The sequence below is a fragment of the Falco cherrug genome, chromosome Z (genome assembly GCF_023634085.1).
Source record: "Falco cherrug isolate bFalChe1 chromosome Z, bFalChe1.pri, whole genome shotgun sequence".
NCBI classification, from domain to species: domain Eukaryota; kingdom Metazoa; phylum Chordata; class Aves; order Falconiformes; family Falconidae; genus Falco; species Falco cherrug.
The window spans coordinates 11,568,514-11,635,225 of record NC_073720.1 but is presented as its reverse complement, the minus strand read 5'-3'; the positions used below and the strand labels follow the sequence as shown (position 1 = coordinate 11,635,225).

The 66,712-nt window shown below is 55.8% G+C and overlaps 4 protein-coding genes and 1 long non-coding RNA gene across 20 annotated transcripts in view; 3 read left to right on the top strand and 2 right to left on the bottom strand.

The window, feature by feature from the left end:
• The first annotated feature begins 7,601 nt into the window (after positions 1 to 7,601).
• LOC129734729 (uncharacterized) lies at positions 7,602 to 14,604 on the top strand. Its single transcript, XM_055699304.1, has 4 exons — positions 7,602 to 7,713; positions 10,618 to 10,800; positions 13,371 to 13,607; positions 14,243 to 14,604. The coding sequence occupies exons 1-4, from the start codon at positions 7,602 to 7,604 to the stop codon at positions 14,602 to 14,604; spliced, it is 894 nt and encodes a 297-aa protein (XP_055555279.1).
• A 1,349-nt stretch (positions 14,605 to 15,953) lies between these two features.
• On the top strand, positions 15,954 to 16,978 carry LOC129734701 (uncharacterized). The gene is made up of 3 exons (XR_008730208.1): positions 15,954 to 16,061; positions 16,452 to 16,498; positions 16,904 to 16,978. It is a non-coding gene; the product is annotated as an uncharacterized LOC129734701 (long non-coding RNA).
• A 5,405-nt stretch (positions 16,979 to 22,383) lies between these two features.
• On the top strand, positions 22,384 to 30,533 carry LOC102050740 (uncharacterized). 3 transcript variants are annotated; one of them, XM_055698829.1, is made up of 11 exons: positions 22,384 to 22,574; positions 24,051 to 24,293; positions 26,366 to 26,656; positions 27,046 to 27,143; positions 27,621 to 27,813; positions 28,041 to 28,147; positions 28,282 to 28,528; positions 28,814 to 28,853; positions 29,131 to 29,236; positions 29,316 to 29,362; positions 29,954 to 30,533. In XM_055698829.1, the coding sequence occupies exons 1-11, from the start codon at positions 22,463 to 22,465 to the stop codon at positions 29,955 to 29,957; spliced, it is 1,488 nt and encodes a 495-aa protein (XP_055554804.1). In that variant the 5' UTR covers positions 22,384 to 22,462; the 3' UTR covers positions 29,958 to 30,533. The 3 variants fall into 3 exon arrangements, with proteins under 3 accessions (XP_055554804.1, XP_055554805.1, XP_055554806.1); XM_055698830.1 differs by having other exon boundaries at positions 28,041 to 28,152; XM_055698831.1 differs by lacking the exon at positions 24,051 to 24,293.
• A 361-nt stretch (positions 30,534 to 30,894) lies between these two features.
• LOC102050566 (receptor-type tyrosine-protein phosphatase kappa-like) lies at positions 30,895 to 63,398 on the bottom strand. Of its 7 annotated transcripts, none has more exons than XM_055698822.1 (29): positions 58,808 to 63,398; positions 51,173 to 51,355; positions 49,580 to 49,822; positions 49,202 to 49,444; positions 46,997 to 47,239; positions 44,633 to 44,923; positions 44,146 to 44,243; positions 43,476 to 43,668; positions 43,137 to 43,248; positions 42,761 to 43,007; positions 42,436 to 42,475; positions 41,781 to 41,886; positions 41,533 to 41,600; positions 41,102 to 41,244; positions 40,874 to 40,961; positions 39,553 to 39,623; positions 39,100 to 39,136; positions 38,241 to 38,338; positions 37,941 to 38,057; positions 36,726 to 36,883; positions 36,512 to 36,647; positions 35,627 to 35,776; positions 35,352 to 35,451; positions 34,748 to 34,827; positions 34,142 to 34,276; positions 33,571 to 33,696; positions 32,822 to 32,979; positions 32,415 to 32,550; positions 30,895 to 31,800 (listed from the first exon to the last, which is right to left on the bottom strand). In XM_055698822.1, exons 1-29 carry the CDS (start codon positions 58,908 to 58,910, stop codon positions 31,726 to 31,728), a joined length of 3,978 nt encoding a protein of 1,325 aa, XP_055554797.1. In that variant the 5' UTR covers positions 58,911 to 63,398; the 3' UTR covers positions 30,895 to 31,725. The 7 variants fall into 7 exon arrangements, with proteins under 7 accessions (XP_055554797.1, XP_055554798.1, XP_055554801.1 ...); XM_055698823.1 differs by having other exon boundaries at positions 49,202 to 49,413; positions 49,792 to 49,822; positions 58,808 to 63,396; XM_055698826.1 differs by lacking the exons at positions 51,173 to 51,355; positions 58,808 to 63,398 and adding exons at positions 49,950 to 50,143; positions 50,243 to 50,367.
• A 2,295-nt stretch (positions 63,399 to 65,693) lies between these two features.
• RUSC2 (RUN and SH3 domain containing 2) overlaps positions 65,694 to 66,712 on the bottom strand; it is a 62,914-nt gene continuing 61,895 nt past the window's right edge. For all 8 annotated transcript variants that reach the window (XM_055698759.1, XM_055698764.1, XM_055698766.1 and 5 more), the window contains one exon: positions 65,694 to 66,712. This exon is cut by the window's right edge and continues 604 nt beyond it. The gene's annotated coding sequence lies outside the window, so the exon portion shown is untranslated.

Genomic DNA, 66,712 nt, shown 5'->3' with positions numbered 1-66,712 from the left:
TCCTCAACCTGAGCAGAGTCCTCTAATCATCCACACCACTCAGCTGGTTCCCTGACACAGTTTTGGCTTGTGCTAAATAGGACAGGTTCAAGGGAGGTCATGGACCAGGTCCATTCCCAGGAGGAGACATAGACATGGCCACCTCCAAGCAGAGGAGAGTCGAGCTGTGTGCCTGTCCTCCTGCAGTTGCTGCCTTCCCCTTTGGCCTTCCCTCTCTGTGCTGGGGCACAGAGGATCAGGGTGATGATGCTGGGATCTGGATGTCCATGAGGGCCTTTTGTCTTGTTATGGTTTAACTCCAGCTGGCAACTAACCCCACCACGCAGCTGCTTTCTCACTCCCTACCCCAGTGGGATGGGGGAGAGAATCAGAAGGGTAAAAGTGAGAAAACTGGTAGGTTGAGTTAAATACAGTTCAATAAATAAAGCAAAAGCCCTGTGTGCAAACAGAGCAAACCAAGGAATTAATTCACCACTTCCCATGGGCAGGCAGGTGTTCAGCCATCCCCAGGAAAGCATTGCTCCATCATGCGTAATGGTTACTTGGGAAGACAAATGCTATCACTCCAAATGTCCCTCCCCTTCCTTCTTCTTCCCCCAGCTTTATATGCTGAGTTCTACATTCTATGGTATGGAATATCCCTCTGGCTAGTTCGGGTCCTGGCTGTGCCCCCTCCCAACTTCTTGTGCACCCCCAGGCCCTTGCTGGTGGGGTGGGGTGAGAGGCAGAAAAGACCCTGGCACTGTGTAAGCCCTGCTCAGCAGTAACGAAAACATCCCTGTTATCTATACTGTTCTCAGCACAAATCCAAAACACAGCTCCCTCTGGACTACAAGGTGAAAATCAACTCTATCCCAGCCCAAAACAGCACATGCCTGAAGGTCAGGGAAGCCACAGCCTTATGTGGACAGTGATGCTCTGTCCAGATGTTGAATGGGCTGGAAAGTGGAGCATCAGTTCTCCATGCACCAGCAGGATGAGGAGCTCCCTATTACTGTGGGGCACTTCCCAGCTCTTTCCCTTGTCCCTACGCCCTGTCCAGACCCTGTCGAGGCAAGGCAGGCTGAGGCAGCACAGGCTGGAGCTTGGTCCAGTATGAGGAGGGAAGGCAGCTGTGCTATGTTCGGTGTGGAAGTCACTGTTGTGCTGCTGCTTGCATCTGATAAAGCAGCTCTTTACTGCTTCTGCCAGCTGTTTGAAATCTCATTAGATTTGGCAAGCTCTGTGAGCAGAGTTGCCAGCCTTTCTCATCTCCTGTCCTCTCTCATGAGACAAGGCACCCTGTGACCTCTGAGAAAGAGCATCAGCATGCTCCAAGGGGCTGGGGCTGAAAAAACCTTCCCACATCTTGGCGTACATGGCTGGGTCTGACACAGGCGAGGTGTGCCAGGATCTTCCATGAAGACCAAGGCAAGGAAAGGAGGCGTGTGTTGTTCTACATGGAGACATGTCTACAACACAACAGAGTGAAGGAGCAGGCCTGTCCACACACAGCAGCCTTGTACCCCACAGTGGGTAAAAGATGAGGAAGGGTAGTGAGTCCTACTCAGCTACGTTAGTGGCAAACATGTGAGGCTGATGGTCCGAGGCCAGCAGCAGCAGAAGCAAGTGATACTTGAGCCAGGACAAGTGGCAACAGTGCTGCGTTGACCTGGGATCTCTGCCAGCTCCAGCAAAAGGCAGAGCTGAGATGAATGGGGCAGAGCTTTGATCCTCCTGTGCCCTGCACATTGGGAGCCCTGTTCCCAGGCAGCACCTGCATACCACCACAACACATTAATACCTTTGATTACCATGGCCTAATTTCTGTCCACCTGTGTCATGGGTGGCTGGTCACCCCACCCTCCTGAGCCCTTATTCTACAGTAGCTGATTGCACCAGCACTGGACAAACTGGTCTCCTGGGGTAATTACAGCCAGGAGGCACCCAGTTCTGCAGGCTGTGGGTGAACCAAGGGTGTCACCACCAGTCAGACACCTGGGATGTAAGTCACACCATGATGCATGGCGAGTCCTTTCTTATGGGGTACTCAGGAGCATCCGTGTACATGCCCTGTAGCCTGGACTCTCACCAAGGACTATCATAAGCACTGTCTCACCAGGCTCCCCAAAGGGAGGCTGATATCCTCCTCCCAGTGCCAGCCAGAGACTTGACTTCCTCTGTGGCAGGGGTGAAGCAGCATCCACCCTCCCTCCCTCCTGCCTCCCATCTGGGAACCTGCCTCCCCAGCCTGCTTGCCTCATGGCCCTGGGCTCTGTGGGATTTCTGCTGGCCAAGGGGGAATAGGCCAGGCTAAGTGGGGGTTCCCCATGGGAGGTTGTTGCATGAGATGGAACCTGCCCTTTGCCCCAGCTCAGCTGTGGCACTGCTGTAGACCTGCTCTGGATCTTTCCCCTTGGCTGGAATGCACATGACTTCATGTGCGTATTTATACAACAAAGGGCAGCTGTTCCCTGGGCTCTGGGCACCGTGCTGTCCCCACCACTCACACTGACTTACCAGGATGCAATGCCCTCCTCCCTCCTTCTCGTCCACTTGCCCAACCTTTGTGGGGAGCAGCACTGCACCATGACAAGCCTGGGTCAGAGGCTGAAGGCTGGGGGGCAGCTAGCAGGTTCTCAGGGGGTTCTGCAGGGGCCACTTGAGGAAAGGGGTGAGCAGGGGTCCAGCTCAGACCTTGGCTTTCCAGTGACCCATGTGCAAGGCAGGCTGCTTCGGGAAGGCACAGCGCTCTGCCAATGACAACCACATGGCCAGGACACAGCCAGGCATCCTGGGATGGGTCAGGCAGGAGCTGTGCCAGCTCAGGGTCACCCTGGCAGCAGCGCATCCAGGCAACATGGGTGCAACACCAGGCAGGACGATGGGGCTGTACAGCCCCCAGAAGGCTGGTTAACACCACTACCTGTGCCACCTTCCCCTCCTCCACCAGTCCACTGGTTCCATTTCACGGGGAAACAGCTGCTTGGCTTCTTCTTCCCTATTCATCAGGTTCCTTCTGGGCTCAGGATATTTTGGGCACTTCTCTGTTCCCAGTTACCCTGGGTGGTATAGGCGGTTCCTCAGGATCTGCTTTCCTCTGGAAGCTGTACAGGCTGAGAGCTGAAAAGGGGAAATGCCAAGCTCTTTAGTTAAGACCCGTGTATGGAAGGAGACACTCTTGACTCCACCAAACACATGTACTCCATCATCTGCCTATGGAGACCTGTGACATGTGCGGCCAGCACATGGGGTTGGGTGGACCATTTGAACAGGAGCAATGCTGAGAGGCTTGTGCAATGAAGGAGGTGCAGGGTGAAGCGCTTGTCTAGGAGACAGAGAGCCTCCTCTCAGGCAGCATGACAGACCACAGGCACAATATGCTGCCACTCCTGCCAGAGGGCAGATCAGGGGATGTGGGAATGGAACTCGGAGGCAGAGAGAGCATGTCAGAAGTGCTGGAATTAGTGCAGAGAGCCTGCCCTGAAAGCGGCACTTTCAGGCAGCGGGTTTGGAGCAAAGCTAGCCTGGCCTGAGATGCTGCTACAAATTTACAGTTTCCACCTCCTGGGCTTAGCCAGGTTCCCTGTCCAAGAACTAGGGTGGGACATGCTGAAGACAGCCCTGGGGATGAGAGCAAGCACGGTTGGAGCAGATGTGGAACGACTCAGAGGTCAGAGCTGGAAACCCCATTTCTGAGCACATCTTCCTCAGACCAATATGCAGCATCCCACATCCCTCCAGCCTTACTCCACCCTTCTCCCAGCTGTGAACTGCTTATGTCCAATTTTGTGTGCTAAAAATATCTTTCTGGGCTGTCAGCAAGTGTGCAGCCAGATGGGAGAGGGTTGCACTCTGAGAGTGAAGGGAAGTGGGGGTGTCTGTGGTGTAGGTGTGGGCTGCAGCACAAAGTCAGATGGGCTGGGCAGGCTGGGCTGGGGGGCCGTGGGCTGGCTGTCGCTGCAGAGGGACCTGTGTCAAGGTGGCAGTGCTGGGGCAGAGAGACTTGCTTGGCTTCCGTCCATGCTTCTGGGGAGGGGGGCATGGCAAGGGGGCATGCACAGATGGACTCAGAAAGGTGGGGAGATGCTGACTGTGGAGAACAGGCAGCAGGTCCTGCGCCCTCCCCTGGAAAGAGGCTGGCGGAGGGGAAGGAGGGGATGGTTATCCAGCCCCAGGGCCTGCCACAGCTCTGCCCAGCACCCAGCAGTGCCCTTCTGGGAGCCCTGCACCCTGCTGAGCTGTCCCCTGTCACACCTCTGCTCTCAGCCCACCTCTCCTGGGGGAGGCCAGGCCACAGGCAGACCTGGTGGCTCTGTAAGCCACCTTGGGAACAGAGGTGTCAGCCTCGGGTGGCCAGTGCCAGCAGAGGGAGTCCCTGCCTTGGCTGCTGCGGCCAAATGGGTGACAGCAAAGATGCCCCAATGCCACCCCTCTTCCAGGCCAGCGCAGATCCTTGTATACTCCCCAGATGTTTCCATCACGACCAGGCTGTCACCCTGGAGGGATCCCTCTGCAGCCAGGCACTACTGGGGCTCCCCTTGCCCTCCTTCTGCCCATAGGTCGGGGGTTCTGCCCCAGCTCTGGTGGAGAAGTGCTGTAGGGGACTGGGATGTCTGGGTTTTATTGTCACTTCAGGGAAGGGGCTGGAGGGTTCCTAAGTTCAAGGTGGCATGGTGCACTGGCCTTTTTGTCCCTGATAGCACTGCAAGAATCCTGCATTGAAGCAAGTTCAGAGCTGATGGGGTTGGGAATGTTGCTGGAGTAATGTGGAAGACCCCACAGCAGGGCTCGAGGCTGGGCTCTATCCAGCATCCTGTGGGCATTTTCCAGCTCTCTCTGCCAGAAAAGCCTCTGCTCTCCAGTAGTGCAGGCTGCAGCCCTTACTGAGGCAGATACTGCATCCTGGAGATGAAGCAGCAGCATGTGGAGATGCAGCCCCCCAGATCACACAGGGTCATGTGCTGGTGCTGTGCAGGGAGCAGACCCCTCCCTGGCCATCCTGGGGCTGGCCCTGGCTGGGTTACCCTCTCCATGCCTGATCTTGACCCACCACCTGTGGGATGACATCCCAGCATGGCCTTAGCCCACCCCCATCATCATGGCCATGTCTGATGATCCATAGGTACACCTCACACTGGGCTCTCTCAAGGACACGTACGGGGTGGGGACAGGAATAAGCACCAAATATATTTCTGTTATTTGTGAGGTCTGCGATAGGAATAGGCTTTACTGTAAGGGAATGTGGTGGGTATGCTAGCAGTGCTTTCCACAAAGTCTGATCCTCAAAAGCCACAGCTGCTTCTCCTTTCCTTGTGGTTTTGTGGATGGTTTTGAGCTCTCAATGTTCTTCCCTATCAGAAGTAAAACTGATCATAAACTGAAGGTGGTTTGGGGTTTTCTCTCTTCAATCTGAAGGTCTGAGTCCTGTTAGTTCATTGAGGACTGACCCCTTCAGGCAAGGGCCCATCCATCATGTTTACAATGATCAAATCAACTGCCCTGGGGCCTCAGCCCCATTGAGAAGAAGGTATGTGGCTGGCTGGCTTTATCATGTGAAAAAATGTAGACATCCACTGCTATAGCAGGAAATCCATATTACAAAGCATCGAAGGTGTGTTGAGATCGTTTTGTGAGACCTTGTCTGACTGCAAGGACTAGAGTGGTGTCCACAGAGTATGTGCAGCCCACACGTGATGTACTCTTGGAAAGACAGTGAGTGGCCTCACAGAGCTGGACCTTGTCACCTCCTGTTGATCATGCCATGCTAAGTTTGGATTCATGAGTTGCTGTGTTACTTGACAGTCCCTTAGAAACCTTCACTCACTTGAACTCTGCTGTGTGGTTCCCAGTAAAGTAAGGCATCATCAATTGAACTAGCCGCTCTATTACTGTGTAAGAGATAGGGATTTCAGTATTTCTTCAGCATTTTGCTAGTGCATGCTATAAACCAGACAGCAAATCTAAAAAAATGATAAATTACTAAGGGGGAAGAAAAAAACCACAGATTGCTAGGTCCCTGTGCATTTCAGGCTAGGGGAAAAGAAATACCTTTATCAGCTGCAATGGGAAGGCTCTTGCATCACATGTATTTTTGAAGCTTAGCTGTTTTCTTTCACTGTTTTTGCTTCTTTCATACGGCAAAGAGAGGCAGTGAGAGCATCCACCTCTAATGCTGGGATTTTATGAGGACATTACCCAGTGAGTGCTGACTGTGGCCATTCTCCTGAGTGCTTGCACCTTTGCTGGCTTCACAGGGACAAAAATAGCCTGGCTCCCCAAAGCCCAGGGAACTGCCAAAGAAATAGGGAGGGCATGGCTTAGTGTGGCTGCTCCCTTGCTGCAAAATTGCTAGACGACTTTACCCCATTAATCTCACAACAGCTGTACGTGAGGCAGCTGGACTTGATGTACTGATGTTCCTGTATGGATCTTAGGAGAGAGCTAGCTTCCAGAAACCCCTCAGTGTTGCTGCTCTAGTGGAGTAATGCAGCTAGATACACCAAACACTGTCCTGCAGTGCTGAGGATGGTGGTTCCTGGGAAAAGACCTGCCATGGACCTCTGGGCCAACTGGTCCTAGCCAGGTGATGAGGAGCACCCTGGGTGACAGCACCTGTTCCCAGGACCATAAAGCAACCTTGCTCCTCTGTCCAGGGATACAGAGAGAGGATGTATAAACCACAGAGTTGACAGAGGGGCTGCCCAGGACAGCTGCAACAGCACAGGCAGCCAAAACTCATGGAAGCTTGAAGCCCTGCAACAGTGTGTGAGCTGAAAAAGGGCTCAGACAAGAGCTTGGTGGTGACATCTTCAGGGACAGGAGACTGGGCGAGTATGAACGAACCAGCCTTGGGATTATGGCCCAAAATCAGGAGCATCCAGGGAATTCCCTACCACACCCAAAGACCCTGCCTGACCTAGCCAGAGACAGGAATAAGTCTTCTCCATGCAGCTCCAGGAAGACCTTTTTACCCCCAGGACTGTTTGCACTGTCCAAGTCAAGGCACTTCACATCCTAGAAAGCATTGAGAAAGTGTAGCTCAGAGCAGGGTAGCAGGAAAGGTTTGGAGGAGAAGGGAAACAAGCCACATCTGGCTGGTTCAGAAACTTGGTCAGATCTGAAAGGTCTGTTGGTGGGGTTCAACAGCAAGATTGTTGCAGTTGGGTCAGTTTAAGGTAATGAGTAGAGAGATTTCAAGGCAAAAGTGATTCATGATGAAAGAGCATCGTGGGGTGGGCTTGGGCAGGTGAGCCAGGGGTGTTTTAGTCAACATCCACCACAGGATCTGGAGGGAGAGAGGAGTGAGACAGACCTGAGAAGTTTTTGGAAGGGTCTGTGGGAGCAGGGCTATGGGACCCTGAGGTAGCCAGTAAAAGGGCTGGACTGAGGCACCCAGGAGACCCCATTGAGCTTGGACCCACTGCCTGCAGGCAGATGGGTGAGGAGCAGCCCTGCGGCCGGTGGGATACTCTCTTTCCGAAGAGGAAGTTTCTTGCACCACATGTGATTTCCCTGTGTAGCTGTTTCATTTCTGTGTCTGCACCTCTCCTGCACTGGATTACACAGATACCTTCACTGAGTAGCTCAGACTGAGTCCTGCCCAGGAACTTTGTGCCAGCATGGCCCTGCAAGGGCTGGCTCTGGCCTTTCTCCTGGTCCTTGCTCCTGTGCTGCTTGCGTGGGAACCAAAGGACTCTGGTCCCAAGAATCATGGGGAACCCAAGGAAGCAGGTAACGGTGGGTTGTGCCTCTCTTAGAGAAAAGGTTTTGATGCTCCTCTACCTGCACATTTATTATGTGGCTTTACCTCATTGAGCCCACAATGGCTGCGTTGGGGAGGTCTGAAGCTGGTGTCTGCATCAATCCTGAGACACTGGGGCATCCGTCAGGTTGTGGTGGGGTGAAGTTTTTTTGGGGGATGGAGGGAAGCAGGTCTCAGCGTGGGAGCTGCAATGTCTCTCTGGGGAGCAGGTGGTATCCCTGAGAGCAGAGGGGTGGCCAGTTCTCTGCATGGCAGACAGATGAAGCTGGGCCAATCAGAGCAGTGGTGGCCTTCCTGGGGCAATCCGGACAGCATCTCTATTGCAGAAGGCAGCGACAGTGATGGTGTTCAGGAAAGATGTGGGGAGCTGTGAGATGAATCCCTGTGTCAGCTGGGATGCCTGCTGTGTTCTGTAGTCCCTGAGGAGGTTGGGGGAGCTGTAGTTCAGGGGGGTTGTTCTTTAACAGCATTTTTGTGCTCTTTCTTTGTGTCAGGAGCACTAGCGGCACCTCCTGGGTCTTCCTCTGGAGAATATGGGCTTTCCTATGGAGACTGTGTGCTGTGTCCTGGGGTTGCCAGTACTTGTTGAGATCCCCATGGGATACAGTAGAATGGCTGGCCTTTGCACCAGGGGCTAGGGGGGTTGAGGTGTGAGTCATCCTCTCTGCAGGAAACTGGAAGAAGAAGTGGCTTGCCAAGTCATTGGATGAGTCACATTACCATGTTGCTGGTGGCTGGAAGGATGCTGCCATTCCAGCAGTGGGCAGCCCTCAGCTCTCCAGAGCAGGATAGAGCCTGTTCCCCTTGAACCATCAGCAGCTCCTGCCCCATTCTCCCATTCCTCAAGCCTGTCACTGAGAAACTGTCTTGATAGTCACAGTTCTCCCCTTGTTGGCCTGAGGAACCCCAGCTGGAGGAGGCTGTGATGGGCGCAGTAGAGACATTGGTTTCAAGTGGCTGGGGAAGATTCCTTGGAGTTGTGTCTGCAGAAGAGGTGTGGGACACCAAATTGAGGTTCTGGCTATTACCCTCCACCATGGCACCGGCAGCACTGAAGGATGCTGTTGGAGTCTGGATTATGGTTAGCCCAGCAGAGCTTCCCGCAGGGGCAGAGCTTGCTACCACCTGTCTGCAGAGGAAAGCTGTGGTGTCAAGCCAAGCTCCCTTGAGGGCTTTTGCTGTGTTATTCAAGCATCATCAAGTAAACACATCTGCCATAGACGTGTGCTTTTTCACTTTCTCTTGGTGACCTGTGCCCTTGCTAGCTGGGCATAGCCATCAACATCTGAATGACCTGCATGCACTTTCTAGACCGGACCTCAACCACAAGGGCTTGTGTTACTTGCTACACTGCCTATGGCCCAGTTTTCTCACCGTCCTCTCCCCACTGGGGACTGCATGAGACAGCCTCATGCTCGATCATATTCACTTGCTACATCCCCTCCTGTACCTTTGCCTTGGCAGCCGTTTCTTCGCTGGCTCTTTTTGTTGATTCTACTCCCTTAGGAGTGCAACCTGCTTGGCTCTGTGTCCTCTTGCATCGTGGGCCACCATCAGATTCCTGATGGAGGCAGGCTGTGTTGTTCCTGCATCCTCCGTCCTCCTTCTGTGCAAGGGTGTTTCTGCCTAGCCTTTCAGATTGTAGAGCATCTCAGGGACAGGCAGCCTTTGGGACCTGTTCCCTACAAGTACCAACAGGAAAAAACCATTCCTTCCCACAGGTGGGTATCTGCTCTTTGAAGCATGGTTCATTCTCCTGCAGCACAGGGACCTCCTCTCCTCGTGTCCCTGGTCAAATGCTTGGTGCTGGGCAGGTAGCCCAAACTCTGATGGGGTAGGAAGGATCCTGGATGTCATTCTGGGGCAGGATTGTGAGGGAATGTGTGAGGCTTCAGAGCGGTTGATTGATGGGGCAGCAGAAGGTGTGTGCTGGGGATGCATAACTAGGCTCAGACTGGGTTGAAGGGTTCGTCTGTCAAGGCTTCTGGCTGTCAAGCGTGTGATCTGAGGGTGCTGAAAGGGATCCACCTGCAGGGGAAGAAGTTTCCTATCTGGAAAGCACATGTGGTCCCAAAGGACAGGGGTGGTGGCCATTGTCCTTTGCAGTGGAGGGACAGGGTGCATGATGGAGATGATGGTGTGAAAACCTGCTACAAGATAAGGGGAGTGTGGTGATGCTGGTGTTCTAGTGTAAGGGATTGCAGCCTCATGAGTGCTGCCTGCCAGCAAGCAGACAGTTGTAGAGAGATGTGCAGCTGAAGAGGGCTGTGTCATCCTATTTTAGGGGAGGCCACCTGCTACCCTGATACCTTCTCATGCACCTGGTTTGTGCTGGGTGAGCAAATCTAGGGGACATGCCTACCAAGGCACAACAAAGCAGTCCCGTGTTGGGTGAAGTGCAGAGAAAAGGCTGGGTGCATGGGGTGGGGTGTGAGCTTTGTGGCCAGTGCTGTGAATTTACATGTGGAGGTCTGAGGACAGGCTGCTGGCAGCTGCCTCGAGGGCCAGAGGTGGGAGGGTGAGCAATGCCAGCATAGACCCTCTGGCTCTGGCTCTCCCCCAGCTCCTGTCTCTGGGGGACAGAGCGAGGGGAGAGCAGCAGCCGCCGCGCTGCTGGATCCCTCTGGCCGGGACCCCTCCACAGCACCTGTGTGGGCAGGAGGGCCACCGGGTAACCCGCCCGCTCCGCACCTGAGGGTGCAAGGAGTATTAATGTCCCTGGGGTCCAGGGCCGCATCCTGGGAGGTGCCCATCTCTGCCGCCCCTCTGAAGGGAGGGGGACCAGCAGCCCTCTGTATGGGGCCTCCTCCCCCCCGAGGACACTGCTGAGCCCAGCGGTGCTCGGGGCTCTCCCTCACGGCCTTTGCACACAGGAAGGTGTGAAGTTCCCTCCGACTGGGACCCCAGGCTGCAGTTCACCCCGGAGCAGAGCAGCTACGCCTTGAACGATTCGGTGCAGCTGAGCTGTGCTGGGGAGTATGTGCCATCGGTCCCCCACATCAGATGCGTTTCCAGAGGGATGCAGGCCTTGTGGAACGGGACTGCTACCTGCAAGGGTAAGCATAGCCCCCATCACCCTGACCCGGGGTCCTGCCCTGGGGGCAGACCCCCCGTGACATGGTCGTGCTCCAGCCTCACCTGGTGACAGGCCAGCAGCGGGAGATGCAGACGCTTTGGCTTTCTCCACTGTCCTGGCAGTGTCCGGGCATCTTCTATCTCAGTCCCTTGCTGCGGGCAGCTGCCGGGTCTGTGCTCCTGGGGAGGGGTTCCAAGGGGGAAGCCTTGCTGGCCAGCGTCTTCTGGCTCCAGATGGAGAGCTGCAGCTGCGAGGCTGGGAGGAGGAGGAGGAGCAGTTAGAGGGCTGCAGCTTGAGGCTTCGGCTCTTTGAGCTGCGCGAGAGTCCCGTGTTCCCCTGGGAAGCCTCTCTGAGGGTTGGGTGAGCTCTGGTGGGGGAGGCTGTCAGTGCTGCACTGTTCAGCTGGACACGAGGGGGGCCAAGAGAACAGGGTGTCAAGCACCCCATGCGTAGCTGGAACCCAGGGAAGGCTTGGGAGTCCTGGAGATAGGGGTGATGACAAGCCCTGTGCCCCTGGACAGTGCCTGCACACGCGGTGCTCCCAGAGGCGCTCCCTCGGCTCTGTGTCAGGGTGAGTGGTCAGAGTCATGGGGAGGAGAGAGCTGTCCCAAGCCTCCTCTTGTCACCTCCCCAAAATACCCCTCACCCAATCTTACCTCTGATGGACACATGCCAACGGCCTGTTTGGTGGGACCCAAGACCCCAGAGGGCACCAGTGCTTGGGCATGACAAACAGAATGAGGAAGTGACTCTGAGCTGCAGCGGTGGTTTCCAGCCACCCTTCACCCACGTCCAACGTGCAGGGGAGCTCAGCCACTGAACTACTCTGCATCTGTAAATGGAGATGCGTGGCTCAGGAGGAAAAGCAGTGATGCCGGGGTCCCCATTCGGGGAAACATAGTGTACATGGGTAAGCAGGGTGTCAGGAGGTGCCTCCTAAGGAGCTTCTGTGGTCAAATCCCACCCCATTCATCCATCTCTGAGCACTGACCATCACCACTGTGGACAGGGATGCGCTTCTGATGCCTGATCAGGGCCACTCAGATCTCCCTGTTTCTGATACCTGGGACCTTTCCTCAACTGAATTCTGGCACATCCTCATCCACCACCTTCCTGGTCAGGCCCCAGCCCTGGCTGACCCTCACCCACAAGGAGAGCTCCATCCTAACAAGCCCCACTGAGGGGTCACATCCTGTCAGATGGGTGCGTCACCTTCCCTCTCCCTTCAGGGACCAGAGGAATTGCTGGGGATTGCTGATACCCCACCACCTACCCCTGACCCTCCTCAAAACATCCTGACCCAACTAACACCCACCTTCACCTCTACCAGAAATGTGCCAAAGGCCCCGCTGGGACTCAAGGCTCCGACTGACACCAGACCAGAAAAATTACAGGAAGAACGAAGAAGTGATGCTGAGTTGCACTGATGGTTTCCAGCCAACCTTCACCCATGTCAAATGTGCGAGGGAAGTGCAGTCCATCAGTCACGGGAAACCTGTATACAGAGAGGTTTGGAATGGAAGGGACAGCAGAGGCAGATGGATCAACATTCAGCCCATGTTAAATGTGGAGTGCATTGGTAAGGGAGGCATCAGGAGCTCTCCTGACTGCCCCACTCTGCCCTTCTTGAGCTGTCCTCCAGCTGTACCTGCACGGGAGGTTCCAGGCTGTCTGCCTGCCTGGGGAAATTGTATATGCCGCTGAAGGCGGTGTTAAGGCAGCCCCTGAGCCTGCCCTGTTCCTGCCCCAGGGCTCTCGGGAGCCTTGGTGGGAGGTGGCTGGTACCAGCCTCTGTTTCTCAGTGTCCCACAAGGAAGGGGCTTTGGAATTGAGGTAGGGGGTAGTGGACAGAGCTGCCCATGCCAGGCAAAGAGCCCAGTATGCAGGGCTCCAGGCTGTGGTTTGTGGGTGGCTGGGATGTTCCTGGTCAAGGTGTGTGGGTGGCGTGGGGTTCCCTGAGGGCTTCTGGCAAGAGCATGTGCAAAGAAGACATGGGCTACAGCGCTGTAGGTCTGACAGGCATTTGTGGCGCAGGTCGTTCAGGGTTTGGGGGATCACAGGACTCTGCTCCCTGTGTCCTCTCAACCTGTACAGGCAGGGCAAAGTCCTGGCCTCCTCTTCATGTGTTGGTCTCCCCTCCCAGTCTCTGCTGCATGCTATCATTGCAGCAGACAGCTTTTGGGTTCAGGCTTTGTTGCCTTCTCAGGTGGATTCAACATGTTGTCCTCCATGAGGGATGAACAGGGCACCAAGATCAAATGCTGGTCCATCAGTCTCCATGCAAATGCGAGTCCCTTGTGGGTGCTCCCAGTCCCTAGAGCTCCAGCTCCTCCTGGCCTTTTCCCAGAGGCGTACGGGAAGCAGCATAGAGCCCTTCTTGGCCTCGTCCCCTCGCTGAGGATGTGGTGTGGGAGGGCTGCTATGTATGGTGATCTGGAGCTCCATCCCTCACCCTGCTGTGCCAGCAGTGGGATCCCCTACTCCATCCCCTGGCATGCCCTGTGGGGCCACCATCTGCCCTGCTAAAGCCTTCCCATCTTGTTGGTGCAGAGAAATGCCAGAAGCCCCAGTGGGACCCCAAGTTTATCTTTGACCAAGATCAGGACACCTTTAACCCAAATGAAGTGGTGAAGATGAGATGCCCTGAGGGGCACTGGCCTCCTCCCATGGAGATCAAATGCATGAAGCTGGACCCAGAGGAAGGCTCCATGATTCCTCAGAGCAGCTGGTTTGTAAGGAACAGCACGGGTCTCTGGCACCGTGTGAAGGGGAGCTTGACCTGTGTGGGTAAGTGAGCAAACCAGCAACACTCTCAGTGCTCAGTCTGTTCTCCCCAGGCAGGGAGAGCAGTGCTGCATGTGTCCTACAGTATTAGTATCCTGTGTTTGGGGTGGTCAGGGCATGGCGCAGGCATTCACTCCAGAGAAAACTTCTGCTGATGCACCCCAGGTTTGTGTCCCCACTGCTGGCAGCTGGGGCACCCTGCACAGTGCTGAGGGGGACATGCCCTTGCTGCTGTGTGTAGTGTGCCGGGCAGTGTGTCCAGGCAGTCAGATAGGTCTGCTTGGAGAAGATAACGATAGCCGAGAAGCAGGAAGACAGGGACCTGCTCTGAATGCTGGGTTTGTTGAAAGGGACAAGTCACCAGATCAGGTGCTAGCCCCAGGGTGGAAGCTGCATACAAGTGCTTGCTCTTACCCTCCCACACAACCACTGCGGCACCCAGAGTACCCCTGGGAATGTTCCAGGGCCAGAGGAAGGCTCAGGCAGTGCCGGAGTGTGGTCTGCAAGAAGGCGGGATGACCTGATCCCCACTGTGCTGGGGACACGCTAGTGAGGGAGCGGTGGGGATGATGGAGGTTGGATGGAAGGCTGGGAGGGGAAGGGAAGGGAGTGACCCTCTCGCAATGTTTCCTTCACAGATGTCCTCCAGGTTGTCCCTGAGACCTTGGAGATTTCAAGCACCAGCATCAAACTGAACTGGACCTGCAGGCTCCCTGACACCTGCCAGCACATTCGGGCCACATGCCGTCTGGAAGAGCCTTCCTCCCCTCCCTGTGAAGCTGAGGAGGTGAAGGGAGAGGAGCTGCTACGTGGCTGGAAGGGAACATTTTCCTGTCCACCTCTGCAGCCCTTCACTGTCTACACCGTCACCATCTCACTGCCACCCAGCACGATCCTGTACACACGGCTTCTGAGGACGAAGGAAACGGGTATGCTTACACGAGATGTAAAGGTGCCCTTTGCCTGGCAGCTCAGCCTGATCATCTGCTCCCTGCAGTGATGGTCCTGGGATCAGGGCTGCTTAGATCCCGTGGGGCTGTGGGGAAGGGGCTGTGCAGGGCCCTGGAGCACAGCATGTCCCCCCCTCACTCTTCCCTTCCTCATTGCTGCTGCTGTGGCTCATGCAGCCTTTGTGGGGGAAAAATCCTTGCTGGCCGCATGTGTGATCCCATCCTCCTGCTCTTCCAGTGCCGGACAAACTGGAGAAGCTGAGGCTGGATCCCAACACAGGGTCCCTCAAGTGGAAGGCACTGCCCTCCTGCAAAGGGGAGATCATTGGATACCAGGTACCAGGGGACCACAGAGTCCCCGTGGTCACCCTTACCTTGCCAGGCACCTCCTTGCCTGGAGCTCTGTGGAGACAGCCTGGGGAGAGGTGTGAGCCTTCCTCAGCCAGGGTCCACCAGCTCTACAGCACTGTAGTTGTTCTGGTGGAGTCAGGTCCCCTCCTGTACCCAGCCAGCTGTAGCACCCCTCTCTCCAGAGCTGCCCAGAGCAGGAGTGGGAGATTGGTGCTGCTCCCAACCAGCTCCCTGTCCTTTCTCTAGCTGAACATCACGGCCAGGAGAGCACATGATGGCAGCTTCCTTGAATTCAAGCAAGTGTTGGTGAATCAGTCTGTCACCAAGTACACGCTGCCTCATCAGGCACCTGGAAGCAAATATTTGGTGACAGTGCAGGGCCTCACGGCAGCTGGTTCTGGGGCTGCATCGCTGCTGGAATTTCAAACCTACGTCTCAGGTAATGTTTTTTCTGCCCTGAGTCTGGCTGAGGTGGTCTCCTGGGAGCAAGTGCTGAGCATGGATCAGCTTCCAGAGCTGTGTGTGTACCCCTCCTGTCCCCACCAAGACAGAGGCAGGGAACATGGGCCCCCTGAGAGCCTGACTCAGCAGTGGGGGCTGTGGGGCTGGGTGAGTCCTGCTTTGAGGGGGTCCATCATCTTGTCCCCAGAGCTGCTGCATTGCTTCAACCCCTGTTTGTGCCTGCAAGAACAGAGGGGGGCCCTCCACTCTTCCACCAAAGAAGACGATACCCATCCCTGCTTTTGGGTACACTTGGGGCTCAGGGTCATGGGGTCTGTGAGTCCTCTTGCTGTGCACAGCTTGATTGAGTGGGCTTCCATATCCCCCGACTATGTACAGGAGATGGGCCTCCAAGGCCTCCCTCCTTCTGCCTTGCCCAGCATATGTGAAGGCAAGGGAAGGCTGTGCCTCGCTGCCCATCCCTGCAGCAGCCAGGACAGCAGAGCCTGGACACACGTGTCTACACATATGCACATGCCCAATGCCAAGGTCGGGGTCATTGCTGACGCATGGCCCAGGCTGTGGCACACACTCCCAGCTGTGTGTTAGTTGCAGGGCAGCCTCTGGACTTGTGGCCTGGGCTGGTGGTCATTGTGGTGGTGGTGGTGGTGCTGGTCCTCCTGTCTGCAGGGATCCTGTGGCTTGTGCTGTCCAGGTGAGTAGGCAGGAGACTTGGAGCTGCTGCTCTGCCTCAGGCCATGCTGTGCTGTGGGGTGGCTGGGGATTGAAAGGGCTGATCCCACCCTTCTGCAGGTGCAGAGGATGCAGCTGCGTGGTTCTACCATAGCAGGGCTCCTGGCTGGGGCTCATAAGCATTTTCCGTGGGGCTGGAGCAGGAACCATGTGTGCTCAGGGACCCCCCAGCTTCTTGGTGTTGCAGCCACCGCTGCTATCTCCTGGAATCTTGGTGGGCAATGCCTGCCAGGTCATGAGTGGCCCAGAGGGAGGGTGTGCAGAGCCCTCCATGCCTCTGCCGCTGGGTTCAGCAGGGATTTGGGTCAGGTCAGCTTCTCCCCTAACTCAGGACCACCCTTTGCCTTCCCAGGAAAAGAAAAGCCTTGCCCAGCAAAGCTGAGGATGACCATTATACAGGTAGGATCCCCACCACAGAGATGGCTGTAAGGCTGGGGTTGGAGTTGGATGGGGAGCAGGTCTATTGTAGAAGAGCCTGTTGTGACCCCGGGGTGGTTTCAGGCAGCCCACCTGCCTCTGGGTGACCTGCCAGAGCAGTGTGTCCCACACTATCCCTTGGCTATCCCCAGCCAAGAGCCTTCTCCTTCTGCCTCTTCCAGCAGCTCTGGCTGGTGTCCCCCTGCAGGGCCAGTAAGGGTTGGGACCTGCCCCTCATGCTTGCCCTGCTCAGGGGAGCAGCACCCTGCCAGTGTTTGTCCCAGGGTGTCCCACAGCCTCCAGCGCTGCTGCCTGTCTGGGTCTGCCCTGCTCCTTCTCCTGCGGCCCCTGGTCCCTCAGACTGTTTCTGTTGTGTTGTCCCCCCAGAGCTTCAGCCTTATGAGAATCTGGATACTTACTGCATGATAAGAGAGACTCTTCTGGCAGTGGAAGACGCGGGTAGGAAATGTATTGCCCTGCCTGTGTTCCCACACATGTCAGGGACAGGTTGGAAAATGGCAGTTGTGATGATGTGAACTCTCCATGCTGCTGAGGGTACACAGCAGCTTCTGCCCTGGGTGTCCTTGGTCTCTGCAGGTAAAGGTGGCTGGTCTGGAGAGCTGTTGCCCAAGACCCTGCCTACCCCGAGGTCCTCAAGAAAGTCAGAGCAATGAGGGAGAGAAGATGGAGCAGATGTCTGAGGCTCAGTGCTGATGGCAATTCCCATATCCCCTTCTTGAGGCTTGGTCCTCCACCACTGGAAGCAGGGCCCAGTCTGTGCTGGATTATTGCTCCCCCTTCAATTTGCTCCCTTATCAGGCTCAACTGTCCTCTGTCACAGAGCAGGAGCATCCCAAGGCCTGGGATGACCTGCTTGTGCCAGCAAGGACATGTTCTGGTAGTCCTCCAGCATCCTGGAAAAGCTGCCTGACCCTCATCCTGTTGCCCTGCAACTGTCCTCTAAGACTGAAGCAACTCTCTGGGTCCCAACCCCTCTTTCCCCACTCTGAATCCCCACATCCATCTAGACCTCCACCTCTGCTTGAGTTTGGCCCAGTCACACTGTCCTTGCAGCTGTGCTGCTGTGTCCAAAAAACCAATAAATTGTTCTGGTTTGCAGGGGATGCTTGCCCCACAGCAGCTCTCATCTTTGTCTTGGTTCCTCCCTGTTTTGTGTGTGAAAATCCTATGAATCTTCATGGAGGATGGACTAGGCTTTTCCAGACCCAGGTAGCCCTGAGGAAGCACACCTGAGAAATGGCGTGCTCCCAGTGCAATGCTTTGTGTTGCTCTTTCCCTCCTCCCCATCCTACAGGTAGTACAGTCCCAGCCACACCTAGCTGGACCTCTGTGTCCATCTGTGACACCTTCTGTGGGTCCTGGTGCTTATTTTCCATTTTGTGAGGTGCAGTTGACCCTGGCCCTCCTGGGAAATTCCCATCCTGCAGCCTTTGGATCTACTCATCTCAGTGACTGCTGCTGCCTCAACGTGGCCACCAGCAGCCACTGCCTATCCTGCATTACGGGATGCTGGTGCCCAGTGCAGCTTGGAGGTTGAGCAACAGCCTGCAGTTCCTCCTTGGTGACAAGCACACTGCTTGAAGATGGGGCAATTGACCACCATCTCTTCTCCAGCCTTTTTATTGGCCTGGGATGACCTACATGTGACAGTAAAGACATGTTTTGACAGTCCTTCATATGAGCTGTCCAATCAGCACCGTTATACATGCAGCTGGGCACTTGGACAAAACATCTCCTTCAGTGGAATTTCATTGGTGTGACCTGCATTCCTGATGGAGCTGCTCTCGATAGGTGCTGGGAAGAGAGGGAAAGAGGGGGCTTAACAACTATATTGGGTCTGGCTGAGCCCCCCAGCAGCCCTCATAGTGCTGTGCTTTGTGCTGATAGCAAGAAAGGCGGTGATAACACACTGGTGTTTGGGCTACTGCTGAGCAGCACTCACACAGCATCTAGGCTGTCCCTCCAACATTCCCCCCTCACCAGCAGGCTGGGGGTGGGCAGGATCTTGCATAATTTTTGGTTTTGCTTTCATTAAACTGCCTTTATCTTGACCCACAAGGTTTCTTCATATTATTTTCTTATTTTCTGCTGAGCAGGGTAGAGATAGAGCTGCTTGGTGGGCAGATGGCATCCAACCAAGGTCAGCCCACCACAGTCCTTTCTGGCACCCAATGTCAAGCTTGAGACAGCGGCAGTTGTATACAAAGTGAGCCATAGCTGTGGTAGTTATCAAGTGGATCAAGTGCAAGCTCCTGTGTGGGTCATGGAGTCTGCTAGGTGGACGGCTTATCTCTATTTTGCGAAGTTTGGGAACGAGTCAAGGGAAACAACGGCTGTGTGCTTTGCCCTGACATAGATGGCCTTTCTGCGCTGTGGGAGTGATTTTGTGGGGGGGGTGAAGGAACTTGGGGCTGAGCTAGCACAAACAATGACAATGTGCTTTGCCCTGGCATTGATGCCTTTGCTGTCCTAGGGTAGCTATCTTGTGGAGAAGATGAGGGAATACACCTGCCTCTCCGTGCCCAGGACTGATGTGGATGGTTTTGTTATGCGGGGTCCTGAGGTCCTGGCTCACCCTTATGTGAGCTGTTCAATACTGTTACTAAATACTGTTGGCATATTATGGGTTTTGTGGACTTTGGTCTCACCCCGGTGTAAGAGGAGACAACTTCTGTGTGAGGCAATACAGAAATGTGCCCTGAGACGGCGGTCCCGGGGTGGCAATGTGTGTGGAAAGATTTAGGCAGATTCCTAGGATGGGCATCACTTCCCATAGCCAGGGGCTTTGCACCTGATGGATGCACTCTGTGCTGGGTAACCAGCTGGCTGGGTGGCTGAGCCCAGAGAGTGGTGGGGAATGGAGCTACATCCAGCTGGTGGCCGGTCACAGGTGGTGTTCCCCAGGGCTCGGTGCTGGGGCCAGTCCTGTTCCGTATCTTTATCAGTGATCTGGACGAGGGGATCTAGCACACCCTCACCAAGTTCACAGGTGACCCCCAGCTGGGGGGAGCATTGATCTGCGGGAGGGCAGGAGGCTCTGCAGGGGGGTCTGGGCAGGCTGGAGCGATGGGCCCAGGCCAGTTGTGTGAGGGTCAACCAGGCTCAGTGCCGGGTCCTGTCCGTGGGTCACACCAGCCCCCACAGCGCTGCGGGCTGGGGGCAGGGGGCTGGGAACTGCCTGGGGGGAAAGGGCCTGGGGGGGCTGGTCGGCAGCCGGCTGGGCATGAGCCCCCCGTGTGCCCAGGTGGCCAAGGAGGCCAGCAGCACCCTGGCTGGTGCCGGGAACAGCGTGGCCAGCAGGGCCAGGGCAGTGCTGTCCCCCTGCACTGGGCACTGGCGAGGCCGCCCCTCGACTCCTGTGTTCAGGTTGGGCCCCTCACTGCCAGGGGGACGCAGAGGGGCTGCAGCGTGTCCAGAGACGGGCAGGGGGCTGGGCTAAGGCTCCGGTGCTAGGCTAATGGGGCCAATGATCAGCAACTGTGAGGCAAAGAAGCCCAACAGCTGGGATCCCTTGCTAGAACCTGAGGATCCGGGAGAAGCATTGGAAAAGAGGCAGCAATCTGCAGTCTCTGGAGACAGCTCCTTTCAGGTGTGAGGGCGAGAGATCCATTCAAGGAAGCTCTCACGAACTCCCCAGGAAAGTGGACTACTGCACATGAAGGCATCCAGTACCTGAGGGAACTAGCAGTACTAGCAGCCATCTACAACGATCTAGACAATGAGGAGGTCTCCAAAGATCCAGAGGATGTCCTGTGCACACGGGCCATGTGAGGAAGGTGATTCAAAGTGCCCCGATATCACATTCTAACAGCTTGGCAGCGATGTATTGCCTGGGTATGGGTACACCAGCTGTGGAGAAACTGTCTTCTTGGCTCCAAAACTTGGAAGAACATCTCTGCGCTCCCTCATCCCTACGGGCCAGCACCTTGGCTGTCAGGGGCGCCCCAAGAAACGCGTGCTCTGCTGCCCCAACCAGAGGGAAAGGGAGCCCCAGGCACGTGCCGCACGGTGCACTGTAGTTCTGCCTGCGTGAGCAGGAGAGGACATGAGGAGGTGGGATGGTGAACCCACCTTTAAGCGGGAAGCCTGTGTTAATGAACCGAGAGGGAAGACGGCTGTTAAGAAGGGGTCACCCACGAGAGCTGTCGGCACAGTGGCTGCAGAGACACAAGAAGGTAATCAACGGTCTGCCAGACACAGAAGAACTGAGGTCAGCTCTCCTGATCCTGGTGAGGGGACTTCTGGTCCGGCACTGCAAGGGTCAGACAGTGAGTACTCTGAGCAGGAACAGGAATGGAGGGTCCCTGCCTTCAGGCAGGTGGAGGAAAGGGGTGACCGGGTATACTGGGCCATGTGGATTCGATGGCCTGGCACATCAGAGCCACAGAAGTATAAGGCTTTGGTAGCCACTGGTGCGCTGCCTGCCTGCCGATAGGATGTAGAGAATAACATATTTTGTTTTCCTTTGCTTCCACATGCGTGACATTTGCTATTGCTTCATTAAACTGCCTTTATCTTGACCAACAAGTGTTTTTTTCATCTTATTTTCTGCTGAGGACAGCAGTGATAGAGCAGCTTGGTGGGCACCTAGCATCCAGCCAAGGTCAACCCACTGCAGCCCTGTGTGACTACTGCTGGGAGAGCAAGGGGAATACACTGAATTTGGATATGGGGAAACAGAGGGTTGGTCTGTGCTCCTGCCACCTCCTGGGATGCCCTGCTCCCCACTGTGTATCCTTGTACCTCATCAGACCCAGGGCTATCAGACTCTTCCTGCTCTGACCAGACAAATGATAAAGACACATGGCTGGAGGGGGCTGCCTGCCCCCCCAGCTCCTGCCCAGTCCCCTCATTGCCATCACGGGTTCATGTTCCCTCCGGGGTTCTGAGCTGTCTGCACCTTGTTGGAGCAAGGCCATGAGCTGGGCTTTTGTGGCCTGGAGCTGTGGCTGACAGCCTCCCCAGGCCTTCAGGGCTGTGCTGGGCAGCTCTGACATGAGTTTGGATGGGGTGTGTGTTGGGAACCAGTGAGTGGTGGTGCTTCCCCCTTAAGTCATGGGCAGGAGTGTGTCCCATGCATGTGGTGTGGGCAAAGCTGAGGGACAAGCATGGTCTTTGCTGCTCTGCAGCCCCCGTGTCTGATCACCCAGCCCTCTGGGATCTGAGACTTCCCAGGGAGCCTATGGGAGGTTCTGGAGGAAAAGAAAAGCAGGAGCTGCTGAGGGGCAAGGGGGGTGGTTTAGTCATGCTAAGGGTTTCCTTGGGCACTCTGCTGGCACAGGAGGTCATGGTGATCTGCGCACTTGGGGACAGAGGAGACTGCTGCCAGACTGAGGAGGGGGGGAGGCAGCTGGGGATGGAGGAGCAGGGAAGGATGAGAGAGAGTGTGTGCTGAGTGTTTTTTTCAGAAGGACCAAGGACCGCTTCAGGCGTTGAGGTACTACTAGCAGTTCGCATCCCCATTCCTATCCCAGCTTCTTGCCAGCTCTTCATGTGCTTTCTCAGAATCTTCCATCTCCTGCGATCATTGAGGGGAAGTGCAGTGACTTATCACAACTCTAAAATCCATGCAGTGGCATGGGGAAGCACACGGGTATTACCTCAGAAAGAGGAGCAGTGCTTCTTGAATGCATTTTGGTAACTAGGAGGGTTTGGGGAGGAAACCCTTGGATCTTGGTGTCAGGGTTTCTTCTACTGAGTACCAGAGGCTGGATACCCCTGGGGAAAAAAGGACAAAAGGCAGGAGCACTGATGCTGATGGGAGGTTCCCTCCCCAAAGAGGAAGCCTCTTGTAGCGCACAAGGTTTCACCACAAGTTTATTTCCTTCCTGTGGTTGCAAGTCTTGCAGTCAGTTACGGATGCCTGGGCTCAGAGGCAGCAAGTGGGGCTGAGATTTCAGTCCTGCCTAGAAACTTCATGCTAGCATGGCCCTGCAGTTGCTGTCTCTGAGGTTTCTCCTGGTCCTTCCATCTCTGCTGCCAGCACAGGGCTTGGAAGAACCTGATCCCAAGGTCCAAGGAGTGCCCGGGGAAACAGGTAAGAAAGGGTTCCTCCTCTTCCCTGGAGAGATTTTGCTGCTCCTCCTCCTGCAAGTTTGAGATGCATCTTTACTGCCTGCAGCCCTGGGCTGTGCCAGCTGGGGTGCCTGCTGTTTCTGGGAGACCTTAGTGGGCAGGAGCTATGGTGTGGTGTGGGTGCACTGGGGGTGCTGTGGGAAAGACAGGATTGGGCTGGATGGTTGGGGGTGGCTCATGCCCTGCACCAAGCCAGTTTGCCAGTCATTCCCTGGAGGTTGCAGGCATGAATCAGGTATGAATTCATGCATTGTGAATCAGGGGAATGGTCTTCAGGGAGCAGGATGACAGCTGTCTGTGCACGTCCTGTCCCCAGGTGTGCCCAAGGAACACTGTGCCTGCTGAGAGCAGAGCAAAAGGGAAATTGCTGGCTGGCTGGGCCTGGGCGTGGGCAGCAGCTGGGTGCCTGTGCGTGGGGTAGGTCGCAGCTGTGTGACAGTGAGACACAGCTTCTGGGTACTCAGCTGGACATCTCTTGCCTTCTGCAGTCCGGGTTTTTTGAGAGCAAAGCCTGATGCTAAGTGGCTTGTTCACCAGCATGTCTGTACTTCTTCATGGCTGTTCAGAAGATGGTCTGAATCTTGTGAGATCCTTTCTCTGCCCCTTTGGGAGAAATAAGATTGTGTTTTAAGCACTTTGATGCCTCTCAGAGTACCTTGTAGAGGCTGGAATTGGGAAGTGCTCCTTCCCAGGTACCAGCATCCTTGCCTGTAGGAACCACTGCCATAAAGCCTCCCCCCAGATCACTCAGCAAACTCCTGGGACAGGCTGTGGCTGCTCAGCCCAGAGGATGGTGAATGTGGTGAGGAAGGGGTGTGGAGGAGGAGCAGGGCTTGTGCCAGGGAAAAAGGGCCGGAGCTGTGGTAAAGCAGAGGGTGTGAATGGAGAAGGCATTGCTCATCTGCATGTCCCACTGCATGGTGGCGTGGGGCAGGAGGACAGTAGCTGAGGGACTGACTGAGCCAGCACAGGGACCCCAGAAGTGTAACAGGGACATCTCTGAACCCTGTGGTAGTGATGAACCATGGCTGGAGAGACATCCGCCCCAGCAGGACTGATGGTGCCATGGCCCATCAAGGGCAACCTGAGCTGGGGTGGGTGACATGTCTGAATGAGTGGTCAGAGGGTGTCTTCTAGTGCAGGGGTGATTTTCCTGGGAAGCTCCCTCGTGTGGGCTATGGAGGAGGTAATGTAGTGTCACTGGACACAAGGATGGATGGGGCAGATTCATGGATGAGTGATCATTGACGCTTCAGGTACACAATGAGAGCCCCATTACAGCAAGCCTTGCCTGTGGGTCGCATCCTGGCAGATGGATGGCACCTTCCCTCTCCCTTCAGGGGCTGGAGGGATTGCTGGGGAATTCTCTTCCACCAGTCACCCATGCATCACCTCATCATCTCCCAGCCCAGCTAACACCCACCTTCACCTCTACCAGAAATGTGCCAAAGGCCCCGCTGGGACTCAAGACTCCGACTGGTACCAGACCAAGAGAATTACAGGAAGAACGAAGAAGTGATGCTGAGTTGCACTGATGGTTTCCAGCCAACCTTCACCCATGTCAAATGTGCGAGGGAAGTGCAGTCCATCAGTCACGGGAAACCTGTATACAGAGAGGTTTGGAATGGAAGGGACAGCAGAGGCAGATGGATCCGCATTCGATCCAGCGTGGAGTGCATTGGTAAGGGAGGCATCAGGAGCTCTCCTGACTGCCCCACTCTGCCCTTCTTGAGCTGTCCTCCAGCTGTACCTGCACGGGAGGTTCCAGGCTGTCTGCCTGCCTGGGGAAATGGTATATGCTGCTCAAAGCGGTGTTGAGGCAGCCCCTGAGCCCACCCTGAGTCCAGCCTGTGGTTCACCAGTGGGTGGGATGTTCTTGCTGCAGGTGTGAGAGATAAGGGTTTTCTTGAGGGCTTCTGGCAAGATGGTACGCACAAGGGAGAGAGGCATGAGAGGGCTTTGTGTGGTCTGTGTGGTATCACAGTTGGGTGAGGGGGATCAGAGGGCTCTGCTGCCTGTTTCCTCTCAGACTGCGCAGCTGTGAGTACCACAGCTTGCTCCCTGTGGGTTGGTACCCTTCAGGCTCTGAGTCGTGGTGGCTACAGGCTTGGCACCATCTTCTCACAGCGTGGGGCACTGAGGTCCCCTCCAAGGGAGAACAGGACAACAATGGGCTGATTAGGAATACAGCTGAGGGGTCCCATAATTTTTGAAAACAATAGCCTTCTGCTGCTCTCCAGCTCAGCAAGTGCCCTGAGACCTGGGCCACAGCAAGAGGGCTTGGAACTGGTTCACTGCAGGAGACTGTGAACGTGGATGGTGTGGAGAGGTCTGTGGGAGGGGGAGGGGATGCTTCTTCTGTGACTCCCCCTGGGGCCAGGTTCATGCCATAGCCCAAGATTTTAGGGTGTCCCGTCTGGTTCCCATGGGTGTTTTGCTGACTTCATGTGGCAGGTTCATAGAATGACAGAATCATTTAGGTTGGAAATAACTTTTGAGATCATCAGGTCCAATCATTAACCCAGGACTGCCAGGTCCATCACTTAAACTATGTCCCTAAGCACTGCATCTACATATTTTTTAAACATCTCCAGGGTTGGTGATTCCACCACCTCCCAGGCAGCCTGTCCCAGTGCTCCACCACCCTGTCAGTGACAACGTTTTTCCCGACACCCAACCTAAACCTCCCCGGCACAGACTGAGGCCGTCTCCTCTTGCCCTGTCACTTGTCACCTGGGAGAAGAGACCGACCCCCCTGCCTACACCCTCCTGTCAGGCAGCTGCAGGGAGCCACAAGGTGCCCCCGAGCCTCCTCCTCTCCAGGCTGACCCCCCCCAGTTCCCCCAGCCGCTCCCCACCAGCCTTGTGCCCCAGCCCCGGCACCAGCCCCCTGCCCGTCTCTGGACACGCTGCAGCCCCTCTGCGTCCCCCTGGCAGTGAGGGGCCCAACCTGAACACAGGAGTCGAGGGGCGGCCTCGCCAGTGCCCAGTGCAGGGGGACAGCACTGCCCTGGCCCTGCTGGCCACGCTGTTCCCGGCACCAGCCAGGATGCTGCTGGCCTCCTTGGCCACCTGGGCACACGGGGGGCTCATGCCCAGCCGGCTGCCAACCAGCCCCCCCCAGCCCTTTTCTGATGGGTACCTTTCCAGCGTTCCTAGGGCTTGAAATAGCCCTGCCTTCTTAGATGCCACAAGGCACCAGGGTCAAATGTTGCTCCATCAGTCACTGTGTGAGCTTTGTGCATAGTATGAGCCCCTCATGGGTGCTCCAGTCCCTTGAGCTCCTGTACTCCTGGCCTTTCATGGGGGAAGCAGCTTGGGGCCCTTTTTCCCCTCATGCTCTTCCTGGGTATGCGGTGCATGAGGGCTGTTCTGTACGGTGTCCTAGAGCACCATCTCTCACTACACTTGTCAGGGAAAATGAACCTTTCTCCTGGGGTCTATGCAGAGCAGGAAAGGGCTAGGTCTTTCTAAGAGCTGCATCTATTGGACTGTAGAGATGCTGGGACCCACAGACCCCTCCGTTTTGATCCAGTGGGGAAAACTACCTTGAGCAATAGTAGTCCACACATTTACCCACATTCCTTTCTGTCCAGACTTCTGCTCCCCTTCCGGAGAGCTGGAGTGACCAGTTTAACTCTCTCTTTCTCTCCCACCCCACTGGTGAGGAGCAGGGCTGTCTGACCGCAGCACCCTTGCAAGGCTGGGAGGGGAAGGGAAGGGAGTGACCCTCTCACAATGTTTCCTTCACAGAGGTCTTCCAGGTTGTCCCTGGGACCTTGGAGATTTCAAGCACCAGCATCAAACTGAACTGGACCTGCCGGCTCCCTGACACCTGCCAGCACATGCGGGCGACCTGCCGTCTTGCAGGGCCTTCCCCCCGTCCCTGTGAAGCTGAGGAAGTGGAGGGAGAGGAGATGCTACATGGCCAGGAGGGAACATTCATCTGCCCCCCTCTGCAGCCCTTCACTGACTACACTGTCACCATCTCACTGCCGCCCAGCACAATTCTTTTCAAGTGGTTGGTCAGAACAGAGGAAACCGGTATGTGCGCAAGGGTTAGAAGAGAAGGGATGATCATGGGCTGTGCCACACGATAACAGATAACAGAGGTAGATAATGTCCCCTTTGCCCAGCAGTTCAGCATGATCATCCACTCCCTGCAGTGATGGTCCTGGAATCAGGGCTGCTTGAATCCTGTGGACTGTAGGGGAGCCCCCCGAGCACAGCATACCCCCTCCTCACTCTCCCCCTCCTCACCACACTATTGCTTTTCTTGCTGTGGTGGCACATGCAGCCTTTGTGAGGGACAAACCCTGTGTGAGGTGTCCCTTTGCAGCCTGTCCCCTGAGCCAGGAGCTGCCTGCACCCTGCTCTGGGCTCAGCCCTTCCCCACCAGCCCCGTGTGTGACCCCATCCTCCTGTGCTTCCAGTGCCGGACAAACCAAAGAAGCTGAGGCTGAGTCCGAACACGGGGTCTCTCAGGTGGAAGGCGCTGCCCCCCTGCAAAGGGGAGATCATCGGATACCAGGTACCAGGTGTGGTCTCCTTCACCTTGCCAGGCACCTCCTTGCCTGGAGCTCCATGAAGGCAGCCTGAGGAGAGTAAAGAAGGGAAAGCCATAATGACCTGTGAGATGAAAGACAAGTTGAGGGCTCCTCTTGTGGGGGATATCACAACAGTGCCTGAGGTGTTGCAATACCATAGCTGGCCTTGGGCTCATGACACGTATACACACCTCTTCCAAAGAGCAGCCTCCCTCTTGCCCTCAGCTCTTCACAGAGGCTTGGTCCTTTGCTCACGGAGGCAGCCACTGTGACATCTTGAGTGTTGGCTCCAGGTTCCTCCTCTCCTCCTCCTTGTCTGCTTTGTGGAGCCTTCCACGGCTGGGGCAGGCGCAGGGAAGGGGAGGCTGGCGCAGGGCTTTGCTCCGTCTCGGTGCGCTGTGGGCAGGTTCCCAGCGGGCGGGTCGGGGCTGCTGCCCTCCAGCTCTGTCCCCTGTCCCCAGCTGAACATCACGGCCAGGAGCGCGCGGGACGGCGGCTTGCTGCAGATGGAGCGGCTGCGGCTGAGCCGCTCGGTCACCGAGCACCCGCTGCCTGGGCACGGCCTCGGCCACAGCTACACGGCGACGCTACAGGGAGTCACGGCCATCGGAGCCGGGGCTGCGTCGCTGTGGGAGTTTCAGCCCGACGGCTTGGGTAAGGCCCGCTGTGTTCCAGACCCTCGGGGTGGCCCTGGCGTGTGCCCCGGCTGAGGCGGCTCTCTGTCCCCAGCCCGGTGGGCTCCTGGCCGCTGCGGACGAGCGGGGGCACAGGGGAGCTGTGCTCCACGGCCAGCGCTGCCCGGGGCTGCCCTGCTCCTGGCACAGCCAGCCCCGCCGCGCTGTGCTGCCTGCTGCTGCTCATCCGCTGGGTCTTGCCTCCAGACACGCCGCACCCTGCCGGCATCAGCTGCCGCAGCGTCCGTGACGTCTCCCCATCGCAAGGGACGGCCGTGCTTCCCCTCCAGCCCATCGCCCGTCCCCCCGCGGAGGTGAGGTGAGTGCAGCCTCCGGCGGCTCTGCTCTCCGCGGCCCCCGCTTGGGCTTCCCCCCGCAGCCGCCTCTGCCCCGCTCTCCCCGTCAGACAGGGCATCTCCCCCGGCCCTCTCAGCGCGCTGCCTTGCAGGGAGCACCAGCTGATCGTGGCCGCCACGCACAATGGCACGGTGGTGGAAGGCGCCTGCTCGGGGGAGCCGCAGCCCCTCAACGCCAGCCGGCAGCCCGACACCTACGTGGCCGCCGTGCTCAACCTCACCGCCCCCACGGACTTCGTGCTGGGTGCCGGGACCCACGGGCAGGGTTACCGCAACGCTGCCCTCCGCCCGGGCTGGGACTACACGGCCCTTCTCCGCCTCATCCAGCGCTCACAGGAGGTACTCGTCACGGGGGGAGGGGGGCTGCCGCTCTCCAGGGATGCTGCCAGCCGGGGACGGGACCCTCGGCGCGGTCTGGGCTGGGTGCCGATGGCAAGCAGCGGTGCTGCCCAGGCTCCGGTCCCGGCCCCTGTGCTGAGAGCCCAGGCACCTTGACAGGACAGTGTCCCCGGGGTCCTCGGCCACTGCTGGGGCATTTGGTGGTCATGCGTGGGAGGCCTTTGTCCCCAGGGAGGGTGGTGGGGAAGCAGTGGCCTGAGCTCTCCCTTCCGTCTCCTCCCACAGGCAGAGAAGTTCACCTGCATCTGCTACAGCTTCTCTCTCGGTAAGTAAGTGGGCTCCTCGCTCCCTGTGCCCGAGAGTCTCTCCTGCACGTCCCCTTTTCCCAGCCTGGCCGCTTCCCACGGAGTGGTGCTGGCCGAGCCCAGGGTCTCCTGTGGGGTGGAAGCAGCCTTTTTTTTCCCCTACGTGAGATCATCCTCTATCCCAGAAGAAACCTAAGCCCAGACACACATCTGCTCTCGCACATACCCTTTGCCATGGTTGGGGCCATTGCCAGAATCTGGCCCAGGCTGTGGCACCCACTCCTGCCTCTGTGTTAGTTGCAGGGCAGCCTCCGGGCCCTTGGCGTGGGATTGTGATTGGGGTGGTTGTGCTGTTGGCAGTCCTCCTTGTATCTGCCGGGATCCTGTGGTTTGTGCTTTCCAGGTGAGTAGGAAGGGGACAGATTCAGCAGGGCCACAGGCAACACCAGTGTCTTACTCAGGACTCCCTTTTACCTTCGCAGGAAAAGGAAGTTTTTGCCCAGCAAAGCCAAGGAAGACAATTAAAAAGGTAGGAAAATGCAACTCCCTGGACCAGCATCACAGAAAAGGCTGCAGGGCTGGGTGACAGCTGGGAGGAGAGCAGACATCTCCCAGGAGATCCTGATCCTCAGGAGAAACACCTGCACATCCTCTTCACTGACATGTCTCTCGATTTGCTCCAGCCCTGTGGTGCCGTGGATGGTCGGGATGGCTCTGCCCCCTAAGCCCCACGCAGCAGCAGAACATGGCTTCAGGTAGCACTCCCAGCCTGAAGCAGTGGCAGGGGCAAGCAAAGGCGGGATCCCAAAGGGTGGCTTGTGGCTTAGCCCTTTGAGGGACCCATGGCTGTCATCACCTCCAAGGGAGCTATCTGCTAGGTGGGGTCTCAGGAGGGTCAGGCTGAGGGACTGCTGCTCCTACCTGGGCACTGCCGAGCACCTCTGGAGACCTGTAGTTGGTCACAGCTGTGACGGAGGGGTTGGGCTGTGGCAGGTGCTGCCCTGTGCTCCAACTTGTCTCAGACACTTCTGTGCGCAGGCAGCTGTGGTGGTGGTGTGAGCTCCCCATGCAGCCAAGGGCACACAGCAGTCTCTGCCCTGGGTGTCTCTGGTCTCCACAGGTAAAGGTGGCCATGCTGGATATCAGTCAATCCAGCCCCTGCCCAGGACCACAGGAAACATTCCGAGCAGTGAGGGAGTGACGAAGAGGAGAAGGATGACCCCAGCTCAGTACCAATGGCTGCCAGGTCCCCTGGCTCTCCTGTGACTGTGACCAGCACTGGGGATCCCACCCAGTTCAGCAGAGCAAGAGGAAAAGAGGAAGCCAAGGAGTGCTGTGAGCTTTTTCTTTCCTCACCTCCTTCACCTCCCATCTTTCACTTGCTACTGTTCTAAGGCCTTTGAATGTTACTTTCTGTAGTTCCTCTTTTTTGGGTGTTGCTTTCATTTTTGCTTTCCTGGAAGCAGGAGCAGTATGCCAGATTTCCCAGTCCCTGACTCACAGAGGCTCAGGCTCAGTGATGCTCCATGCTCCTGAGATGTCCTAGGTTCCCAGCCCCTCTCATCAATCTCTGCTGACATTCAGCCAAGGCCAGGGCTCTGGTGGAGGCTGGCCTGACCACACTGCCTTTGTGACTCCGACTGCTCTGTCTGGACAACCAGTAAAGGCTCGTGGTTTGAAGGGGGCTAGCTGGCCCACTACAGCTCCTGCCTGGTCCCCCCATTGCCCTTGTGGGGTCACATCTCTCTGCAGGGAGCTAACTGCGCCTTGCTGAGGGGAGGCCATGAGCATGGCTGCTGTGACCTCGTGTCCCCAGATGGTGCCTGACAGTCCTTCTGACCCCTGGGGCTGTGCTGGGGAGCTCTCACATGAATTTGAATGGGGTGCATAGTGGGAGTCAGTGAAGGGTGATGTCCCTCAACACACATCTTGGGCAGGAGTTTGCTCTGTGCCCAGCTCTGTGACCAGAGCTGAGGAACCTGTTGCTCTCAGCTGCTTTGCAGGCCCTGTGCCAGGTCAAATGTGGAAGAAAAGTGAAGATCAGACGTCACTACCACCATGGCCAGCACAGAGTCTTTATTGGTGAGACACAACACAAAGGCGTGGAGTCAGTCCTGGCTCTGAGGCCCTTTGCCCTTGAGCAGCAAAGGCAGAACCAGTCTCTGTGGTGCAGCAGCCTCCGCCAGGACCACATCCAGGATATCTAAATTGACCCCCTACCACCTGGGATTGCCATGGTCAACCCAGACAGGCTGGTGAGGGAGCCTCTCTGGACCTGGCAGGGCTGTGGCACCTGGATCAGCATCAGGAAGAAGGAGCTCCAGGAAGGGATTGTGTGGGGCGGGAAGGACCAGGCTAGCCTTACAGGACTGGATTGTCCTTCCTTTGGCTTTTGTTGGCTTTGGGCTTCACGGTTCTTCGAAAGTAGGACAGATAGCTTGTACTTCTGAGCCTTGTGGATCTTACAGGGCTTTGATGCTGTTTGATGGCAAAACACAGTTTGGGTGCTGGGGGAGCCACCCCATTTTCCCTGGGGCTGCCTGGAGGGACAAGGCATGTGGATGAGACAGCTCGTTCTTTTCATCCCTGGCACAGACAGGTCAGGTCCTGGTGCCTCTGCTCTCGTCTGCATACTCAGGCTGTGATTCCAGGTAAATTCCTGTGAAAACTCTGGGCTAAGGGCCAGGTTCCCACTTCAAAGCCTGACCACAATTTGGAAACAGTCCAGCCTGTGCCCTCCAGACACAGAAGACCCTTGGGGTGGCTTTTCAGAGGAGTAAAGCATCCTAGGGCTGTACACATCCCTCTTGTCTCCTCTGGTTTCTATTGTTATTGATGGAGGGCTGTCAATAGAGTCAGAGGCCAGGCCAGAAATGGGCTGTGGACATGCCTCTACTTGAAATTCCCATAGGTTTCAAATGAATTCAAGTAACTGAGGGCTAGTTCGTAGCAGAGTCCATACTGCTCCTGTGGACAGAAAAATGTATGTGAGAACCTGGTACACCAACACCTACCGCAGAAGGCCAGCCTTGGTTACCAACCTCTCCCTGAGCAAGCCAGGCACAGGTACAGCCCACTCTCCTCCTCTCAGTTGGAGCCCACCTTCTCTGGCTGAGGAATCACAGACATGTGCTCCAGTAGCTGACAGCTGGGCTACCCCATTGCTTGAGCCAGCAGGTCTCAGAAAGAGCTAGTCTCCATGGCATGAAGCATCTGCTGCTCACTCCCATCCAGGGTGCTCATCTTATCATGGCCTCTAGCACCCAGACCAGGTGGTGAGGTGGGTGCAGGACAGGCATCTGAGCAGCCACCAGCGCAGCCCTCTGTTGAGCGGGCCAGGTGGACCAGAAAGGGGCAATTCAGCCCACAGGATGCTTCAGTGCCCATTTGATTCTGCAGAACCTGCCCCTGAGTGAGTGGGTATGCCCCAGCAGCAAACAGTGTTTTCAGAGGTGTCATCTGCCCCTGCTGGCCCCAGCATGATCTGAGCAGAGAGGTGCTACAGCAGCTTCTGGGACAGTCCAGGCTATGGCTCTTGCTCTGGTGTTGCCATCCCATCTGGGTTTGAAGTCAGAACCTACCACATCTTTAATCAGCTGTCTCCGCCGCTTCTTCAGCATCCTCACAGCCTGGGATACATCTACCAGGCCCTCACTTTGGATCTGCTCACACAGGAAACTAGCAGCACAGAAGATCCCGCTCCGGCTGGCACCATCCCTGCGGAGGACAGCAAAGGGAGACTTTTACTCTGAGGTCACCTGTCAAAGCTGAGCCTCAGAGGTGTCCCACCAGACCTGCAGGCTCTGAGGATGATCTTGTCCATAGATCCTGTGCCCAGCTAGCCTGTACAGGGAAGACTTCCTCCCTGAACACAGCTGAATTCACGTCCATATGTCCACCCAAGATGGAGCTGTGACCCAGTTCACTGACACAGTCTGGGCTGAGCCAGCTCTATGCCATGAGGGCTCCACCGAGAGATATCACTCACCAGCAGGTGACAAGGATATGACCGTCTTGGCTCTGCCGATGGTGTGTCTCCACCTTCCCTAGCAGACTGATGATGGTGGCAGGGTGTGGGGGAAGACGATGCTGCATGGGCCAGTCCTTCAGTTGCCAGAACCGGACTTCCAGTGCAGACTTCTTGGGCTAGTGGGAAAAAAGACACTTGGGTTGGGCAGAGAAGAATCCCGTTGGCTTCATGGAGGTAAGGGAAGATCAGTGCATGTTAACCATGCACGCTGGATCAAGGGAGCAGCTCCACATAGGGTGGCCTGGTCCCAGACTTTGCCCTTCTCCATTGAGTGCTCTGAGACTCGCAGATGGACAGAGCACAAGGTAAGAGCTGAGCACCAAGTGCAGCTCAGATGGATGTCAGTCCAGCACCCGGCTACCCATAATAGCTGTCCCCATACACCAACCACCAGCGAGATACAAAACCATTATCTATGGCTGCTGTCCTTTGAGTTGGAAGAGTACACAAATGTACCTCTGCCTTGTACCTCTGCCCACAACCTCATCCTCTTGGGACTAACCTCTCTCCCAAGGCAAAAGGCCTTGCTCTGGCTAGTGCCCTTCCAGGATCCCATCAGATCCCTCTAACTGTTGTAGTCTCTGCCATCCCTAGCTGTGACTTTGACCCTCAACCAAAGCCTGCTGACACTGGAGCCCAGCTGGTCATCCCAGCTCTTGCAAAGGCTGTTCTCAAAGGACTTCACCATCTCTGTGCAAAGAGCTCACCTGCTGCCTGTTGGTGAGGGCAAGTGTCCAGGCTGTGAAGCCAGCTTCAGGCTCCTCTGAGATCAGGTGGACATTGAAATGACCGTAGGCAGCTTGACCCTGGGTGGGCCAGAACTCCACGTATGTCTGAGGGAGAGACACACATGTGATCACACACAGCCCCAGCCTACATGCGTGGCAGAGCTCAGCACCTCATGAGGGTGTGCAGATAGCAGCCCCTCGCCCATGAGCCACTGTGTGTACGTGGATGCTCTGCCTGCCATTTGCTGGGGACCAACTCATGGTGCTGCAGCCAGAAACATAATACTCCCTCAGAGAGGTCTCCTGGGCAGGGGCAGGCAAAACTGAGGGATGCTCCCTTGCTGTGACACTGGGGACACCCCACTGCTGTAGCGTCACAGTGCTACAACTGTCCTCAGGGTCCTCCCAGGTGGACCCCACAAGCTTGCAATGGGCTCCTGCAGCAAGCAGTGCTCTCATTAGAAGAGCTGTGCAGGGGCAAAGGCTGAAAACGTGCTGCCTGGCCCCACGCAGAGCCAGGAGATGGGAGGGTCAAGCATGGGCTGCTGACCTTGTCCAGCTCCTGGACCTGGTTCAGCACAACCACCGATGTGCAGGTGTAATCCCAGACCAGAGCCCAGAAGTCCACCAGTGTGGTGGGAAAAGGCAGCTGGGTGATGATGAGTCTGTCCTCCTCAATGTATGTCTGCAAAACACACCAGGGCGTGGGGGAGGAGAAGGTCATACAATCCACCCCCCCTGAGAGCCCCTTCAACAGTGGGAACGGCCCCCTGCCTCCATCCATCCAGGGTTCTGCAGGCTCAGAGGAGAGCCAGAGGAGACCCAGGCCACACCAGCCCTGCTCAGAGCAGCCTTGCAGCCCACTGCCCCCTCAGGTCATCACATCCACCCCCTGCTCTCAGCAGGCAGAAGCCAGCCGCTGTGAGGCTGTGCAGGCAGGGCTTGGGCTGATCACGGGGGCCATCTCCTGGCATCTCCTGGCAGCATGGCCCCAGCTGCTGGGAACTAGTCGCTGTGAAGAAGCCCCTGGGCTGGGACCCCTCAAACCAGGGTGGCATGGTCTACCCCTGCCTTGAGCAGTCATGGGGTGTGTGCGTTTGCGTGTGTCTCTGCTGCTCTCAGCAGCTCCCATTCCCTGCTGGGGCCAGAGCCTTACGTTGGCAAAAACAGCGTTGATGTAACCTGGTGAGCCATCTGCGTTCAGTAAGGACATCAGGATAGGTCGGCAGGAGTCCGCTGTGGAGGCAACGGGCAGAGAGAGAAATGATGAGCCATCTTTTCCCCCTGCAGAGGGCTGGGGATTTCCCTGCATGTGTTGGGGTCAGCGTGGATCCCTGTGGCATGGGCTGGAGGGGCTTGGATGAGCAGGCACCACCAGCCCCATGGCCATGACAGCTCAGGGCTGCCTGACACGGCATGTCTGGAACACCATGAGTGGAGGCACAGCAGGTCCGTCCACCTCATTGCTCCCTGATGGCTCATCTGAGCTTTTCCATTGGGGAAGATTCAACCCAAGAACATGTTTATCTCAGGCATACCCCATGGATGCATGCCTCCAGCAAGCTCAGAAGGAAGCAGGGATGGGGTCTTGCTCTCATGGAAAAACCACCCTAATCTCTATTTATGATGACTGGACCTTGGGCAGAACTTGCCAGTATCATGGTGCTGGGGCGGGAAGCAGCCAGGCAGCATCATCCCCCCATGCTGCTCTCAGGTGCTGGGTCACAGAGCAAGGGGCTGCCCAGCCCTGCCAGCAGTACCTGGCAGGATCCCTGGCTTGCGGTTCTTGGGCTGGTTGGTGGGTTTCTCTGCTTCTCTGCATGGCAGGAGCTGGAACAACTCGGAAAATTTCTGCAAGGCCTGTAGGGATGATTCAGTCAAGCAAGTCTTGCCTGTCAGCTCCTCCCCTTCTTCAGTCACCTCAGGCAAATGCTTCCCCATCTCCATCCCACAGCTGGAGGGAAGCATTAGGGGGGGAGGCACCACAGACCAGCCCCCGCAGCACCAGACCCAGTGTACCATATATTGGTGGTACCTTGAACTCCTTCTCAAGAACATTGTTGTGCTTTGAGGTCTCAGCTTCTCGCAGGCAGCGGACATGGCTGGTGATGCTCTCCACTGGCACCCCGGTGCTGCCGCAGAGCAAGCCTTCGAGCAGCACCTCGTACAGGAATGCGTACTGCTCCTGCATCAGGATACGGGTCAGTTGTACAGTCACGAGCAGCTCCATGAGGAGCCCTGGAACTCCAGATCACCAGCTTACTGGCATTGACCCGTGCCAGGTGTGAGTCAGGTCCATCCTTCACCTTCTTGCTGTGGGGCCCTGCAGCTAGACACCTCTCAGTGCAAGCAGCCCTGCCCTGAGAAACAGCCAGCAAATGCAACAACGCAGACAAGACCATCTTCCTGTGGTTTAATGTTCCCTCTCAGACCAGACCCCTGCTCTGGGGAAGGGAACCCAGAAAACCAGTGAACTAGTTCTACAAACAGCCAGACGGTACTGTCCAGCCTAATTTCCTCCAAAGGGTGCCAGCACTGAGCAGACCGTGAGGGTGTAGTCCCTAGTCCAGGACACAGCGGCCCAGAAGATACCACAAGGGCAGACATCCTGAAAGCCTGAAGGACATGTGGACTCTTGTTCACACTCCTTGCCTACGAGGCAGCCCTTCTATACTAGGATGAGTGGTACATATTAATGCTGCTGGCACCTCAAGGTGTCTTAGGGGAACATGGAACATCACTAAGTTTAGACACAGCATTGAAAACAAGATACTGTAGTCCTCATCACCTGGCAGCTCCAGTCCCTGTGGCTAGACCATGAATGGCATGGACAGTGTGGCTTTGCATGCCACATCACTGAGAAGGGTGGAAAGCAGATCTGCAGCCTGAGAGTGTGCAGGAAGCAGGTAACTCTCCTCACCTTGGTCTGCACCATGCTGACCCGCTGCTCTCGCAGCCTCTGCACACAGTGAAACACATCTACCTTCCTCTCAGCCTTCCCCATCTTCAGGAGGAAGTCCAGGGCTATGAAGGTACCTGTGCGCCCAATCCCTGCACTGAGGACACAGAAAATTGGGGGTCAGTGCTGCCCCAGCCACCTCTGTCCCAGCACCCAAGTGCTGCCAGCCCATTACCTGCAGTGCACCAGCACGGGTCCAGCAGGTTTTTCCAACCCCGTCTTGTTCACCATCTCCACTAAGCACAGGAGTTGGGCAGAATTTCTTGGGACCCCATGGTCTGGCCACAGCAGGTAGTGAAACTGCTCCACCACTCTTAGGGGAGCACAGCCTGCCTGCAGAAAAGGAGACATGGCTGGCAGCAGGGAGCAGGAACCAGCTCAGAAGCGTGCATGGAGGGACACCAGCACAGAGTGTTCCCCTCTGGCACTCCCACTACAATCACTGCTCTGCTACAGCTCATCAGACAGTGAAGGGCAGATTCACTGAGCACGCAGCTACACAATTCACTTTGTCCTCTGCTTCCCCGTGCTGTGAAGAGTGAACTCAGAGCAGTAAATGTAGCTTGTGCCCCAGAGGAAAAGACCAAAAAAATCACAGTTCAGAGTGTTTCCATAGTCATTGAAATGCCCTGGCTTTCCCAAATAAGGTACTTCCTAAGGCTGGTGCTGCACTGAAGTGAATGTAGTCACTTTTGTTACCAGCCCATTTGTATTTTTCCCTAAATATCACATTCACTTGGCCTGAACTAACGAACTGGTATGTCCCACCATCAAGTGTTCTTGGAGCTTTACCTTTCAGCTACACTTTGCTCTGGGCAAGACAAGAAAAGACAGGAATATGTGTAACTGGAATTTCTCTGTATTGTACCTGTTTTCCCCTCCTTCCAGCTCCTTCAGTTTCTGCTTTTTTTCTGAGTCATCACTTCAGAAGTACCCATCTTGAGAAATGTCATTATGTAAGTTTTCTTAAACCATAAACTATCTGCTCAGGTTTAGGAGCTTGTAAATGACCACGGAGCTTCAATGTGTACCCTCTGCAGATTGGCCCAGGTGGCAGGCAGGCACCTTTCCCATCATCGTGGATGTACAGAGATGCTGTTTTATACTCTTTAACTGCTTTTATACCCTTTGTGATCACCTCATACAAGCCCTCAAGGATGCATGATCTGCCCATGTGCATCATCGGTCCAGACTCAGCTGGACCGGTGGAGCTGATGCATTGCCTTTGCCTGGCACAGAAATCTGGGGCCAATGCCTTGGCGTGGCACCCAGTGGTAGCAATGCTGACCTGCTAGTGCTGGACACCAGCCTCTCTTGGCCAGCAGCTCCCACCGGTTGCTGAAACTCAAAAGCATCCTGCATCCCCATCTCAGCTATACACCAGCCTTACCTTCTGCAGGCAGAAGATGCGCGTGATGAGGCCTGTGGTGGTCCTGGTGTTGCTGAGTGTCACAGTGAAGTCCCCATAGACCTGCTCCTGCTCTGGCCAATACTGCTCACACTTAGTCTGTCAACAGCAGTGAGACCACTAAGCATTAGCCAGCTCATGAGGGTAGCATTGCAAGCCAGCAGTGGTGTGGAGCTGCTCTTTGCCTTCACTGACAGCTGCACTCGAGCAAAGCAAAGCAGGCAAGGAAGCCTGGGCTCCGCAGAGACCCAAGCTGAGCACAGGCTGAGATGGTTTCTCTACCTTGTTCTGCTCCACTAAGCCTGTCAACATCACAATGACTGAGATCTTCTCCTGCCAGACCATCTGCCAGAAATCCACCACTGTCCCAGGTAAGGGGCCTGGAGGAGGAAGAAGAGAGCCCTGTGCCAGTGCCTGGGCTGTGGGTGTGTGGTGGCCTCCGGGCACAAACTGGGTGTTCCCAGGCTATGAGCAGCCCTGGGCTTCCCTCTAACTGGGACACCACACAGCCTGGGCACAGCAGAACCTGGCAGGGACTGCTGTGCACTTTGGCTTCATCACCCATGTTAGAAATTAGGACAAGGAAGAGGGAGGGCAGGTGAGCCGAGGATACGTCAAGGACTCACTGCTGCTTCAGGGGCTCCCCCATCCACATCCTCAAGAGGACCCATGAGCTGCTCCCACACTTAGTGTCCTATTTCCTGAAGAGCATTTCTGCAGGTCTGCAAAGACTCTGAGACCTCCTTACTGCATGCTGTGCAGAGCAGACTAACCCATCCCAGCTTTGCACCATTGGAACAAGCCTGTCTCTGAGTTTACTGAATGCAGACACGTCAGGAATTTGCAGGTTTGTTCCCATTGCGCCAGCCACCAAGGGGAACAAATCAGGCTTGTGCATGAAAGGTCCACGTACTCAGCCTGGGCAGTGCAGGGATCAGCTCCAACTGGCCACTGCCAAATTGCCACTTAGGCCTTCCATGCCCTGCAGTAGCTGTAGCCACCATCCAAGACAGGCCCAGGGGATACAGGGCCTTGGACCGAGCCATTAACAGCTCCTAGGCTGCTGTCCCACTTCCCCACTCCCCAAAGTACTCAGGGAAGCGACTGGCATCTCCTGAGTATGAGGGCTGGGAGCACCCACCTTGAGCTGCAATGAAGAAGCGTGGACTCCGGTAGCTCTGTGGGGGAGAGGTTCAAACAGCTCTGATCGAACAGGTGAAATATTTAACGAGGAGTGAAATAAAGGACCCCATCCCCACAGGCATCAGAGCCCAGAGCCCTCAACACAGTATGTCCCACAATTACTCCTGGCCAGCATGGAGAGAGGGTACCCAGGGGCTGCATCTTGTCTCCTGTCCCCTCACACAGGTCCCTTTTTGTTAGAGATGAGAACTGCACACAAACCCAGGGCAGCTCAGAGAGGATGAAAAGAAAGTGACATCCCAAGATCTGCGCACACTTGAGGGCAGAAAGTGCCAGACCATTGGGCCAGCCATGTGAGCAGGACTGTCCTCACCCAGCATAGCCAGACACCTCTCCTACCCTGCCCAGGCACCCCTACCCTGCTCGGGGACAGCGATTCCTTGCTACCTACATCAACATAGCTGGCATTGATGTAGCCATTCCCTGTGTCAGAGGGCTGCAGCACCACACGGCAGTGATCATCTGAAAGAGAAGGAAGGCAGGAATCAGTCAACTGTCTCTTTGAGGCAGCAATGAAGTGACTGTTTGAGGATAGGAATGTAATTTAAGAAAGTCCAGCACAGTCCACTCCCTCCTCAGCAGCACTCCAGGACCCAGGACATGTTCAGAGGTAAAGAACATCTTACGAGATGAAAGATGACATGGCACAGCAGGAAATGCAACGTGATTTTGGGGAAGACTGTTAATCACAGTCATAGAAACATTGAACGGTTTGGGTTGGAAGGGACCTTAAAGATTATCTAGGTCCCACCCCCCCTGCCATGGGCAGGGACACCTTCCACCAGACCAGGCTGCTCAAAGCCCCATCCAGCCTGGCCTTGAACACTGCCAGGGATGGGGCATCCACAGCTGCTCTGGGCAGCCTGTTCCACCGTCTCACCACCCTCACAGTAAAGGATTTCTTCCTAAAATCTAATTTAAATCCACCCTCTTTCAGTTTAAAATCATTCCCCCTTGTCTTATCACTACACACCCCTGTAAAAAGTCCCTCTCCAGCTTTCTTGCAGGCCCCTTCCCAGGTACTGGAAAGCCACTATAGGGTCTCCCCAGAGCTTTCTCTTCTCCAGGCTGAACAACTCCAACTCTGTCAGCCTGTCTTCATAGGAGGGGTGTTCCATCCCTCTGATCATCTTTGTGGCCCTTTTCTGGACTCGCTCCAACAGGTCCATGTCCTTTTAACACTGGGTGCCCCAGAGCTGAACGCAGCACTCCAGGTGGGGTCTCACAAGAGCAGAGTAGAGGGGGAATATCACCTCCCTGGACCTTCTGGCCACACTACTTTTGCTGCAGCCCAGGATACAGCTGGCTTTCTGGGCTGTCAGCACACATGCAGTTTGCCAATGGCCAGATATTCACCATGTGGGGCCCAGAGAAGCTTTAAGTGTTGAAAGCAATTGGGTCACTCCTTCTGCTTTCCCACAAATATCTGCCTCTGGAAGGGACACAGCAGTGCTCAGCAGTGACTAACAGCAGGAACAGGAATACAATGATGAATGATTAAGTTTGCAGGGAGACTTGAAGAGCAGAACAAGTATTCTCCAACTGGATATAAAACAGGGGGGCAACATGATGATTTTGGAAAATGCCTTTGGGTTTCAGTGGCCACAGAGGATGAGATGAGGAAATGAGGAGGTGCACCTGTGACAGGCCAGCACCTTGTACTGCCCAACCACCTCCAAATGCCTGTGCCAACCCCAGGAGAGCTCTCTTACAAGGGATGATGCTCTTGTAGCGGTTCTTGCTCTGGTTACACAGCTCCTTCCCAGCATCACAGGGGTGCAACAAAGTGGAGGACAGTTGCTGCAGAGGAAGAAGGCAAGCCCGCTTTGCATTGGCACATGCTCTGGGGCCGGCTAAGGCCAGCTCCATCACACACCCAAGGAAGGAGTGAGGGCTGGGTGGACAGTGTGGCTAGGTGGGAAAGAAAAGCTAAACCAGACCTGATACTCTCTCAGACGCCCAGCACCGTGCCTGTCGAGTGATTCATCCTCTGTCAGCTCTGCCTCTATTTCTGCCCTCTTAAACCTCTTCAGAGTCTCCAGCAGTTCCTCCACTGGGATCTGTGTGTTCAGCTTGCACACACCTACAGAGAACATGAAAGAGAACAGGAGTTTAGCATGCACCTGATGGCTGGGCCTGGAGAACCACAGCTGGGACTGAGCTCACATTGTGGTGATCAGGACCCCACCGAACCCGAGACTGTCCCTCCCCATGCAGGTCTGTTTCTTCTGGGAGTGTCCCTTTCCCCACGCCAGCTAGCTCTGATCCCCTTGCTCTTGTAAGTACCTTACAGAGCCTGCAAGCACCCTGCCTGGGCTTTGAACAGGCAGCCTGTCCAGACAAGGCATCAGGGCCTCTGCTTATACTGCACCTCCTTGACATCTTCGCAGGGGGATAGTGCTGTTGCTCTCCGAGGTTTTTGAACCGTTGTACTTTTGCCTGCAAAACAGTGAGTCAGGCCCATAGACCATAAGAAGATAGTGACAGAGGAGAGGCTGTTGCCCATGTAACAACCCTGCTTCCCACCTTGCTTTATCTCAGGGTTCACTTGGACACTCTCTGGAAGTGCAAGGCACTGGATGGCTCACAGAAGGCAGGAGAGGTGAGGCACATACTGACCTGAAGAGCACGAAGAGCAGCAAAATCCCCAGTGCCAGGAGTACAATGACCAGCACTACTGCCAGCACCACAGGCATCCTCTCTAGCAGCGGTGTCGGCTCCTGTCCTGCAACCAGTGCAGCCCAGACTCAGGCTCCCACACAGCCTGAATCAGGCACCAGGAGATCCCACAGGGGCATGGGATGAAAAGCAGCTTACCTCATCTCCCACCACAGGCTCTATACTGGAGAATAGCTAAGCTGGTGGAGAAAGACTGCGTGCTTGCCTGGGTGTGATACCCTCCAGTGTGGGCCCTGTCTTCCTAACTGCCCTAGGCACAGCCAGAGCCTGGTGAGGTGTTTGCATTTCTGGGATTGTACTTGTAACAGGGGAGTACTGGGATTAAGACACAATATATGACAATGGCAGGGATGATACACAGTGTCCAGCTGCCACTGGTGCCACACCTGTGCAAGAGGCCTGATGTTGCCCAAAGCCCATCTATCATAGATATCCTCAAGACCCAGAGAACTTCCAGGAAGATGCTAGTAAGACCACAAGACCCTACTGCTCCTGGGCTCGGCCAGCACCACTCCGTGGGAAGCGGCCAGGCTGGGAAAAGGGGACGTGCAGGAGAGACTCTCAGGCACAGGGAGCGAGGAGCCCACTTACTTACCGAGAGAGAAGCTGTAGCAGATGCAGGTGAACTTCTCTGCCTGTGGGAGGAGACGGAAGGGAGAGCTCAGGCCACTGCTTCCCCACCACCCTCCCTGGGGACAAAGGCCTCCCACGCATGACCACCAAATGCCCCAGCAGTGGCCGAGGACCCCGGGGACACTGTCCTGTCAAGGTGCCTGGGCTCTCAGCACAGGGGCCGGGACCGGAGCCTGGGCAGCCCCGCTGCTTGCCATCGGCACCCAGCCCAGACCGCGCCGAGGGTCCCGTCCCCGGCTGGCAGCATCCCTGGAGAGCGGCAGCCCCCCTCCCCCCGTGACGAGTACCTCCTGTGAGCGCTGGATGAGGCGGAGAAGGGCCGTGTAGTCCCAGCCCGGGCGGAGGGCAGCGTTGCGGTAACCCTGCCCGTGGGTCCCGGCACCCAGCACGAAGTCCGTGGGGGCGGTGAGGTTGAGCACGGCGGCCACGTAGGTGTCGGGCTGCCGGCTGGCGTTGAGGGGCTGCGGCTCCCCCGAGCAGGCGCCTTCCACCACCGTGCCATTGTGCGTGGCGGCCACGATCAGCTGGTGCTCCCTGCAAGGCAGCGCGCTGAGAGGGCCGGGGGAGATGCCCTGTCTGACGGGGAGAGCGGGGCAGAGGCGGCTGCGGGGGGAAGCCCAAGCGGGGGCCGCGGAGAGCAGAGCCGCCGGAGGCTGCACTCACCTCACCTCCGCGGGGGGACGGGCGATGGGCTGGAGGGGAAGCACGGCCGTCCCTTGCGATGGGGAGACGTCACGGACGCTGCGGCAGCTGATGCCGGCAGGGTGCGGCGTGTCTGGAGGCAAGACCCAGCGGATGAGCAGCAGCAGGCAGCACAGCGCGGCGGGGCTGGCTGTGCCAGGAGCAGGGCAGCCCCGGGCAGCGCTGGCCGTGGAGCACAGCTCCCCTGTGCCCCCGCTCGTCCGCAGCGGCCAGGAGCCCACCGGGCTGGGGACAGAGAGCCGCCTCAGCCGGGGCACACGCCAGGGCCACCCCGAGGGTCTGGAACACAGCGGGCCTTACCCAAGCCGTCGGGCTGAAACTCCCACAGCGACGCAGCCCCGGCTCCGATGGCCGTGACTCCCTGTAGCGTCGCCGTGTAGCTGTGGCCGAGGCCGTGCCCAGGCAGCGGGTGCTCGGTGACCGAGCGGCTCAGCCGCAGCCGCTCCATCTGCAGCAAGCCGCCGTCCCGCGCGCTCCTGGCCGTGATGTTCAGCTGGGGACAGGGGACAGAGCTGGAGGGCAGCAGCCCCGACCCGCCCGCTGGGAACCTGCCCACAGCGCACCGAGACGGAGCAAAGCCCTGCGCCAGCCTCCCCTTCCCTGCGCCTGCCCCAGCCGTGGAAGGCTCCACAAAGCAGACAAGGAGGAGGAGAGGAGGAACCTGGAGCCAACACTCAAGATGTCACAGTGGCTGCCTCCGTGAGCAAAGGACCAAGCCTCTGTGAAGAGCTGAGGGCAAGAGGGAGGCTGCTCTTTGGAAGAGGTGTGTATACGTGTCATGAGCCCAAGGCCAGCTATGGTATTGCAACACCTCAGGCACTGTTGTGATATCCCCCACAAGAGGAGCCCTCAACTTGTCTTTCATCTCACAGGTCATTATGGCTTTCCCTTCTTTACTCTCCTCAGGCTGCCTTCATGGAGCTCCAGGCAAGGAGGTGCCTGGCAAGGTGAAGGAGACCACACCTGGTACCTGGTATCCGATGATCTCCCCTTTGCAGGGGGGCAGCGCCTTCCACCTGAGAGACCCCGTGTTCGGACTCAGCCTCAGCTTCTTTGGTTTGTCCGGCACTGGAAGCACAGGAGGATGGGGTCACACACGGGGCTGGTGGGGAAGGGCTGAGCCCAGAGCAGGGTGCAGGCAGCTCCTGGCTCAGGGGACAGGCTGCAAAGGGACACCTCACACAGGGTTTGTCCCTCACAAAGGCTGCATGTGCCACCACAGCAAGAAAAGCAATAGTGTGGTGAGGAGGGGGAGAGTGAGGAGGGGGTATGCTGTGCTCGGGGGGCTCCCCTACAGTCCACAGGATTCAAGCAGCCCTGATTCCAGGACCATCACTGCAGGGAGTGGATGATCATGCTGAACTGCTGGGCAAAGGGGACATTATCTACCTCTGTTATCTGTTATCGTGTGGCACAGCCCATGATCATCCCTTCTCTTCTAACCCTTGCGCACATACCGGTTTCCTCTGTCCTGACCAACCACTTGAAAAGAATTGTGCTGGGCGGCAGTGAGATGGTGACAGTGTAGTCAGTGAAGGGCTGCAGAGGGGGGCAGATGAATGTTCCCTCCTGGCCATGTAGCATCTCCTCTCCCTCCACTTCCTCAGCTTCACAGGGACGGGGGGAAGGCCCTGCAAGACGGCAGGTCGCCCGCATGTGCTGGCAGGTGTCAGGGAGCCTGCAGGTCCAGTTCAGTTTGATGCTGGTGCTTGAAATCTCCAAGGTCCCAGGGACAACCTGGAAGACCTCTGTGAAGGAAACATTGTGAGAGGGTCACTCCCTTCCCTTCCCCTCCCAGCCTTGCAAGGGTGCTGCGGTCAGACAGCCCTGCTCCTCACCAGTGGGGTGGGAGAGAAAGAGAGAGTTAAACTGGTCACTCCAGCTCTCTGGAAGGGGAGCAGAAGTCTGGACAGAAAGGAATGTGGGTAAATGTGTGGACTACTATTGCTCAAGGTAGTTTTCCCCACTGGATCAAAACGGAGGGGTCTGTGGGTCCCAGCATCTCTACAGTCCAATAGATGCAGCTCTTAGAAAGACCTAGCCCTTTCCTGCTCTGCATAGACCCCAGGAGAAAGGTTCATTTTCCCTGACAAGTGTAGTGAGAGATGGTGCTCTAGGACACCGTACAGAACAGCCCTCATGCACCGCATACCCAGGAAGAGCATGAGGGGAAAAAGGGCCCCAAGCTGCTTCCCCCATGAAAGGCCAGGAGTACAGGAGCTCAAGGGACTGGAGCACCCATGAGGGGCTCATACTATGCACAAAGCTCACACAGTGACTGATGGAGCAACATTTGACCCTGGTGCCTTGTGGCATCTAAGAAGGCAGGGCTATTTCAAGCCCTAGGAACGCTGGAAAGGTACCCATCAGAAAAGGGCTGGGGGGGGCTGGTTGGCAGCCGGCTGGGCATGAGCCCCCCGTGTGCCCAGGTGGCCAAGGAGGCCAGCAGCATCCTGGCTGGTGCCGGGAACAGCGTGGCCAGCAGGGCCAGGGCAGTGCTGTCCCCCTGCACTGGGCACTGGCGAGGCCGCCCCTCGACTCCTGTGTTCAGGTTGGGCCCCTCACTGCCAGGGGGACGCAGAGGGGCTGCAGCGTGTCCAGAGACGGGCAGGGGGCTGGTGCCGGGGCTGGGGCACAGGGCTGGTGGGGAGCGGCTGGGGGAACTGGGGGGGGTCAGCCTGGAGAGGAGGAGGCTCGGGGGCACCTTGTGGCTCCCTGCAGCTGCCTGACAGGAGGGTGTAGGCAGGGGGGTCGGTCTCTTCTCCCAGGTGACAAGTGACAGGGCAAGAGGAGACGGCCTCAGTCTGTGCCGGGGAGGTTTAGGTTGGGTGTCGGGAAAAACGTTGTCACTGACAGGGTGGTGGAGCACTGGGACAGGCTGCCTGGGAGGTGGTGGAATCACCAACCCTGGAGATGTTTAAAAAATATGTAGATGCAGTGCTTAGGGACATAGTTTTAAGTGATGGACCTGGCAGTCCTGGGTTAATGATTGGACCTGATGATCTCAAAAGTTATTTCCAACCTAAATGATTCTGTCATTCTATGAACCTGCCACATGAAGTCAGCAAAACACCCATGGGAACCAGACGGGACACCCTAAAATCTTGGGCTATGGCATGAACCTGGCCCCAGGGGGAGTCACAGAAGAAGCATCCCCTCCCCCTCCCACAGACCTCTCCACACCATCCACGTTCACAGTCTCCTGCAGTGAACCAGTTCCAAGCCCTCTTGCTGTGGCCCAGGTCTCAGGGCACTTGCTGAGCTGGAGAGCAGCAGAAGGCTATTGTTTTCAAAAATTATGGGACCCCTCAGCTGTTTTCCTAATCAGCCCATTGTTGTCCTGTTCTCCCTTGGAGGGGACCTCAGTGCCCCACGCTGTGAGAAGATGGTGCCAAGCCTGTAGCCACCACAACTCAGAGCCTGAAGGGTACCAACCCACAGGGAGCAAGCTGTGGTACTCACAGCTGCGCAGTCTGAGAGGAAACAGGCAGCAGAGCCCTCTGATCCCCCTCACCCAACTGTGATACCACACAGACCACACAAAGCCCTCTCATGCCTCTCTCCCTTGTGCGTACCATCTTGCCAGAAGCCCTCAAGAAAACCCTTATCTCTCACACCTGCAGCAAGAACATCCCACCCACTGGTGAACCACAGGCTGGACTCAGGGTGGGCTCAGGGGCTGCCTCAACACCGCTTTGAGCAGCATATACCATTTCCCCAGGCAGGCAGACAGCCTGGAACCTCCCGTGCAGGTACAGCTGGAGGACAGCTCAAGAAGGGCAGAGTGGGGCAGTCAGGAGAGCTCCTGATGCCTCCCTTACCAATGCACTCCACGCTGGATCGAATGCGGATCCATCTGCCTCTGCTGTCCCTTCCATTCCAAACCTCTCTGTATACAGGTTTCCCGTGACTGATGGACTGCACTTCCCTCGCACATTTGACATGGGTGAAGGTTGGCTGGAAACCATCAGTGCAACTCAGCATCACTTCTTCGTTCTTCCTGTAATTCTCTTGGTCTGGTATCAGTCGGAGTCTTGAGTCCCAGCGGGGCCTTTGGCACATTTCTGGTAGAGGTGAAGGTGGGTGTTAGCTGGGCTGGGAGATGATGAGGTGATGCATGGGTGCCTGGTGGAAGAGAATTCCCCAGCAATCCCTCCAGCCCCTGAAGGGAGAGGGAAGGTGCCATCCATCTGCCAGGATGTGACCCACAGGCAAGGCTTGCTGTAATGGGGCTCTCATTGTGTACCTGAAGCGTCAATGATCACTCATCCATGAATCTGCCCCATCCATCCTTGTGTCCAGTGACACTACATTACCTCCTCCATAGCCCACACGAGGGAGCTTCCCAGGAAAATCACCCCTGCACTAGAAGACACCCTCTGACCACTCATTCAGACATGTCACCCACTCCAGCTCAGGTTGCCCTTGATGGGCCATGGCACCATCAGTCCTGCTGGGGCGGATGTCTCTCCAGCCATGGTTCATCACTACCACAGGGTTCAGAGATGTCCCTGTTACACTTCTGGGGTCCCTGTGCTGGCTCAGTCAGTCCCTCAGCTACTGTCCTCCTGCCCCACGCCACCATGCAGTGGGACATGCAGATGAGCAATGCCTTCTCCATTCACACCCTCTGCTTTACCACAGCTCCGGCCCTTTTTCCCTGGCACAAGCCCTGCTCCTCCTCCACACCCCTTCCTCACCACATTCACCATCCTCTGGGCTGAGCAGCCACAGCCTGTCCCAGGAGTTTGCTGAGTGATCTGGGGGGAGGCTTTATGGCAGTGGTTCCTACAGGCAAGGATGCTGGTACCTGGGAAGGAGCACTTCCCAATTCCAGCCTCTACAAGGTACTCTGAGAGGCATCAAAGTGCTTAAAACACAATCTTATTTCTCCCAAAGGGGCAGAGAAAGGATCTCACAAGATTCAGACCATCTTCTGAACAGCCATGAAGAAGTACAGACATGCTGGTGAACAAGCCACTTAGCATCAGGCTTTGCTCTCAAAAAACCCTGACTGCAGAAGGCAAGAGATGTCCAGCTGAGTACCCAGAAGCTGTGTCTCACTGTCACACAGCTGCGACCTACCCCACGCACAGGCACCCAGCTGCTGCCCACGCCCAGGCCCAGCCAGCCAGCAATTTCCCTTTTGCTCTGCTCTCAGCAGGCACAGTGTTCCTTGGGCACACCTGGGGACAGGACGTGCACAGACAGCTGTCATCCTGCTCCCTGAAGACCATTCCCCTGATTCACAATGCATGAATTCATACCTGATTCATGCCTGCAACCTCCAGGGAATGACTGGCAAACTGGCTTGGTGCAGGGCATGAGCCACCCCCAACCATCCAGCCCAATCCTGTCTTTCCCACAGCACCCCCAGTGCACCCACACCCGCATGTGCTGGCAGGTGTCAGGGAGCCGGCAGGTCCAGTTCAGTTTGATGCTGGTGCTTGAAATCTCCAAGGTCCCAGGGACAACCTGGAAGACCTCTGTGAAGGAAACATTGTGAGAGGGTCACTCCCTTCCCTTCCCCCCCCAGCCTTGCAAGGGTGCTGCGGTCAGACAGCCCTGCTCCTCACCAGTGGGGTGGGAGAGAAAGAGAGAGTTAAACTGGTCACTCCAGCTCTCTGGAAGGGGAGCAGGAGGAGTCTGGGGTCATGGTGCTCCCAGAAGCTGGATGTGATCTTTTGGGACAATTCTCCCAGTAAGACAACTTGCCTCCATTCATTCAATCATCAGGACATGGTGGGGGTAACAGAAGCGGAGGACAGTGTGTCCCCAGCTGGGCTGCATCACCACTCTCATTGCACCCTTTGAGGTGTGTGACTGTGGTCATCGTTTGGTGCCATGGGAGAGCACAATGGGACACATTTCATCCTGCCCTTGCAGGACCTGCTTTCACAGTCATCAAACCAAACAGCACTGGTCTCAAGGGAAAATCATGACATTCCCATGCTGACTCTCACCCAGACACATTCGCAGTATCCTGCCCTAGTAGATGACCAATCTGCTCCTGATGCCACCCTTACCGATGCACTCCACACCGGACTGAATGGGGATCCAGTCACCTCTGACGTCCCTTCCAAACCATGGGTGTCTGTATACAGGTCTCCTATAACTCGTGACCTGGACTTTGCTCAAACATTTGATTTTGGTGAAGGACGGCTGGAAACCCTCAGGACAGCTCAGCATCACTTCTTCCTCCTTTTGGTAATTCTCCTGGTCTGGTGCCAGTTGGAGTCTTTGGTCAAACCGGGGCCTTTGGCACATTTCTGGAAGAGATGCAAGTGGGTGTTAGTTGGAGTGGGATGTTTTGAGGAGAGTCAGGGGTAGGTGGTGAGGTATCAAAAGTCATTCAGACTATGTTAAAGTGGGGCAGTCAGGAGAGCTCCTCATGCCTCCCTTACCAATGCACTCCACGCTGGATCGAATGCGGATCCATCTGCCTCTGCTGTCCCTTCTATTCCAAACCTCTCTGTATACAGGTTTCCCGTGACTGATGGACTGCACTTCCCTCGCACATTTGACATGGGTGAAGGTTGGCTGGAAACCATCAGTGCAACTCAGCATCACTTCTTCGTTCTTCCTGTAATTCTCTTGGTCTGGTGTCAGTCGGAGCCTTGAGTCCCAGCGGGGCCTTTGGCACATTTCTGGTAGAGGTGAAAGTGGGTGTTAGTTGGGTCAGGATGTTTTGAGGAGGGTCAGGGGTAGGTGGTGGGGTATCAGCAATCCCCAGCAATTCCTCTGGTCCCTGAAGGGAGAGGGAAGGTGACGCACCCATCTGACAGGATGTGACCCCTCAGTGGGGCTTGTTAGGATGGAGCTCTCCTTGTGGGTGAGGGTCAGCCAGGGCTGGGGCCTGACCAGGAAGGTGGTGGATGAGGATGTGCCAGAATTCAGTTGAGGAAAGGTCCCAGGTATCAGAAACAGGGAGATCTGAGTGGCCCTGATCAGGCATCAGAAGCGCATCCCTGTCCACAGTGGTGATGGTCAGTGCTCAGAGATGGATGAATGGGGTGGGATTTGACCACAGAAGCTCCTTAGGAGGCACCTCCTGACACCCTGCTTACCCATGTACACTATGTTTCCCCGAATGGGGACCCCGGCATCACTGCTTTTCCTCCTGAGCCACGCATCTCCATTTACAGATGCAGAGTAGTTCAGTGGCTGAGCTCCCCTGCACGTTGGACGTGGGTGAAGGGTGGCTGGAAACCACCGCTGCAGCTCAGAGTCACTTCCTCATTCTGTTTGTCATGCCCAAGCACTGGTGCCCTCTGGGGTCTTGGGTCCCACCAAACAGGCCGTTGGCATGTGTCCATCAGAGGTAAGATTGGGTGAGGGGTATTTTGGGGAGGTGACAAGAGGAGGCTTGGGACAGCTCTCTCCTCCCCATGACTCTGACCACTCACCCTGACACAGAGCCGAGGGAGCGCCTCTGGGAGCACCGCGTGTGCAGGCACTGTCCAGGGGCACAGGGCTTGTCATCACCCCTATCTCCAGGACTCCCAAGCCTTCCCTGGGTTCCAGCTACGCATGGGGTGCTTGACACCCTGTTCCCTTGGCCCCCCTCGTGTCCAGCTGAACAGTGCAGCAGTGACAGCCTCCCCCACCAGAGCTCACCCAACCCTCAGAGAGGCTTCCCAGGGGAACACGGGACTCTCGCGCAGCTCAAAGAGCCGAAGCCTCAAGCTGCAGCCCTCTAACTGCTCCTCCTCCTCCTCCCAGCCTCGCAGCTGCAGCTCTCCATCTGGAGCCAGAAGACGCTGGCCAGCAAGGCTTCCCCCTTGGAACCCCTCCCCAGGAGCACAGACCCGGCAGCTGCCCGCAGCAAGGGACTGAGATAGAAGATGCCCGGACACTGCCAGGACAGTGGAGAAAGCCAAAGCGTCTGCATCTCCCGCTGCTGGCCTGTCACCAGGTGAGGCTGGAGCACGACCATGTCACGGGGGGTCTGCCCCCAGGGCAGGACCCCGGGTCAGGGTGATGGGGGCTATGCTTACCCTTGCAGGTAGCAGTCCCGTTCCACAAGGCCTGCATCCCTCTGGAAACGCATCTGATGTGGGGGACCGATGGCACATACTCCCCAGCACAGCTCAGCTGCACCGAATCGTTCAAGGCGTAGCTGCTCTGCTCCGGGGTGAACTGCAGCCTGGGGTCCCAGTCGGAGGGAACTTCACACCTTCCTGTGTGCAAAGGCCGTGAGGGAGAGCCCCGAGCACCGCTGGGCTCAGCAGTGTCCTCGGGGGGGGAGGAGGCCCCATACAGAGGGCTGCTGGTCCCCCTCCCTTCAGAGGGGCGGCAGAGATGGGCACCTCCCAGGATGCGGCCCTGGACCCCAGGGACATTAATACTCCTTGCACCCTCAGGTGCGGAGCGGGCGGGTTACCCGGTGGCCCTCCTGCCCACACAGGTGCTGTGGAGGGGTCCCGGCCAGAGGGATCCAGCAGCGCGGCGGCTGCTGCTCTCCCCTCGCTCTGTCCCCCAGAGACAGGAGCTGGGGGAGAGCCAGAGCCAGAGGGTCTATGCTGGCATTGCTCACCCTCCCACCTCTGGCCCTCGAGGCAGCTGCCAGCAGCCTGTCCTCAGACCTCCACATGTAAATTCACAGCACTGGCCACAAAGCTCACACCCCACCCCATGCACCCAGCCTTTTCTCTGCACTTCACCCAACACGGGACTGCTTTGTTGTGCCTTGGTAGGCATGTCCCCTAGATTTGCTCACCCAGCACAAACCAGGTGCATGAGAAGGTATCAGGTTAGGAGGTGGCCTCCCCTAAAATAGGATGACACAGCCCTCTTCAGCTGCACATCTCTCTACAACTGTCTGCTTGCTGGCAGGCAGCACTCATGAGGCTGCAATCCCTTACACTAGAACACCAGCATCACCACACTCCCCTTATCTTATTGCTCACCTGCATTCCTGCCATCCTGCTGGGCACTACCTGCTCACACCCACGTTCGTGCTTATTTGCAGCGAAAAGCCTGCTCAAGTTGCCAATTTGCTTTAGCTCTGTCAGTTACACTTCTTTTTTCCTCTCTATCTCTTGCCCAAAATAGCCCCTCGCTCCAAGGGCTGGGTACCTCCTGTCTCATATTCTTCCATTCTCACTCAGGAGGGGCAACACCCCCACATCTGGGTAGGCAGAAAAGACTTGACAGGAACTGCAGGTACATATTTAACCAGCTGTATGTTTAGTTGCATTTTTCACCACGTAGATTGGGCAGCTGATGGAAGTAAATTTTCACTTTCCGTTAGCTGCTAGACAGGAGTGCTGCTTTCTCTCTGCATGGCACTAACCTGGTCTCTACCTTCTGACCAGATACCAGTTTTCATGTAACAAGGAATGTACCTCTCTGCGAGCCCTTTTCAACCAACAAATTCTGCTGTAAGTACCCAAATTTTCTCCCGAGTTTCTGGGGTGCAGCCAGGCCAGGCACAGTGAATTTGCTCTGCTTCCCAGCACGCCCAAATGACATTAGGACTCACCATGAAACCCTGATTGCCCTGCGCTCCTCATGCAGCAGGCCAACAGACCACAACAGCTGCATCACCCCAGCCACAATAAAGTCCCTGCCAAATAAATGGAATAAAATACCACCAGATTGGCAAATGGAGAAGCAATTATTTCAGGCAAGTGAGAGCTACTTGTGAAGGCATTTTTAGTGCTTTGTTTTGCATTTCAGGGCTTTAAAATCGTGCCTGTACAAAGTTTATTTGTTGATGGGGATCCTTCCAGCTTCAGTCACAGCAGAAACGTGAACAATCATTGCTTGAAAACAGGTTTGTGGGGCCTGACCGAGCAAGAAGCAGTTTGGGTGAATGAAACCCCTCCAGTGGAGACAGCCCTAGGAGCTGAGGGGGCTGTGAGTGCTCATGAGCAGCTGGCCCTCCCAGACTGCCCCAGTCTTGACCTTCAGTGCAAAGGGGGCTTGTTGCTCCTTTTCCATGTGCTTCCATGCAACCTGGTAGCTGTTACAGTCGCCGCAGTGGCACAAACCCCACTGGCAGCACAGGGCTTGGCAACGTGCTGAGCAGGAAGCCAGGAGGAAAACAGAAGTTCTCCTTTGTGTGCAACCTGGTGACACGGGTGCAGATTTCCAGAGATATCTGGGGCAGTGATCTACAAACACTGATGCTCTGCTGGCAGGGGTGGTTGTAGCTGTATGCCAGAGCTCTGCCTTGGTCCCAGCCCTCCCTAAGCTTCACACCAAAACTGTTAGTGCCCTTCATGTAGCAAAGCATTTGCTCCTGATAAAACCATGAACAAATCTCTCTAAAGGTTCAAGAGGCCTTGTATGGTGCTTCCTTACCAAGTCCGGGAGTAATGCTACATCTCACGGTTGCTGATTTAGAGGTGTAATAGAGTGCAGACTTACTGTAGTACAAAGGAGAATTCGTCCTTAATGTTTAAAGTTAATGATTTTTTTTTACTAAAAGGTGAAGCTTTTGCATGCTGAAATTAGGTGTAATTCAGCATTATATTGATTACTGCTGACAGGCACTTCGGATTGATTCAGCCTTTCCCTTAGTTATGGTTGGTTCACTGAAGTACAAGTAAACAGGTGCTGTGTAAGAGTCCTATGCTGTAAGCAGGTGTGAAAAGATCCCCTGGACTCAGCTGGAACAACAGCCACACATTTCTGACTAGGCTGGCCTGCTTTGTCAGAGTTCCAGTGAATCGATTCTCTTAAACCTGGGCATTTATCAGCCCTAAACCTTTTCCAGAGACATCAGCACCTTTTCCCTTTTCTTTTCTTCAGGAGAAAAGGGCCTGGCAGAGGTGCAGTTTTTCTCCCAGGCTTCCTCAGTCCTGTCTGTGTCTGCTCTGATCCAGTGTGGTTTCCAGTGTGGCATCAGGCAAGGGCAGATGGCTGAAATGTGCTTCTGCAGAGACTGCCTGTGTGCCAGCGGTGTGTCAACGGCCACATGTGCCTTTTCAGGCACAAGGACTACACCAGCTAGCAGTCCCACAGGCAAACCTTCTTGCTGCCTCCTTGTACCTGGCAGTGCCCGCAGGGTTCTTTGCAAGCACCGGTGGGATGCCTGTCCTCTGCAACTCATCCTTCCCTTTCTGGGTCCTCTGAGCTCTGGGGGTGGTCATTCGTCCCCCTTTTTTCTTCTCCACAGGCTCCCCTGTGCACTTTGGCCTGCTAGATGTGGCCCTGTCATGCTCACACATGGGGCAAGCAGGGGCTGATACACCACCCAGACCCATGCTGGGCATGGACCATGCCAGGCAGAGCGTGAGGGCTGGGTGGGAGAGATAAGACAGGCAGAACCCACAGCTCATCCCCATCCTCAGAGGAGCCAGAGCCTAGAGAGCACTGCTGTAGGGGAGTGCACCAGCCTCAGAAATCAGCCTGGGAATTAATGCTGTCTGACAGAGGGATGGATAAGGCAAAATCAGCTCAGTTGCCTTGCAAAGGGTTTGTGTACACCAGCAAGGCAAGCTGAGAGGCTGCCAAAGCCTACTGACCTCCTGCACACAGAACATTTTGCTAGCAGCACCTGTGCCCCCACAACACCTCCAGGGCTTATTTGCACCTCTGCTGCTGCAGAGGAGCTGAAGACATGCAGCTTGTCACAGCATTGATACCATGTGCATTCAAGCATCTGCAGCTGCTCAGAGCCCTTCCCAGTGACTTTTCTGTTGACTGTTTGAGGCAAAAGCCTAGAAGTCTCTGCTTCCCCACAGAAGGGGGAAGAGAAGATGCCCTCTGTTCACATCTGTTTTTGTCTCAAGAACATTGCTGAACACAATCCAACTCAACCTCACTTCTCCAATAAGCCCAAATCTAGCAGGCGCGTGATTACCACTTGGGACTCACTGGGAGAAAAATCCATGACTGCTGGGTGCAGTCTGGACACACAGGGTGGGGGACACACCTCTGTTCTCATCCTTTCTTACACTCCTTCCCCGATCACTCTGTAACATTTGCCATGGAAAAAGAGCTCCTCAGAGCAAAGGGGCCTTTTCTGTAGCCCAGGGTGGCTGTTTGTGCGCTTTGGTGGTGGCCACGGGGAGCTGTGGCACATGTGAGTCAGAGGGTATTGGATGTCCACCATGCTGTGCAAAGGAGACGGATGCACACACCTCTGTGGGGGGGCACAGGGCACTGCTGAAGAAGGGAGGGTGCGCAGAGAGAAAGGGGAAAGAAACACTCAGCTTCTAGTCTTGTAGGGACTAACAGCATCCGGGAGACTAAAGAAACAGTCATCAAACACTGGTTTTTACCCTGCACTATGGTACACAGAAAGCCGCCCACAGGCCCTCCACCCCCAACTGCAGGAAAGAGGCTGACACAAGTGAAATTTCCGTGTGGAAAATATGGTGTAGAAGTGACCAAACAGGCACCTCTCATTGGAAAATACCGTGTAGATGTGACCAGACAGGCACCTCTTATAATATGCAATGTGTGCTCGCTGCAAAATGGAGAATGCTGAACGCCTAGGCAGTGGTAACAGAAGGTTAGTTTGTTTGCCTCATACAGTCAGAGATTAACTGTTACTTTTTTTTTTTTCCAAATTGATACTATTAAATGAATACTCTCCTTCTTAGTATTGCTTAATATCCATGAATACAGGCAGCACTGTACAGAAATACCTGGACTGCCTGTCCCTGCTGCAAGGGGAGTTATGAGTGGCAGGCAAAGCAAAGTGCTGGCATGCCCTAGAAGCACATGCCGGGAAGCATCAGGAGAAAGGAGAAATAGCTATGCTGGTAATTCAGGTCAGGCTTCTGGGTTCAGCCCTTTGCTTACCAGCAAAAGATGTACTTTCTTGCCTTATATTGTGCCCTACACAAAGCATAAAAGAGAAGGTGAAATGTAAGGAGCAGCAGGCAAAGTTCAACCCTTTTCCCATGGCAGCTCCAGCAGCTAACAGAGATGACAGCAAAGTGCACTGGAGTCTCGCTGTGTTGGATGCCACGTGCTCACTGAGAGGAGCTAAGAAAAGCAACCACCATTTCCACCAGTGGAGAGTGGTATTGCAAGCCACCGAGGAGGCATCCTAGGGTCTTAAAGCATCTCTGTACTCTTCAATAGCAACCAAAGCTCCAAGTGGATCTTTAAGAGGGATGGGCAGTGTTAGGGAGGGGAAGGGGCAGAGAGACCTCCAGGCTGATCTGCTTGGGAGCAGTGCCAGGGAAAGGAGATGGTGAAGCAGGTCACTGAACAAGGCACCATGGGAAGAGCATGGAAACGGTGGCACTTTAATCTGTACTGCTCTGCCATGCAACAGGGCGTCTGGCAGGGTTTTAAGAACAGGAGGTGAAATACTTGTTTCCTGAATCTATAATGTAAAGTGGGAGCATGGTGGAGCACACAGTTCACAGCTCCAAGGGTGTCAATCCCCAAGGCACTCCTCTGCAGCATCTCTTAGGGTTTGTGTTTCCCACAGGATTCACTCTAGGCAGTGCTTGAAATTCGAGTCCCACTGGCACAAAACCTTTCAGATTAAGCGTAGCCTTATTTTACCAAGCACCCAAGCACCCATGAGGTGTTGCAGCTACACCTCTAGTTAGGGCTTCTGGTTAGCTGCTACTAAATTGCTGCACAATGTCAGGCAAGGCTGATGAGAAAGTGGCAAGGGACAGCCTGGATCACAGACCTTGACCGCAGGGAAAATATCCCATAGAAACTTCTCAACCTGCCTCACAGGTGCACTGGGACTGTAATGGGATGAGGCTTTTGTACTGGTGCAGCATCTCAGGGGTGAGAAAAACCCCATAAGAACAGCACTGCAAAACAGTAAGGTGACAATAGGACAATGAGACAATGAGCCCTGCTCATTGCACGGTGGCCCCATGATAGATTGAGCAGAGCAGCAGCACTGCACAGGCTCACACATGAACCACATGTACCAACCACATCCTCTGCCTGCAGCTGCTCTGCTCCTACCTGGGCTTCCAGCCACACAGCATGCACCCTCACCCCCTGCCCAGCGCCGGGACGCAGCTCTGCTATGGCAGGGAATGCCTGGAAGGGTACAGCAATGTGCAGTGGGAGCAGCTTGTCCACCGTTCCCACTTGACTGTTCCCCCTCCCTGATTGTACCCTAACATCTGCCAGGGTCACAGGAGATGCTCAGGGACCCTGGGGAAGGGGGACTCCTGGGTCATGTCCTGTCCCTGTGTCTCCAGTCTCTGTTCAACAGCTTTACACTGCGCCACTGCCACTGTCTGCCCCACAGAGGCCCATTCCACCCTAACCTGCCCCATCCTAGCCTTGCCCTGTCCCTCAGTGAAAGAAGGCCCTCCATCTACCATGTGGTGGCCTCTGCACAGGTCCTGGGTGGGATGAACCTGTGTGCTGAGGATACAGGCAGGGCTGCCTGCTCTGCTGGGTGGGGCTGGCAAATGTTTGTAGCTTGGTTCCTCTTTTCACAAACACCAATGTGCAAACTCAGCAATACTATCTCTGCTGCTGGCAGCCCCAGTCTCATCCAGGGGCATCTGGGTGACCAAGATGTGCAGACCAAGATGCCAAGAGTCTGCTGGCCACCAGGTCCCCACTGCACTCCAGTGCACATGGTATGGCCTTAGTGTGCACCGTGCAAACAAGCTGGAAAGCCACACAATGCTTGGACACAAGTGCACGTGCCAGCCTGGGAGGACAGCTTCGGTGGGGGATCTGGGAAAGGGGAAGCCACTCTGGGAAGGAGGATAGCCTCTGTTGCACGTTTCACTCTTGGTGTTTTGAGTGACAGTGTGCTGTGCTCATGCTCCCTGCAACCCCAGGGACACATTTCCCCTGGGAATGAGCCTCTATGGCCCATATCACACAGTACAGACCCTACTGTCATTTCACATCAACAACTAAAGATCCTGGTCCCATTCCCCGGTCTCTATCACAGCCAAGGCACTTAACTGGCAGGTTTCTCTAGCCTGTGTCAGCTCAGATGCATCCCAGAAGCAGAACAGGACAACACAATTCGATGCTAGTTTAATGATTTTCATCACTTAGCTCCAGCAAGACTGATTTAGAGAAATACTCTGATTCAGGCATGTGCAGAGCAACACAAGGTCACGGCCCCTGGACCACAACTCAGACCCCAGACAGTGCAGCCTCCTGTGAGGTCGGATAACGTGAACCCACAGACTGACTCTGCTGGGGTGAAAGTGTGCAACCTGTGTAGGAAGAGCCCAGAAGAGCTTTGGGGGTGCCCTGGCCTTCCAGCACCAAGGAAACCTGTTAAAGAGCAACTGGAGTACATCATAACTCCTGCTCCCAGGGTCTCCTGGACACACAGGCTTGAGCTCATGGCTCCTCAGATCTTTGCTGGGCAATAGCACCCATCTCCACTGCAGTGAGGACAGAGCATCTGCACACTGTGCAAAGAGAGACCACCACCTCTTGCTCCTAGGGGACATTTCCCACTTTGTGGAGGAATATTTCATTCCTGGCAGAGGCTTTCCCAGCACACTGAGGTTTGCTGTCCTCCACCCCCAAACAGAGCCTTACCCCACCACAACCCAACTAATGCCTGAGTCTCTTGGGTCCTGGTATGGACATCAGCTCCAGTCCACTCTGATGCAGCTATTGCATCCTGCACATGGTATAGGTACACAGCAAACCTGCAGCAGAACAGTGAAACCTTCTCTTCAGCGGAGCGAGGAGAAAGCACTTCTTACCTGTTTCCTGGGGTTCTCCGGAGATGTTGGGGTCTGGGTTTTCCTGCTCCTGTGCTGCTAGCAGAGGTGTGAGGAGGAGGAGAAATGTCCATCGCAGGGCCATGTTTACTTATGCTCCCAGGGCAGGACTGAGGTCTCAGACCCTCTGGCTGCCTCAACAGCACACACGTCTGATTGCAAGAAGTGCAAGCACAGAAAGGAAACTGCCACGCAGAGAAATCACATATGGTGCAAGAGGCTTCCTCATTGGAGAGGGAACTTCTGCCAGTGCCAGCGTTGCTTTTGTTCTCTTCTGTGCACCCAGGAAGCTTCACATCCCTTTTGCAATCTAGCTGTTTTCTGATATCTTGTCTGAGAACCACAGTTTTCAGGATTTCTGGCAAGAGCAATTACTAGCTGCAATGGCTAGGTTGCCTCCTTTCCTGGCACAGATCTTAGCAGTCCCAGAAGGACTTGTGAGGTGTGCTGGTTCATGGCTGGGGTTTTGCAGGAAGATGTAGCTTCCATACTCACACAGTAAAGTCAAGCAGAGACTACATCAGACAACTGCCACCTTGTTACTGTCTGATAAGAATCATGATAAAAAGGACTTCTAAAGTGCAGTGGCATTTAGTTAGCTGGCAGTGCATGCCATGGGCAGGAAAGCCAAGGTTTTGGCAGGAGTGGCTGGATGCTCAAGACTGGACTGAGATCAGATGCTCAGGAACAAGCTGATGAGAGCTCTGGGGACCTGGAGCCCATGGGTTGTGGCAGGTTGTGTTGCCAACACATGGTGGGAGTGGGAATGACCATGAAAGGGTGAGAAGGTGGCACAGCCATGGCAGTGGGCAGGGAAGGGGCTGCTTGTGAAACTGTGTGGCTGGAGGCTGGTGGCACTGGTCACAGCAGCAGACCCAACCATCAAGAGGTGGCACAGGGCAGGAGTTCATGAACTTGTGCTCCAGCTTCCCCAGCCACCCAGCAGCCCTTGCTGGCTGTGCTTGGCATACTTCCCCGCTGAAACACACAGCTGTAGAAAAACAAGCCCTGAAATCTTCTCTGAGGCTTTGCAGCAAGGCTGAAGCCCCTTGTCATGGCCGTCCTTTTTACTGTGGTCTGCAGCAAGGCCCAATACTCCCAAGGCTGGGGTCAGGCTCTGATTTCGGCTGATGCACATCCGTTGTTTGATTTGTACACCCCATGACACCTTTATTCAGCAGCATCGAGCAGGACAGTGTGGGGTGACCCTCTCCACATGCACTCCCCCAGCCACCCCAAAAATCTGACCCTGAGCGAAACATGCTAGAAGTCTCATCGGGCTTTTTTTTTCTGCAATTATGGTGCCTGAGGGCAGATACTCCAGCAGTCTTTTGCCTCTCAGGGGCAGAGCTGGAATCTGCCTGGCCACCTTCCTTGTGCCTTCCTATGCTCAGAATGGCAGTCTCGGCCTCTTCTCCCTGGTCTGTTTCATCTCTTTCTGCAACAGAGCTGTTAGGACCAGTGGTCTGCCCCAGTAAGCTACCTTTTTACTTACTTTGCTCAGATGTGAAGCTTACCCACAGAGAGCAGGGCACATCCTGGGAGGCAGCTGGGAGGTAGCTGTGCTCTGCCTCAGTGTGGGAGGTTTGTGAGGTGGGGGGAAGCAACTGCTCCCTGCCCCAACAACAGCAGCAACTCAGATATCACCTCTCCTTGCTCCTTGGTGATTCTGGGTCTTTCACAAAATAATCAAAGGGCTGCAAAAGCAAGCTTTATCAGTAGGAATCTTTGGAAAATGAGTAGGGAAATTCCATAAATTAAAAAAGACTGAAAAAAATCACATCCCTGGTCCCTCTGTGCATCAATCCTAGCACAATGGTTGTCAGTTCCTGTGTTAACAGTATATGGCATCTCCACAAGCTCTTCATTACTCCATCTGAAATTTCAAAAGCCGTGGAGGAAGGGTGGCCCAGGCAGTTTCCAGGAAGCCCTCTCATTCTTTCACTCTTCACACTTCCCTTTGCTTTACATCAAAAAAATCCAGCCTTGATTGTAACCTGGGCTGCACAGAGGATCAGGGGTGTTGCAAGCCAGTGCCGCTGTCCCCAGTGGGTCCACCAGCTACATGCTTTGTTCAGACAAGGCAAACCAAAAGCCACAAAGACAGCTTTGGCTTGTTTGCAGCAAGACAGGATGCAGGTGTCCCTGGACGTCTGGGTTTGGCAGGTCCCACTGCCTCCCCTGTGTCACCCTGCCGCAGAGTGCACCCTCCACATCTGGCACAGCCAGGAGGACGGGCAGGGCGTATTTTGGCAGGGTGTAGGCAGAGAGCAATGTCCTGCTGTGATGCCAGGGTCCAGGCATACTGCCATGCATATGTCCTATTTTGCCACAAACATCACAGTGCACTGGCATTTGGGCCACACTTTGCAGCCGTCTTGCCACCCTGGGGGATGTTACTCCTTCACTGTGAGGACATGCTCTCTTATTGACCCTACAGACTTTGTGGCAGATGTAAAGCTCTTGACATCTTTGCAAAAAGGACTGCTGGCTGCTTCTGCCGGCTCTTCTTTGCTCTTTTTTTTGTTTTGTTTCTGTTTGTCTTATTGAGCTTTTACATCTTACCTGCCTGATACTATTTTTTGTCATGACTAGACATGACTTCTTTGAAGGGGCCTGTGTTTCAAATAACCTCTGGCCCTGGCAGGTAGCCCTGCTTGTCCCTCCCTATCTTTTGATACCAGGAGCCTTGAAAGGCCACCTTAAATCTTTGCAAGCTTGTATCTCTTTGTATCGGTGGTACAAAGAGGTGTGCATCCCTCGTCTAAAACAGGGGCCCCATTGCTTGGGCCAGGTGTTGCAGAAAAAGGGCTCCTGCCTGTTCCTGGCCTCCTGCCCACAGCTGGAAGTCAGTGCTTGCACCCACATGCACAACTCCTCTGCACGATGCTCTCCAGGACCAGTACCTGCCTTGCTGTCCTCACTTAAATCCCTCCTGCACTGTTGCCCATGGACCATGTGCAGACGCTGGTGCAGAGAGACTGGCTTTTGCCCCATGAGCATGGCAGCAAGGGGAAATAGGGGCTGTGGGCCAAGAAAGCCACTCATGGGCAATGCTACCACTGAAGTTCATTCAGAGAAAACCTTGTGGGTTTCATTGTACAGATGGGGGCACTGAGGCGGAGAGGGAGTCAGCAAAGGGGGCGAGGAAGGAAGTCTGCATGGCAGATGCTGATTTCAGTGCTAAGTCCCAGGATGGTGCCGCAACTGCAACACTGTCCTTCCTCCAGCTGAAAGGGAACTGGCCTGCACCCCAGCATCTGGTCTTGCCTCAGATGCTGCCACCAGTGTGGTCACACCAACCAGGGAACTGGGAAGCAGCTCCTGTGACCCCAGGCTGGGACAGCCACCACCTCGGGAGCTGAACTCTCCCCAGGCTATGCTGCAGCTGGGCTCTCTGAAAGCTGTTCTGAGAACGCACAAGCTCTCAGGAGTTAATATAAGCTCATACATGGTTTGATTGGCCCCAAAGCTGGGTTGCAGCGCTATCCCCAGCCGGGCAGCCCTTGCTCTGTACTGCCTGGCTGCTGCATTGAGTCTTCCAGGACCTGGGGATGTGTCACTGCCTGCTGAATGCTGGCATGCTGAACATCAGGTCTGGCTGCCAGGAAGAGCGTGAGAAGGAAAGGCATTCCCTTCCCTTCCCCAATATGTGGCTTTTCCTTCAAACACATATTCCCACTTGCGCTTTGTGCTCCCTTGCATAGATGTTGGCCCCTCTGCTGCCCTCAAGTTCGGTGCTGCCTGCAGCCCTTGCAAGAGAAGGGTCAATCCCAGCAGAGCATGAGCCCATTTTCCATCACACTGGTGTTCCCCTCCCTTGCTCAGCTTTTAGTGCCTTAAAAAGCTGCTGTGTTAACGTGGTAGCTTCTTTGTTCTCTGTCAGATGCCATGCAGTTGTGGTGATGTGACAGTCACACGTTTCTGCCAGGCCTAATACTGGTGGCTACTGAGTCTGTTCAGTGAGACACCCTCTGCTTTCCCATGAGCCTTCCTGGATGGCAGGCCTTGCAGGTCTGTCCTTAGAAACTGTTTGTGATGTCCTGGCTCAGCCATAGGGTTCCGCCTCTGAAAACAGCTCTTTTGCTGTGGCTGTAGACTCCCAGGGCCTTGTGCTCGTGCTGGGGCTGCCTGTTCTGACTCCATGTGCATCCTTGTGCCATCTTTCCCCACCTGTTCTGCCTTGTGCACATCCTCATCCCACCTCTCCTTCCCTGTCCTGACTCCATGTGCATCTCTCTCCCACCTGTCCCAGCCTGTCCTGCCCACACCTGCATCCCACCATAGCTCTCCCAGCCTGTCCCCAAGGCAGCCTGGCAGTTCTCTGGCACTCAGGTGCCTCCTCACTTCCCAGTCTTCCACAGCAGCCTCCGAGAGCTGCCAGCATTGCTTCAGCCCTGACAGGCATCTATGGTCACAGCCTTTGCCTTGAAGGTGAGTCAGGTCCTGATGACCTGGGCAGAGAAGGTCCAAGGGGACCTGCCAGAACCCTCTAGCACTTGGCACCAGCAGGTCTCTGTCTCTCAGCTGGCACATCAGATTGTCATGCACATCTGGATTCCCACTGCACCCTTAATCCCCCTCCCAGCCATGCTGACACCTCATGCCTTTACCTCCCCCGCTGCTGGATCCCACAGTCCCTGGCCACCACTCCAAAGCAGACCCTCGTACCGTAAAGCTGGGCTCCTCTTTGCTACCCACATGCTGGATGCTCTGCTCCCAGGCTTCATCCCCAGAGCCCAGCACTTCTTTTCTAAGACCTGCTCTGTGATCTGCAAGGAGGCCAGAAGCTGCTTGCAAGGAACAGGAACGGAGGACACTGCTGCTGCTCCAGGACCCTGGACAGGTGACATGAGATGGGCAGGACTGACTATACATCTTGCTGCTTGACCAGAGCTACCCCTGGCCTTGCTCTACACCTCAGCACATGCAAGGTGAGCACCAGTGCTGGGGTGGCACCGGTGCTGGGGTGGCACTGGTGCTGGGGCTGGCGACTGCCCTGTGCCTGCTAGGACGTGGGGCTGGCCCTGGCAGGCAGCCTACCACCACGAGGTTGGGAAGGGACTTTAGTTGGTGCAGTAAGAAGGCCAGGGACAGGCACTGTTTGCTAGTGAAGGGTTGCTGTGTTTGGGTTCAGGGAAGCACCCAGGGTGGGTCATGCATGCAGCATGACCATTTTACCTGTTCCCACCTCCTCTGGAGCTGCTCACAAGGCTCTGGGCCAGCATCAATCCCTCTCTCCATTACCACCCACACCTCACAGCACTCACCTTTCTGCTGCTCTGTCACAGGTGAAGGGATGCCAAAGGATGCTGAGGTCCCTGTGTCAGGGGGCTGGCTGAGCTGCCCTCAGAGAATCACAGAATGATCAGGCTTGGAAGTGACCTCTGGAGATCATCTAGTCCAACCCCCTGCTAAAGCAGGTTCTTCTCAGACCAGGAGACTCTCCTCAGACCAGAAGCTTCCTCTGACCAGGGTCATCTCAGGACACAGCAGCACCAGATGGCTCCTCTCCCTCTTCAGCCTGCCCCTCGTGGTCCCACATCCCCATCAGGATCCTGCAGATGACCCTCCAGGACCAGGACACCAGCAGAGCCACCAAGCCACAGCAGCAGTGCTGGCAGCTACTGTCCCATACATATAACTGCATGCCTTCCGGCCTCGCAGGCTTCACAGGCTTTGTGCCCCATGACAAGTTCCTGACTGGGACAGGCTATCTGACAGCCATCAACCATGACCAACTTGAGTTTAGCTGGATGATCCCAAAGAAGACTTCAGCAGCCGCAAACCCCATCGCAGCAACCCCACATCCAAGCCTCTGACACCCTAACCAACACACTATGCCTCCCCTGCACCCAAGGCTGCCCCAGCAGCAGGCACCCAGCAAGCAGCTCTGCATCAGCTGGAAATCCCCTCTCCTGCCCCGGAGCTGATTCAGCAACCTGCGGGCTGTTTGCTAGCGCACAATCCCCTTCTCCACTCGGTCCAGGCAGCACATGTGGGGAGAACAGCTTGGCTCTGTGCAGTTTGTGAGCAGCCCTGGCCATCTATCCTCCACTCTCACAGGTTAATTAAAACAGCCCATGTGCAACCCCTGGCTGCTTGGTGCCTCTCCAAGCCAGGACAGGGGCTTACGTTGCTTCTTTTCTGGATTTTTTTTTTCTACTGTTTTGACTTACTCCACCACTGCAGACCGTTTGTCTACATCGATGTAACAAACTCAAGTGTGGTGTCCTTGCAGGAAAGGCTGGAGCCTCAAGCAGAGTTTCCCCATTCTCCTGGGAGCTACTGAGGTGCAAAGGGAAGGGCTGGGCTCTTGGGGCTCATTCCTGCTGGATTTGACATCCAGTACTTGTGAGTCTAAGTTTAAAAGTCCCAGAGCCCTTCCTTGTGAGTGACCTGCAGCCTCTGAGCTGCATGGCCAGGTTGTCCCAGGCTCTGGGTCCCAGCCCCACAACCCACCCTTCACTGCCTCCTTCCCATGCTGCTCAGGACTTCCTTCCACTGCCCACAGGTGACAAGTGCCAGTTTGACCACACCTATGGACACCTTACTCACAACACCCTGGAGAAGCAGATGGTAGACTGTAATACGTGTGAACTCCTGTCTGAAACCTGCTTCTGTCCCTGCAAGCATGCAGAAGGAACAAAGACAAGGAACCCTGAAGAATGCTGCCTCCCTGAGACGTGATCTAGCTCCCCCCAGCAGCCTGAACTGACAGCTCTGGTACCTGGGGGCAACCTATCTCCTTCTGAAGGTCTGGTGTTGGCTGTGGTGGAAGCTGGGCAAAGCCTGCAGTGCAGTGTCCCAGCAGAGGTAACCCTCATATCCTCCCCAGGGGTGGGATGAAATCACAAGACAGGGTAGCTGGGAGCTCAATCAGCACCTTTTTTATTAATATGCATCATAAATAAAGAAATAAATAAAGGCGAGATACCTTGTTCTAACAGGGAAATACAAATTAAATATGGTGCAACGTCTGCTAAGCAATGTACAAGCAGGAGGTAACCTTGCAAGACCAGGGCCCCTCGCCATGGGGAAGCCAGCCCAGGCACGATGCTGCAAGCAGCGTCAACCCGGCCAAGGCACCAAATACTGGCATGGCCTTTCACTAACACTGTTCCCCACCTGATGGGTAAATGAAGATCCCCACCCCAGCAGGTAGCATGAACATGGCAAGGAAGGGGTTGACTGGCATTGCTTCTACCGAGGACCCCCAGCATCCCCTTGTGCTTGTGCACATTTGTCCCCCACCACCCTATGGCACTGCTCAGCAAGACCAAAAACACTACGCCAAGGAGAGCACCACCCCTCCCTCCCCGGCTCCCCGACTCCCTCTGGGAGCACCCTTCGATCTACCTACTGGGAGCGCTGCCCCCAACTCCAAAGAGCACCCCTAGCCCAGTCAGGGACCCTGCCCTCACCCCGGCCCCTCCAACTCCCCCTCCACTGAGCATCCCAGGGCTTCCCAGGCACTGGCTGCCTGCTCAGTGTGGAGGGCGTGGGACCACCCCCCAAAGAACCCATTTCCACACAGGGTGGCACTACTCATCCTGGACCTACGTAACACTGAACATCCACACACCTTCTTCACGACCCCACACACCCCTTTGCTCCGCACACACACACATACCCTGTCCCCCTCCTCTGGCCGTGGCCAGGCACAGCCTCAGCCCTGCAGTGTGGCAGTGCCAGGCCACTTGGCTCGGTACAACACACCAGGCACCACTATAACGCATTAGGACAGGGCTTCTCCAGCGTCAGGGAGCGTCCCTTGCAGCCCCCCATCAATGCAACCCATCAGTCCAGCCTTGCAGAGACCCTGCCAATGCGTAGTGGCTCTACCCCTGCAGCTGATGGTGCCAAGGATGCTGAAGGCTGCAGACT

Bases quoted from the DNA above. Each gene is read 5' to 3' on its own strand.
- LOC129734729 (XM_055699304.1), top strand. From the start codon at position 7,602: ATGGCCCTGCAAGGGCTGGCTCTGGCCTTTCTCCTGGTCCTTGCTCCT. The intron at 7,714-10,617 runs GTAACGGTGGGT...CTTTGCACACAG, and splicing joins TGGGGAACCCAAGGAAGCAG to GAAGGTGTGAAGTTCCCTCC. The intron at 10,801-13,370 runs GTAAGCATAGCC...TTGTTGGTGCAG, and splicing joins CGGGACTGCTACCTGCAAGG to AGAAATGCCAGAAGCCCCAG.
- LOC102050740 (XM_055698829.1), top strand. From the start codon at position 22,463: ATGGCCCTGCAGTTGCTGTCTCTGAGGTTTCTCCTGGTCCTTCCATCT. The intron at 22,575-24,050 runs GTAAGAAAGGGT...CACCTCTACCAG, and splicing joins AGGAGTGCCCGGGGAAACAG to AAATGTGCCAAAGGCCCCGC. The intron at 28,148-28,281 runs GTGAGGTGAGTG...GCTGCCTTGCAG, and splicing joins TCGCCCGTCCCCCCGCGGAG to GGAGCACCAGCTGATCGTGG.
- LOC102050566 (XM_055698822.1), bottom strand. From the start codon at position 58,910: ATGGCCCTGCGATGGACATTTCTCCTCCTCCTCACACCTCTGCTAGCA. The intron at 40,962-41,101 runs GTCTGGTTTAGC...CTTCCTCTGCAG, and splicing joins GGCGTCTGAGAGAGTATCAG to CAACTGTCCTCCACTTTGTT. The intron at 39,137-39,552 runs GTAGGTAGCAAG...TCTCCCCCACAG, and splicing joins TCAATGCCAGCTATGTTGAT to AGCTACCGGAGTCCACGCTT.